The sequence below is a fragment of the Rhopalosiphum maidis genome, chromosome 4, assembly GCF_003676215.2.
Source record: "Rhopalosiphum maidis isolate BTI-1 chromosome 4, ASM367621v3, whole genome shotgun sequence".
Classification (NCBI taxonomy): domain Eukaryota; kingdom Metazoa; phylum Arthropoda; class Insecta; order Hemiptera; family Aphididae; genus Rhopalosiphum; species Rhopalosiphum maidis.
In genome coordinates, this window is record NC_040880.1 from 16,722,678 (window position 1) to 16,794,766 (window position 72,089).

Here is a 72,089-nt window from a genome sequence, read left to right on the forward strand (position 1 = left end):
GTGTGCGGTAACCGAATAACGCTGACGTGTCCTCTGCATGCATAATAAAAGTAAAACGATATAACACGTGCATGTCCGAATAGTATTATAATATAGTAGGTAACTATACATAATATCTGATATAGAACCACGTTTGCGAACCGGTGCCGTCATTTATTCTACGCGTAAGACCGCATCAACCATTAAGTTGTATTTCTTGTCAATTTTTGATATGCACATATTGCCTTTTGGTTGGTCCACGTGAAATTCTCATTGAAACTACGTTGTATTTGTTGTCATAATACTCGATGATGTTAAGTGGCTATCTGAAGTTACTGGTAAAGTGACATCATTCGTATTATGATTTTAATTTGCACCCACCGGCGTAACACTTTATAGTCCATTTTTATAATCACAATCATCATAAACTCATAACGATCTCAGCTAGGCAACGAGGTCGTTACAAATGTTACAACGATAATGTTAAATATACCGCTGTGAAACTAATAAACTATAATATAATAAAAAATGACATGATGTTCTCTATACAAAAACATGCATATTGTCAAATAAATATTTATATTTGGATTGGTTATTAATCGATTATAAAAAAATATAGAATGCAGAATTTTGTAGTGGTATGTTTTCTCAACTTTTGAATAAATCCTACTTCTACAATGTAACAAATAAAATAAAAAACATCTAAAATCATTAAATGCAAAGGCTATCGCGCTGAAAGCAATTCAATTTTTAAATTATTCTAGTTTCGTAAACATTTAAGTATACAATACAAACATTTCCTTTATTCAGCGGTTGATTTGAAATCTCGATTAGTCAGGTATTTTTTAATAACTTGACTGTGCGTTACTGTAAAATTACTCAATTTTAAATGTACGGTGCATTTGAACAATAATACACAGCTGCTGCAGCAGCGCAACGTCAACGTAACTCTATACGGGTAAGACAATTATTATTATTATTACTAAAATGATACCGTCGCATGATATAATGTGCCATATTTTTATTAGTGGTAGAAAGAAAAATATCATAGGGTCATTTTTTAATTGTCCTCTGTAGTTTATTAAACAGACAGATAACTTAGTAATAATAATGATAGTAAAAATGTATTCCAATTATATAAATCGTCGACATCAGAAAACTAGAAAGTCGATGTTTCCCTTACAGTTATCGGTGCGGTCGACTGGATAAGTAGTGCGATGATTATATATATTTTTATACGCGGGTATGCGTTCACCCACGTACATAATATATATATTATATATAGATAAAGTACCTCAGTATATACCTATCTATTCAATAGTTTTTGTATAAACTCGACATCGTTTTTTTACTCCCGAAACAGGATATAATTTGGTCGAGTGACCCTGCTATGATGACGGTTTCCTCGTTTTGTTGACAATTTCTGTTTTAATATTAAATCTCCCTCTCTACATATATATATATATATATATATATAATATGTACATTAATCATCCGGTCACAATATATAACAACGTTCTGTATCACTGCGCAACAAATATTTTTTTTCCAGCCACAGCCTTCAGGATACCACGACCGCACGTCCAAACTCGGGGCCAAGTCTTCAATCGCATTATACCTACACACTATATGATATATTTAGTATTAGTGTTATTATTCTGTTATGATATACATGACCGTAGATCCCCGTTGTAGATCTTCCCCGTCCACCAACGAAACTCCCAGGCTGATGTTTTCTTGCACGATTTTCGTGTTATATCTTAGTACGCGAACCGTACAACAGCGGGTGTAATATCCATTTTGTGCTTATATTTATAATATACTACGGGGTATAACGACGCGTGTGTGATCGTCGTATTGAACAATTATGCCGAAAAAGACATATTTTAACGACTCGCGAATTACAGTCATTTCTCATTTAACGCTGGCCGTCATTGTTAGTGTTTATTCGATCGGCGTAGTCGATGGCTGATTATACTTTAGAAAAGTCGTACACACGCGTTGCGGTTCGCGGTACCTATTTATATTATAATAATATTTCTTATAGTCGATGACGCACGTTTCACGTTACAGTGAACAATGAAATCAAAACCTGAGGCGGTTTGGTTATTTATTTTCGTAAGTTTATTCACACGGTGCATAGGAACGCCTTGTCGTCTCTGCAGCTAACACAGCTGCTGCTGCAGTTTCTATATATTGTTATGGTGATGTAGATACACATCATGCTATGGCCGACGAAATCCACCAAGGAGGTTGAGGCGGATGACGTGTCTTGTATACATATTATTTATTCCTGTAATAATTCGGTGATAACGACTCTCACTCAAAACTGTGTATAATGTGTTATAACTACCGATGCGAGACTTCAGTGCCAAATAATAGAATTTGGTCCCTAATTTATTTTTCTCCATTAGCACTAGAAGAAGAATGGATCACAAAAATTTATTTTTTACGCCTGATTTACTCACTAAAAGTGTCAAGAAGTACCTATAAACTCACATACGATGACTATGATAACCGCGATGGATAGTGCTTTGTAAAAAAATAACAATAATTTCCCTAATCTCAAAATCCTATTCCATCATCCAAGTCGTCTAGCCCTACGTACAGACACTTGCCTACTTTGCGTGTTTCACCTTTCCGGTCCGAAAAACACTGCGATAATCATTAGACACGTATAGCAATTTGTATGTCAGTAATGGAGAAAATGAAGTATTTTAGTTTGACCTTTGTGTCGGTGGATTATCGTATTGTACTATTCACTTTTCTGATAATATGTAATTACATGTGTTATCACAAATAAAAAAAATAAACTTTATCAGTCGACATCGTTTGAAAACGTCTAAAGTACCTATATGCATTTAATATATAATAATATGTATATTATGGCATTAATTGCATAGCCTTAAATCGCTACTGCAGTATGCATGTGTGTACTTTCCTATGCAAATCAAGCGGATGAGAAGTCACGTGCACCACCACTGTAGTAGACATATAATATGTATATACGATGGTGGGTGAGGAGGGATGGGTTCGCCTTATATATTATTTTTGACGAGCAATTTCTATTATCATTATTATTATATGTACTAATGTACTATGTATAATATGTATACATTGTAAATACAAAAAAAAATATATAGTGTTACCACGGAGTATGGGCCGCGCGCGCACTCGGTGGTAGGGGAAACCGTCTAAGCGCCCGGTCGACGAAGTAGTGTGTTGCGGTCTGAGGGCTCCATTCTTCGGTGCACTCCTCGTCTCGTCGGAAGTCCAAAGGAAGTTAACAGTAGCAGCCAGCAGCGAACACACACGCAGTCTTTACTCTTTGCTAATAACTTTGTAAACTTGAACAGATAATTTGATCAACATGAGGGAAATCGTGCACTTGCAAGCCGGACAATGCGGAAACCAGATTGGCGCCAAAGTAAGTCTTAAACGTGTATTACTATCGTCATCGTCCTTGTACACAGGTATAATATACAATAATACGCATACACTTAAGTATCTATGCTCATTATTTTAAAAAGTATTATTTTTATTGAAAATATTTTTCTTGTCTATTTATAATTTAATGCCATTGTAAAAATAAGACACAATTTTCAATAACTTTGCTTATTTAAATATTAAATACTTTCAATTAATTAATTATTCGTTCAAAATTCTCTAAAAATATTCTACTCCGGACATAAAACTAAAAATGTATGTTGTCATTCAATTAAATAATAAATTTAAATATTTTTTTTTCTGTATTGATATCAAATTATGTAAAAATAATATTTTCAAACTCTTCGAAATAATGAATGTCAATACTTAAATGGATACATATACTGTTCAAAATTATCATCTTGTCGTAATAGGGTTGTTGAAATTTAATTATAAGCTAATCGAAATAGCCGTTTATTCCTATGTTGATGTTATGTATTAATTATTTACCTTTTTAATTAAACATAATATAAGAAAAATTGTATAGGATTTAAATGGTGTACCTTTTTGAGTTTTTTGTGTAATATTAGTTTTTGATTTTGAAAAACTGAAATTTAAAACATTGGCGTTTCATTTTAGTAAATAAATAAATGTATATTTAAATTTGACAGTTCAACGACTCTTTAGAAGAAGTTATTACCTATATAAAAGTTGCTTCTATATATACATATATATTGTATTGTATGCAATACATTTTTTTTTACGTTCAAGTAAACTTTTTTTTTCAATGACTAAGTATGTTTTTAGTCGATACATTTTCAAATAGACAGTTTGTCAAATAAATATTCTTCCTAATATCCACAATGTTTCTTCGCAATAAAATCCGGTTTCAACGATGATTTACCGGTTTAGCGTGTCGTCGTGTCGAAATCATCAAAAGAAACGGCTCCTATGAAATGTTGGACAAATGTTGTTAATCTCACAATAATAATCATTAAGATACCTATAGGCTATAATTAAGACTGCATTTAATGCACTATATATAACTTTAAAAATCCAGCATAAAATGCAATACAAAAAGGAACAATAATGACATGTAAAAAATGTAAAATAAATTTCAAAACAATTAAATTCAAACTTTTTTTTAAAAAAAACTTCGTTACACAATAAGAAAATTAAATGCATTATTATGCTATAATTCACAGCTTATTTAAATATTATATGAACATTTGTCGCCCGAGTCGATTTGCTTCAACATTTTCGAGATTTGAATGGTAAAATATTTTTGATATATTTAAAATTTTATGTATTTGTAAAACGTTTTTATAATTGCTAAGGAATTTTCAGCTCTACTTTTTGTGCATACGATTTTATTCAAACATAATCTTTATTTAGTATATAATGCAGTATACAAATAATGGTCATACATTTAATGACTCTCAAATCGCCTAGCTACTCGTAGATAAAATAATATTTTAATAAATTAATAATCACCTCATTGATAAGACTAAATAAGCGGCGACGGCGACTTAATTCGTTTTTAAACGATGTTATAAGCTCATTTTTATTATAATTTTATACGTATACTATTGCGGTTTTAGGTATTTCGATTAATTAAACACGGTCTGTCGGAATCTATTGCCATTGGTCACTATATACATATTGAACGCGATAAGACGACATTCCTGCTGCAGTACATATTTATATTTGATCATATATATTTCCACTCCTTGTGTTTGATATACAAATGCACAATAAATTATGATCGCCTATCCCATGACCGTTCAAAACGGTCAGTGTACACAAAACCACGACCTTTGTCTGCCTTGTCTGTATAACAAACGAAACATTGTCTCGTTACACTGTGTACATGGGTAGTCCATATAATATATATATATATATGCACTTTGTAAACAATATAAATAAATGTAAGACAGATAACGACGGCGCCACGACGGTTCGTCAGCTAATATTTATATTATAGTGTCCGCACACGCATCGTTGTAATATTCTGATATTCACATAAATTATTATCATTTACAATTATAGCTCGCGAATTTTTATAAGTACCTACAACAAACTATCACCGAAGAGTAGGAAATACACGTGCAACTATAATATGTGATAAGTAATATGCAAAATATGCACTTAAAGCCATTTGATATTTCATCCGATAAGTCGTGAATGAATTTATAGCTTACCTAGCAAAAGGTATATCCAATAACCAAAACAATGGAACAAAGTTCGAGCCCTACCGATCATAATAATTTATAACACAATCTATGTAGGCGCAACAAACGATATCGTAGTCGTGATCCGACGCGGTTAGGTTTTGTGTGAAAATTTGATCGAAATTGTACCTGAAGTGTAATAGGTATATTATAATATGTTGTGCACGGCAGTTTGCATCAGCGTCGTCGTGTTCGAGGAGAGCCGAATTTTTTGATTTTATTCTCTCTGCAATTATTATTACACATACATATTATTATTTTATTATTGTAATATATTTCCGACAGATCGTCGTGATGTGGCGCACGCGTATACAAACGTAATTTTTTATCGACGACCGCAGCAGAAATCTGTACATACATACAGTTTGATAGGTATATACATAATATACCTATCACACGCGCTTGAATATTATTTATACATTTTATTCTTAAATATATAATATATACGTTGTAAAATAACGACATGAAGACGCGGCAGCATATACATACATACATATTATTATATTATAATTTATAATATTATATAGGGCGACGGGAAAAGTAACACAAGTTCACTAGGGATAATTGTACCTTTTCGGACACGCGCGATCTGGATTTCCGGAATTCGAACGAAAACCGGTCCCCGGCATCGTCTCTAATATATTATATCGTTATTATTACATGGGTAACATTACAATCGCGTTTCGCGGTGCAGCATCAGCGTCATAGCGGTCGTCTTTGCGGGTGCAGCGGGCGTCCGCCCATTGTGTTTGCAGCGAGTGCATATAATATTTGTTATTCTTCCCCGACTTGCCGGACTATACCAATAAATAAATATCATATATTATACATTATTCAACCAATCCCGTTTTCGGAATGGTTTAAAATAATTTATATTTTAATATATTCTTTGGTGACGACAAAACTAAAAAAAAAATAATAATAAAAAATTGCATTTTTGCGTTTGTACCGTTATGTGAAGCACACAATATACGAGAGTATATATAATATACGATATTATATATATATTATCATTATTATTATTATTATTATTTTGTCTACGGCTGCAGCGGAGATTCACACACGCACACTGTATATATAATATCGTCATTGTATGCACGATGGTGCTGTTGAAGAAGCTACAGCAGCAGCAGCAGTGCAGGACGAAAAGACCCTGACAAATCGGTAAAATATTATTTTAACAATGCCACGCTCCCATATAATATATTATATCGAGCACAATAGTCTCCGATCGGAGCAAACTCAGTACACGCATTATAATACTACACGTAAATATATGGTGTATATATATGTATATATATAAGTACCCACATAAAATCTACAGGTATAAGGTACCTATACTCCGTGAACGCATCGCCGGCGAGAAGATAAGTTCAACGTTCTGCGCACGTATTTCACGATGATATTAATATTATGACGTACGTTGTTGTCGCCGTCTTCGTTATTATATAGCACTCACACATACCTACATATTTATATATATATATATATAAATACATATACATATAGTATAAGTATGACGGTGAATGTGCGCGTGTAGGTATATGCCTAGAATTTTATTATTGTTACATACGTCGTATCGCCCCGGCGTGGTCCAAAACTCGTTAAAAGCAAAAAAAACAAAATTCATTTTTTTTTTTAATTTAAAAAAAACCCATACACATGCCTATACAATTGATGCTGTTTATAGTGTTGCACGACGTCCGCGGTTTTATTATAAAACGTATACTATGTACGCTGCACCACGTGCATGTGTATTATAGCTGTATAGCTAGTATCTATACACCATGTACATAATAATATTATAAACTATTGGGCTGTAGTGTGTTCCTAGCATTCTTCTATTTCTTCTTCTTTTTCTATATAATACTTAAATATAGTTATTATAATATCAGGTAATCCACTAAACATGTTCACCCCCGTTCGGCTAATTTTTTTTAATGATGCATTTATTTACATTTTCTATGTATATTTAAGAACGATATGGATACACATTTTTTTCTTTTAATATGGGTCAACTTTTTTTAGTGTTTATTGGGTTATAACCAAATGATTTTTGGCCTTTCGAATAGTTATGTCTATAAATTTAGATTTGATCGAGTCGTTATTGAGTTATTTAATTTTATGTAACTAGATATTAATGATAATAGGTTCATGCGATAATAAAAATTATAAATGGAAAGACATGGGCTATTATGATAGTTTATTAAAATTTTTTTAGTATAACCATAAATGAGTAACAGAAACTTTTCATTTGAATTTTTATTTAAATACATCAACTTTTTCACAAAAATAATTTGCATTAAAATATGTATTCTTGTTTGAAAAAAAAATTGTTAGTTTGTATCGCCACAGGACACATATGATGATCATCGCGTGCAGCAAACACTCATCTTTGTCACGGTGTACAATAATCGATTGCAATCTTTTATTACCTATGTAATTATTTCCCTATAAAACATTATATTGTCATCATATTATGATAACTCTCTTATATAATATATAAGTAACATCATACACTTCATATATTATTCACATTGTCACATATTATGCGCTCGAAAACGAGACGCGCACGATAGGTATTAGGTACGTATATAATTTTTTCACGTTTGGATTCGAATATTCTGATTGTGTATAGATACTACGACGCGCCAACGCGGCATTATATTAATGCATAACTAAATAATATTATAATATACCTAGCCACGATTACGCCGTAATTTGCTGTAAATTGTAATATTCGTATTGTACAATGTACATCATGTCGTGTCATTATTCATTTCAGTGTACATTATTATTTTTTCATCATCATTATATCCTAATTTTATTGTGATTAAAACGCGAGCATATACAACTTTAATTCCATTGTGATGGCGACAACGACTTTTGCGTAGATACAAAATATGACGATGCACACAAACAACAACAATTTGAATTTAAAATAATACATCGAAATTTAAAAATGGTATTTATCACATTTGAAATGTTAACGATTTTTTACGTCAAATATAGACTAAAATACTAATTGCAAGTTCAAAATAATTAAAAATTGACATTTTAAGAAATTTTAAAACGAATTTCCATAAAAAATTAATTATAAAAAAAAAAATTTAATTAAAATTCGTGTTTTTATTTATCATGTGTTCGTGCGAAGAAAACTCAATTTACAAATTATAATTAACAGTGGAAAATTAGTAGATATTTTACGCATAATGATATACAAAAAAATAACTCGCCTATAATAATAATTATGTACGAAAATAATTAAATAAATCCTAATTAGGTATCTTACCTAATCTATGATCGTAACACATATTTATATACACTACAATGTTTTAGAATTATGGAAATATACTAAATTTGCCATTAAGTCGAACATAAAAGTTTAAAAATGTAAAGAAAATACATAATGAAAGTTTAAAAACGTTATGTTATATTATATCTTGTATGGTTAAAACTTTTTGCTAAAAAAGTTTTTAAACGTCTCAAGCTCAAAACTTATTTGATACAGATTCGTAGATTTATTATAAACGTAAAAAGTGCATGTACTATAAATAGTAAATGCACGTCTATACAGTATACACTTGAAGACTCGGACGAGTACAACAACCGTAATTATCGTATATTATATATCTACTTTCACGGCATTCACAGCCGAGTGTATATATTATTATTATAATTTATATTATAATCACATGTACCGCACGCAGTGTACACTGTACTCAGATTGGAAAGATCTAATCTAAAAATCAGATCAGAAATCGTTCCGGACCGAAAAGCGAAGAGTCGTTAAACACGCTGCAGTTTTGTATTATTAACATTTCGCGCGGTATATCGCAGTAAATCAACTAAATCTACGTGCTGCACATAGATCTTTAGCGTTTTTTAATTCAACTCCGACTATAAAGGCTATAGTTACGTAGTATTTACTTTAAAATCGTTTACAATTTTGTATAAGTACCTCTATTTTTATATTTTTTAATTTGTTTTTTTTTCGGATTCGTTTGTTTGTTTTAAAAATTAAATTTAATCTACATTTTCTGACGATCAGGTCCGCGGAGTTCGGATTCCCGGGTCTTGAGAAATGTTACGTCAATCCGGTGTGTGAGTTATTTCTGGAATTCTATCGTATACGTTTTAATAGGTATATACTATGAAGATTAAAGATATCTTCACTCTTCGTATGGTATACGCTATATGTCTATATACTATATACAACAGCAAAAAATGTATCTATCACGAGGACTTAGAACATAGTTTATTTCAACCAATGGCAGATTTTTACCGTAGCTCGTGCAACATTATTGTATAAATAACACCTCGTCGTGCTGGACGGTAACTGCGTGTTGGCGAATGACTATTATTGAGACTTAAGTAGAATTTAGAAAAAAACACCGACCGTATGCGTCGAAAAGATAAATCGACCGACAGTTTTCGAGTGCGACGACATATAAGTGTACTTTTTAATAACATTATACACACACAAATCCGTCGTCAGACCTTCAGGTCGGTCTGGAGTGCGTCAAAAGGACCGAAATAAACATTGCGTGCACACAAACACACACACGAAAAGTCTTTCCTGACAGCGTTCCAGACGAGTCCCCTGGAATGTTTATTTTTGGTCTTTCCTCTGGAACGTGAGCGCGTATAGAACCTTTACGGAATAGATATAATTATGTGACTCGTCGTCGCTGCTGCCAATTATTTTATTTTTACATCTTAAAAAGGACCAAGAGACACTTCCGCCGCCACATGCAGCACGCACGTATACCTTCTCCTAATAATAATTGTTACACTGCACATGTTTGAACGCGTAATATTATTATAAAGATATTAGATATAATAGTGTATGTTATCGTACGCTTTAAACGCTGCCGAGACATCGGGGGCTGTTTCTTTGACGCCAGATACAACGTTTAAGTATAATGTATTATTATACCTAATACAATTTCAAGTTTAATCGATCCGATGTAGAGATTGGTTTTAGATGGATTGTAAATAATGCGTCGCTCAAATAGTTAAATTATTATATTTTAGAGGCCCAGTAATATACCACGAGTATGAAATGGTCGAGTACATATTAAATTAGAAATAGTAATCAGCATTCTGCAATATACATAAAATTATAGCATAATAAATACAAATTATTAGTTATCATTTTTAATTAATTACAAATTACATTAACGATTATGTTTAAATATTTGATAAACTTCGGTCTGTCCTACATCAGTCATTATATACCTATTAATAATTCATTAAGTTGTAAATTATAATAAAATTAACATATCATTTTAAAATCATTTAGTTCGAACTACTATTATTTTTTTAATCGTAATCTTCTAACCTTAGAAAATTATCTATATATTATACTTAAAATTATTTGTTTTATATGTTTTATTTTTCCTTATTTTTACACTTGCAGACTTCAACGCTAGATCATATATTATACAAAAACTATCGTTATGGCCAATGTTGAACTTCTAACTTTACTTGAAATGCTAAAATCTATCCTATAGCGAGTATTTTCATTATTTGGGTTTACAAGTGTGTGGTAATTAATATGAACTAAAGTGTCCGAGAATAATTAATTATTATCCAATATTATATAAATATAAGTCATCGTGATTGAAATGATTTAAAAAAAATATATATTAATTTATCTATACATAAAATAATATTTTTTTTATGGGACGATATTATATTACATAGATTTCAAATGCTTATTAAAATATCGGTAATTGTATGGTACTTCATATGATGATAAAAACTTGTTTCAATTTTTTATTGATCGAGTTTAAGAAATTAATATGGTTTATAAAATATAGGTACTATAAATACTATTTAGACTTTATCCCTGCAGTATCAGACTATAATATAATATTATGTACACTCTCTGTGACTTTGCAGCTGATTAATGATTATTATACAGTCGCCACTGATTATTATACTGTACATTATTATATGTTACGTATTGGTACGGTCATTCTTTATAGCCTCCCACGCGCACGTTCGGTGCTACATCGTTTACCGCAGTACAGCATTTAGAAGGAAAACAATTTAAACCGTACGATTTACAGTAACCAGGCGCTTATTATACACGTACGTTTTCCATCTCGTCGCGTCCAAAACCCGATCTTATCCTCGGATGTAGGTAATAATATAATATATGTACACGTATAGCGAATATACTGCTGTCGAGTGTATACGTAATACCTGGTAAATTATGGAGTCGTGTACAACGAACGCGCTGTTTACCTAAACGCGTTAAGATTTTTTTTTTTTTAGTTTTTTTTATTACCTTTTCTGCTGCGGTTTTTGCAGTTTGAATTTTTAATTTTTCGCGCGTCACCGATGTTGCGTCGACGGTCCGGTTACTTTAATATATATATATAATATTACATTCGCTGTTATTAAAAAAATAATAAGTCGACGAGCGTTTTTTTAAAAAACAATTTTATAATTGTACACGCTTCGGTTCTAATCCGTTACACTGATGTGGTGCAGACCGACAAACCGTATCATATTTATATATTATATACTTTACACAAACGATAATGCATATGCATTTCTAGCTCTCGTTTATATCTACGCGCATCAGATAATATTATCAAAACTTATACAGGATATGCACACCTACACGTACGTGAAGGATATAATTAAATTCCTGCACGGGACTATTGCATTTTATCAATAGTCAATACTTTACACTATACACTATACAGTATATATAAATTATATTATATTATATTGTGCGTGTGTTTTATTGAATTATTGATTTGTCATTCCCTTGGTGAGATTATGATATTGCAACAGTTGAGTGATTGGCGCGTGTTATCATCACTGTTCAAGTATACGCAAAATTTCGATTTCCCGTGGTCAAACTCGTAAAATAATAATAATAAAAAAACAGGTATTGTCGTAAATATTTTAAATTCTCACAGGAGTGGAAATAAATTTTTTTAAAATTTATTTGCATTCTGTGGCCGATGGAAAACAATTAGGAGGTAGATATATACAATACCTATGTGTATTACGTATTATGATGTATTAAATAGAAACGGTGATGGAAGAATGTCTGTATATTCGCGCGAATGGCATAGTGAAAAATGGACGTAGAAATAAATATTATACACTCTTATCGTGTCACGATGTTTACTCCGTATACCCGTACATAATATTCACTGTAAAAATATACTTATATTTTTTTATATACCTATAAGTATAATATACGTCGTTTTGAACTTGTAGTAATCGTAGATTTTTTAAAAAATCACTCACCGAGTGCGCATTTATGTATCAACGTACTGTTGTAACTGTGTAAATATTATCAGATTTTATTTTTTTACAGACCTATTCTGTGTCGCCACATGTATTATTAATGCGAAAAACTAATTCGAATGTATATATACGCTATATACAAAAAATGTATACCTTTTAAGTATGTTTATGTATGTAGCCGATGACTAACGTGATAATTTAACAGTTCGTATACTTTATATATAGGTATTAGTGGTACTACACTTGCCACTTATACACGGTCTATACGGCCAATCCCTTAAAATTATATGATTTTCAATTTCCTGCAGGTTTCAGTGGTCTCTATTATATATTATATAGCCATATTAAAGGCGAAGCGTGTAATATATATGTAAACATGTAAATATATCATGGGTTTTTAGGTTTTTATGCGTTCCACAAAATGTAACACCCACCAATATTAAAGTAGGTATTACAATTTACAATCTACAACAGATTGTCAAAATCAAATAAATTCAAACGATGGTCTTTAGACGAAACTTAGGCGCCTCGTCAGTTCCGTATACAACTACTTAATAGGTTTGTATATTATATATGTATAAAATATTGCTCTTAAGTCTAAAATAATAATAATAATGATAAAAAACACAAATATAATAAATAATTATAAATGCTTTTCTTTAAGTGATCGTAAATAATAAATACCTATAGTTTGTGCCTTTAGTATGTATAAAATGTATATAAACAAAAATATTGGTCGGGTTAAATGAGTTATTATTGTTTTGAGTTTACAAAATAGTTTATTATATAGATACTGTATATAGTGTGTTATTCACATTCGAGGTTGGTTTCAAATAGTAACTCATAAATTGATAAATTAATATGACTACTAGACCTTAAAATTGAAATACAAATAAAGTGTGAAAATGTGTCATACCTATAGTTAAATAGTTTAGTATTGTTTCGAAACAATAGAATATTAATATTGATATGTCCTAAGCTTATATTATTTGACTATATAGGTGTATTATATATTATATGTATATTGTAATATTATAGTTATAAGATCGCGCGAGTATAAAATCAATGTAAAAATGTATATTAATTATTATCTAAATTTGTCATACCTTCAGCTGTTTAAATTATGCACAACTATATACTTTTTAATGATTTTCTCTGATGTATGTATAGTTATTAGTTACTACAGACAAAGTCAAAAATATTGTTGTGAAAATATATGTAATTGATTTCAATCGTAAATAATTTAAACCGGCTTCTAATATCCGCAAAACGGTTGTGAGAAAAAAAAATATCATTTTAAAAATACATAAAAAAAAAAATTAAATTAATATAGCCGTTATAACCGTTCGTTTACCAGCGCATATATTAGAATCTATATATAGCTAGGTGTCTCCGCGTGTACCACCTTTATACACATTTATATATTTAATGTTAATGTCAGACTCGTTTAGCGCACGCAGGTCATCATCGTGTGTATGTAAACGAATAAATGCAGTTCTGTCAAACCGACGGTGGCGGCAGTCGGGTTTGGGAAGATCGTTAAAAAAAAATCATATCACTACAAGCCGCCGAAACGTTTACGTTTTTTTTCCCCGCAAATAATAATACTCATACTATACGCGTGCCTTGTACGTCGCACACAATCACCCTAGCCCGCATAATAGTGTATTTGCATGTGAAGTCGAATTTCCACACGACGCACAAATTGAATAACAACTATAAAAATGTGCGCACAAATTATACCACGAAACTGCACGCGTCAAAAACACTGCACGAAACACCTCTGCTATATTGTATAGTGGCCTGTGTGTCGGATAGGTATTACATTAATATGCACACAATGATCTATTAAATTGGCTACAGTAATTTCCATGTTTAAAAATGAAGGTTTATCAATAAATATTTAAATATATTGCGTGCTTATATAGTAGCACACATTGACACACTGCTGCAAGTTATAAAAAAATCCAATTCTACCTTTTTAGTTTTTATTTATATTCATCATTCATCGTATTACATGATTTCTATATTTTGATAATCTATATTCTATAGACCTTCCGTCACAATCAGAAACAAAATTTGAAGGTAATAAGAATACAGGATACACCTAGATCACGGCCACCATCAGGAATAGCAGCTACCACCCATTTTCGGTCAAATTTTGCATTTTTAAAAATATAATTTTTTTTTATATTACCTATATTATATTTTAAAGATAATTATGATACAAATAATTTATTAGGTATTACTTTTTATCATTTTAGTTTTTAAGTTTTCTATGGTATATTGTTAACTTAATTTTTTGCAAGTATTATTTTCGTATAGTATTGAAATAAGCCTCAATCCCATGGTAATAGGTTAAATTCACGCGTGAAAATTATAAATAAATAAATATACTCATTTGACGATTTACGCGCGTGTTTTATTTATTAATTTATTTATTATACGCCATCGGAATAATAATAATAATAATTATAGTGTAAACTCACGCAGTCAACGCTGCGTATCCCGAAGACACCATCGTACGTTATTATATTATCATGGTCTGATGTTTATGACCACGGCCGTGTTAAAATTTAGTGATTTTCGTTCAAGATTGTTGATATATATATATATATATATGCGAAAATAAAAGCGATTGTAAACCCACTACCGGTACGATTTTTTCATGTGTAAAACAAAAACATAAGTTCCACTGAATATATACTGATACTCACTATTCTGACCTATAAACATAAACGTAAACGCCTCCAATATTATTTTTTTTGACCAATTTTATTTTATTATTATAAATTTTAAGTTGAGACTAAATTTTATTAAACATATTTTCTTTCATACAAAATTAATTACACAACGTCTATGTGATATACAACCATTTTTATTACATCGATATTTGATTTTTTGTTATTTTTATGATATTTTCTACGAATACATTTGTAAAGTTAGTAAGGAACTAAAAGAATTGATCTTATATAGTTAGTAATTTTAGTTTAATTATTTTCATTATAATACTATCGTATGATATTGATTGTACTATATAATTACGCATAAACATTTTACAAATGTATGGGATTTTTTAAATCAGTTTGAACTAAATATATTATGTACTAATGTGGACAAAAATATAATATCTATTTTGCATTTTATGTATAACTATAGAAACGGCTTGTTAGAACTTTGCATATAGGTACATTACCATTTTCAGATATACCTATAATATCTTCTGTTAACAATTAACAATAACAAAAATTGTCATTTGAAAATAGGAAGTTATTATAGTTCCACAGGACACGCCTTATTCCTTAATGTATAAAAATAAAATATTTTGAAAATGTATGACATTAACGAATGCTTAAGAATTTTTAAAATTAAAGTTTGAATAAAATATAAATGCATTATTATAATTTACGAAATTAATAATATACGATAATGGAGGTGAACATTCTATAGGTAGTGAATTACTCTATGTTTGCGCATATCTATGTATAGGTACTTGAAACGATTTTCGACGGAAATACGCACTCATCACTTGCGTGGCATATTATTATACCTAATGATTTCTCGACTGTTATTTGCAAACAAAATATATAAATATATATACATATATATTAGCAACAACAACAATAATAAAATACGGTGTAAGTACCTACGAATTTTACGCGTTTCTCGCATTAGTCGTTACTGCTCCGGCGGCGAATCCATTCCGTCGAAATCACACGAAATTACTTCGTGCTACGACGGTTCGTATAATATATTTGTAGCTGGTATACGCATCCGGAAACGGGAGTTATTAAAAAGTCGTTTAACGGGTGCTTAAAGTCATCTCCGAAGGGGATGGACGTCGTCCGTGGGAATCGCAACCGGTTCCCGCGGTCGTCGGTAAACGGTATACCTAACTACAAACTTTTCTCCATAACAATATATTGTATAATAATATATAATATACGGTAAGAGCGATTTTTAGCCCTCAAAATGTTGCCATTTTAACATTTAATTATAGCTGTGTTAGCTACGAGCCGTTAAAAAATCCTATAATTAGGATTTTTAAATATTTCACGTGTGAATTGTTTTTCACCACGAATTGTCCTACCTCCGCCGCCTATATTTATTGTCAGACTTCACAAATTTCGCATTGCCAAAACGATTATTGTCGTTTCTATAACATAATCGACGTGACGCACGCGTTAAACGTGTGTTTCTGGTCTTATACACAAAAGACATTACAATGTGCAGGTGTGCATTGGTGCGTATAATATAGTATAACCATAGCGCGAATATTAAATAACGATTTATGTAGAATTGTAAAATAGTAGCCTTCTCATATTATAGTGTGTTGTAAACGAATGTGCTTTTTTATTTTACCGAGGGTAGGTACTAGGTATTGTAAAAATATAATTTTACAAGTCATTAAAACAAAATTACACTTTTAGCGCACTAATTCAATTTTGTGCCTATACACAATATTAAATTATATTGGGTATTTGGACATTTGGTATGTACCACAAACCACAAAAATAGATTTTGTGTTTAAAGAAAACATTATGGAAAAATATAACATATTTTTAAAATCGAATTGGCCCGACCTATAATAGTCACAAATGATTTCTCCTAAAATAATTGGTTTGCTGGTTAATTTGTTCTGGATCTATAATCTATATATATATATATATATGAACTACGGAGGGAACGAACATTTTATGCATCAAGCGCGATATTATTATTGGAATGGAATACAACCCTGGTAAGCCGCTAAAGAAAGATGCGGTACATTTTCTGCTGCACGCGCTATTTTGAGAAAAATGCCTTTTACCTTTAATTTGTTTTTTGATTGTACCTATATCTTACAACTGTCGTAAATATAATATAATAATTATTAATGTGAATACGCGACTTCTAATTTATTTTATTTTTTTACCACATTGTATTACAACATTAAATTTGCAGGATTTGATAAGTTTATCGTCAAGACGTATATTTACCTAAATATAATATACACCGACAAGTGTCAAAATGTAATACTAATGGTCGTATGGTTTTTTTCTTACAGTTCTGGCAAGTCATATCCGAAGAGCACGGAATCGACTACACGGGATTCTACAAGGGCACGTCCGAACTACAGCTGGAACGCATTAACGTTTATTACAATGAAGGGTCTGGTAAGGCGCTCTTCGACATTATATTTTAACGCTCATAGACGTATAAAGACTATAAAGATATCACAAGATATATGTATAATGTATATATATATATATATATATATATTGCATTTGTGTGTAGCCTCTTGTGTGCAATATCATAATATAATATACGAGTATAGGACGTACGTATTTATTATTATCTACCGGTCGTCGGGGTTATTCAACGATGAGGTCAATCCACGATAATAATTGTACATTTGTACGACGGCTACAGACATTAATGTGTGTTACAGTGTATTAAACGTGCATCAAAATTATTAATATAATATTGTATATTTACGAGACGACGGTCAATGATTATTACTACCGCATTTTTAAGCGGAGAACGATGCGGGAGGTTCGTGACATCGTGCATTCGTGCACCGAGTACACCGTGTATGTATGTGTTGACTACAGCGCGGGTGTATCATACTATAATAGTCATTACGGTTTGAAACGAATGGTTAAGACTTCTTTGATGTCTCTATTAAACGCTCTGTATATCCTTCAGTATGCTGTATCGTCCGTGTTTTGGCGACCGCCCATGATACTCTGGCGAACATATACCTTGTAATAATGTTAATATGTAGATACCTACCTGTAAATTATAATATAACAAACTCAATAATCGATTAAAATTATCGATCGACCCGTCAACGACCGCGCATCTCTACTCACCGGAAAAACAAAAGGCACGAATTTTTTCGTTTTTATATTATACGTTTTATACCGGACGCCGAGTAGATGTGAATTTGCAGGCCCATCAATAATAGATACGCGTGTAAAGAGATTTGTGTGAACGGTAAATTCAATATACAATCACGAAATATTGTAAGCTAGGATCTGATTTGTCAGGTATTTAGAAAAAAATAAATTGTAATGTAAGCCGCAAACAAATAACTAATCTGAACCAGGCATTTTAAACTACACATATATATGACAAAAATTGGTGAATGACTTCATTCCCTGGTCATTTATGTACCAGAATGATTCAATTATGTAGGTTAATGTTGTAAGAAAACAAGTTTTAAGCTCAAATATACATCTTTTTCCGGTTATTGACATAATTTATTAAGATTAGTAGTTAATGGTAATAAACTTCAAGTAAAACACTATAATTATTGTTTTATTTCGTAATTGATTGTCTTAATACTTAATTTAATGAAAAGTTAGGTCAATTGAAATTAATAAAATAGGTGAACAATATAAATTATTTATTGGTGTAGCTATAATTACTATGACATTATTTTGAACTGCACAATGTTTTTGCTGAATTGCAAGCACATTTATTAGTGACACATTCTATTTTTCAGTTGTATCGATTAAAATCTTGATGACCAGCTATTCTTTATTCAGTGGCTTCACGTAGAGTTATTTTCCTATTTTTATTTTTTTTTTCATGGCTTCATTAAGATCAATACATTTTTTGTTACATGGAAAAATGTGTGCTCTTGTTTATTTGTGTTTCAACATGCTATATTCTATACCCTATTCAAAGATTCAGGTACTTATTATTTAAAATTAAATAAATAATATCAAATTAAAATTGGCTTACATAATTTATGCATGTCATTTTCACACAAAATAATAACTGAAGTAAATTACGTGCAGAACCCCTATAAACATCTGGTATTGGGACACGGACAGTTACGGAAGTACCGACTTCAAACTTTGCGAAATTTTCGTCATACTTTTTATTGTTTATAATGTTTTTGATATATACTTCCATGTTCCATATATATATATATAATATTATATTAACAAAGACGAAAATGTACCAAATATATATTTTTTAGTTATAATAGGTTTTATTTACACTTACTACAGATAAACCAATACTATTATACTATATACGTGTAATGACAAAGAGAACAAAATAAATATGAGACAGTTTGTGTGCAGTTTGGCTATATAGTACTGCTATAGTTTCGTGTTTTTTTTTCAATTTATAATTTAAAATGTTTACGGGAGTAGAACAATAGAGTTAAGTGTACACTCTATTATTATATTACTATAGTATATTATATGGATACACGTACCTCAAATTTATGTATATACAGAATAATTCACCATAAGCAAGCCCACTTTTTTTCTGCAATATTGCGGTTATTCAAAATCTGATTTTTAGAACCTTCATTTATACCATGTCAATACCTACATTTTAAGATCATAATTTTAAATTATCAAAATTTTTTGTACTACGTAAGGAATGTTTTTTGAATATACAAATATCTGATTTTGAAATGAGAAAATTTCTTTTGTAAATTATAACGCATGGATCATTTTTTTAAAAATGTTTTGGATATCAAATTTTAAACGGGTAGTTTTTGAGTTAATTAATTTTGTGTATTGAGAATTATAGGTCCATGATAATAATGGAAATATTAATCTATCAACATTTATAATTTTTAAAAATAGTTCAAGTATAATAAAATACTAGATCCAATATTACGTTAATTTTATATTTGTATAAAACCACACAAAAAAAAAAAAAAATAATTGTTAAAAGTGGTTTACATATGAAAAACAGAAGTTTGCATCGCCATAAATATCGCTTTTAGTACTACAAGAAATCCCAAAACTTTTAAAATATCGTTATGTATAATATTTAAAAATTCCATTAATCGGAATTCAAATAAATTAATTATTAAATGAAAAACAAGGGTAAGCATGTTTAGTGAATCACTCTGTATGCGTGAAGCGGAAACAATTCTTAAAAAAAATATTTAGCATATGCGGTTAGTAAAATTTTTCACTGCAATTCGTCTTTCATATTTATATTTCCACCAACCGTCGTATAAACACGTTTGCGAAATATACCACGTATTTTTATGCACTTCTGTTGTATCAACTATAATAATAATAATATTTAAATATAATTATTCTGCTATGTATAAACAAAGTCATATTAATTACATTAAAAATAATTTAAACGTAACAATTTATTTAACTCTTCATTTTTATATAATACCGAAATAAAAACAGCAAACTTCAGAATCGAGTTAAATATCTATACAGTGATTCATTTTATTTATCGAAGAATAATAATCATATTATTATACGATTAGCACTATTGAAGTGCATAATAATAACCTACAGCTTATTAACTATTTTTATCAAGTAATTTTAAGACGTATAAAACAATATAACACTTATAAATTATAATATTATATAATATATGAACATTGTGAATAGTCAATAGTGATTAATACCTATACAATTTACATACGTACTTACAACCTAATGGCTAATAACTAAATGCAACACTGTAACTGCAGAAGAAATTCTAATTATAAAAAATTTAAAAATGTTATGTTTGTTTCAACTACCTATATATATATAAATAATATCTAGGTATATGCGTGATACCAAATTAAGACTATGATCAGTTTGACGTAATAAACTAGTTTTGTCCCGTGTTAAATGACCATCTTCTTAACTTGGTCGCACTACATATTTAACTTGCAGCAAAAGATAGGTATACGTCAATCATAGAGATAAGAGAGTGTTAAATATCATATCACAACAAACTATATTGTAGTTCCCACGAGTACACACGAATATATTAGGTATACTAAAAAATAATTTGTTTTACAGTGTTTAGTATCATTTGGTATTTTGAGCAAAAAAAAAATTGTTGTAAACCACAACATAAACACAATTTGCGATGACATGCAATTTACGTTTTACTGATCTTTCTTTCTAGCGGCCAACCGTTCGGAAGGTGGAAAATATGTGCCGCGTGCGGTATTACTCGACCTGGAACCCGGTACCATGGAGTCTATCCGGTCCGGACCTTACGGCGCGCTCTTCCGGCCGGACAACTTCGTGTTCGGTCAGTCAGGCGCCGGAAACAACTGGGCCAAAGGCCATTACACGGAGGGCGCAGAACTCGTGGATGCCGTGTTGGACGTGGTGCGCAAAGAGAGCGAGAACTGCGACTGTCTGCAGGTATATAAAATTGTTAAAAGAAAAATATTTTAACTATATACAACCAATAAATATTGACGTGTCCGAAAACCCCCATAGAAGTAGATACCGTTGTACTTCTCGTATACAATCCGCGACGGCAAAAATAAACCGAATTTTTATTAACGGATTTATTATTTGCTCGATAATCACATATTTATGATAATATTATAACTTATAGCATAAATCGTAAATAATATGTACATGTAATTTATTTATATTGTATAAATAGGCAAATACTATACATCGGGACGGGTACCAAAGTTTGGAAATCATCCAAACATATATTATATATTATACATAATACATATTAATATATTATTTTGCTATATTTAACACGTTTTACCATGTGCGACGGCGGTCTCCTGCGTTTATATTATTTCTTTATGCATAGTTTTTACATACAAAGGTTTATTTGTTTTACATTTTTTATAAAGACGTTATATTGGCACAAACGAATTTGAAACTATTTGGGGAATATAAAATATATAACATAGTTTTGTATACCTATTTACGTTTTACACGTATTGCACGCATATATTTCAGTTGCGGTGGACGATTGTTTATCTACTGACAGCATGTAGTAGGTATGTACTTGTAAATTCCACTGGTGTATGCGGTTACCAATCGCATTTTTTTTGATAATTCTTATTAATTCTTATAGACATTATTATTATTTTGTTATATTTCAATAACATTCTTATTTATAAATATTATTGTCGTTTTATTACTTACGTAGGTATTGATGTATTATGTATAATGAAACCATAAAAATTCCGATACTTGATTACTTGATACTTGATCGTAACATTTACATGCGTTTCCAAAAATGTTTTTATTCGTTTTCAAGCAGCTTAAAAATGTCAATACGATTTATTCATATTTATACTATTATTCAATACTTATAACCTATAAATACACGAATATGAGCTTTAATAAAGGGTCTGAGGTCACGCCTATATCATATTAATATTATTTGCCTCAGTGGCGTCATTTGAGTCAATCTCTTTATGGGTATACATATATTAATAAACTATATAACATTTTAAACTTTGGCAGAGCAACCTTCGTACAATTTTTAATTCACATACGTGATATGTTATACACTAATATACACGATGGTTACGTCTTATTATTTAATACCATCACTGAAAACATTATTTTAAAGTTTTCGGAGAGGGTGTCGTCCTACGGTTACACTACTGATTCGCGTGAAATGTTGCGCGCAATGATATAATAATAATAATTAATCGACGGTCGCCGTTCGCTTCTGCAGGGATTCCAGTTGGCGCACTCTTTGGGCGGTGGCACCGGTTCCGGGCTTGGCACGCTGCTCATATCGAAGATCCGCGAGGAGTACCCCGACCGGATAATGAACACCTATTCGGTGATGCCGTCTCCGAAGGTGTCGGACACGGTCGTGGAGCCGTACAACGCGACGCTGTCCGTGCACCAGCTGGTGGAGAACACCGACGAGTCGTACCTGATCGACAACGAGGCGCTGTACGACATATGCTTCAGAACGCTGAAGCTGACCAACCCGACGTACGGCGACCTCAATCACCTGGTGTCGTTGACCATGTCCGGCGTGACCACGTGCCTCCGGTTCCCCGGTCAGCTGAACGCCGATCTTCGCAAGCTGGCCGTCAACATGGTCCCGTTCCCCAGACTCCACTTCTTCATGCCGGGATTCGCACCGCTCACGGCCCGCGGCAGCCAGTCGTACCGAGCCATGAGCGTGCCCGAGCTCACCCAGCAAATGTTCGATGCCAAGAACATGATGGTCGCCTGCGACCCCCGACACGGCCGTTACCTCACCGTCGCCGCCATATTCAGGTCAGTAACGCCGCGAGCGCGTGCAATATAGATACACGACTATAACATGCTGTCACGTATTATCGTACTGTAGGAGCAAATAGCGTAATTGATTTTTTCCGAGGGGGTGGGGCCTTAGTTTCCCATAATATCGATAAATCAATTGGGCGGGCCCTCTTTCACCGCCAAGAGCTGCAGAATAAGGACCAAGTACGCTCAAACCTTAGATCCTCGACCATTTCGGCCTCAAAATGTCTGTGTCTCTCATTACGTTTTGCTACGTTGTCGCATCAGTTGAGATTTTTTTCACGTCCTATTTTAGTAGTCATTTTTTTAATGTCAAGGATAGGTTTTAGTTTTAATAACAAAGTACTAGGTATACTCTTAACTTCCTGTACGCACAAATGCTTAATATAGATGACTGGATTAGTAAGCCGATATTGTTGCAAAATGCATATTACTATAATCTTTTCACGAGTTAATATTTTATGCATTCAACTTGCAGGGGCCGCATGTCCATGAAGGAAGTAGGACGAACAGATGTTGAACGTGCAAAACAAGAATTCGAGCTACTTTGTCGATTGGATCCCAAACAACGTGAAAACGGCCGTTTGCGACATCCCGCCATGTGGTCTCAAGATGAGCTCCACTTTCATTGGAAACACCACTGCCATACAAGAGCTGTTCAAGCGCATATCCGAACAGTTTTCGGCCATGTTCAGAAGGAAGGCGTTTTTGCACTGGTACACAGGAGAAGGTATGGACGAAATGGAATTCACCGAAGCAGAATCTAACATGAACGATTTAATATCCGAATACCAACAGTATCAGGTACAGTTCGGTTTATTATTATTTTTTAGACAAGATATTTGATCACGTGAGATTGCAAACTAATTTTATCACTATATCTATTTTATAATATTCCTAATGTCATCTTACATTACAGGAGGCGTCGGTGGACGAGGAGTATATCGAAGAAGAAGAAACCGAAGAGACAGACATGTGCGATTAAGCTTATTAGTTATTATACTGTAAGTTTCATTGTTATAATGTAATCTTAATTTATGTATTTTTTTTTATATAGAAACATATTATGTATAATTTCTCTCAATTAAATTATTAAACATTTTGTACTTGATTTTAATTAAGTTTTGTATTTTAATAGTTTATGATTTATATTATATATATTTATATATTATACATTTTAATCAATAAACCATAATCTGCGTTTAAGATGCAAGTTATAAATTAAATATAATAATAATAATAAAACATCATACAAAACAATATTTACAAAATATTTCATGTATTTTAATATACCTGATAAAAAAAAAAAAAAAAACTATTAATTTCACTTAATTTTTAATCAACAAGGCTTATAGTTTGGTTTCGTGTCGAGTGGTGAGAGCATTACGATCAGGTAGTCGTAAGGGCCGTGGTGATAAATTCGGCTGCGAGGTGTCTGACTCATCATCACCAGAGTCCACATCTCCATCACTTGAATTTGTGGATGCAACAAAGTGATCGGAACGTATAGTTTTTCTGGGCCTTACTTTTCTATAGAATTTAAATTCTCTAGGCAGTGTGTATGAACGTGGCAGTGATATTTGAGAGTCTAAATCTGATGGCGATTTGTAAGATTTGTACATCAATGTGAACACTTGGTCGTTTGGTTGAGCATTGTTATCTTGAGCGCTGAAAAACATGACACGCTAGTTAATGTTTAACAGTTTACCAAACACTTACACGCAAATTATAGAAGATAAAACTTACCTGTAAGGTGGAGCGATCCAATTTTGTTGTTGCAGATATCCCTGAGGAGACAAAAGTACTTCTCCATTTTCTGTCGGTTCCTTTAACTTGCCTTGCCTAATCTCCTCTTCAATAGCTCGTAGTTCAGCTAGCTGGTTTTGTCTCTTTTCTTGTAATTTCTGTCGGATATCCACATGAGAGCTGGCACTCTCGTTTTCACTGGAACCCTGTTGGCTATGGTTAGATGGCGGCGGTTTGCACCAAAATGCAACACTATCTCGGCCATTTGTGCCAGATGGTGGGGGTACAAACGTAGTTGGCTTCTTTTTCTTGCGCTTTTGCATAGCCGCCACATATGGGTTGGTGAAACGACAGTTGAAAACGCCTGGAATACCATTATGTACACTTGCTGGTAATGCGCTGTAATACCTCTGATTTCTTTGTAAGGTCAGAGGTGGTTCACTAGCAATAGCTTGATTGTGGTAGCCGCCTGGGGGTATGTTCTCATAAACACTACTGAAACTGTGCCTTCTTATAAGATCAGTCTGTTGAATTAAAACAAAAAATAATATTATTAATAGAGATATGCATAGAGTATTGGTGAAATGTAGACAATTAACAATACTTTTGAATATTAGTAAATTGGTAATTAAGTCAATTAATCTTAATAATAGTAAAAATAGTGAATTACTAATTTATTATTGTGTTCAATAAGAATATTATTTCAATATTTATAGTGTGATAGCAAACCAATCACAAATAAATCTATTTAAAAATTTTCTGAGACATTCTGTTTTATTTGTCTTCAATTTTATAATTTCAGTTTATAGTTATTAAATCTAGCCTTAGCCAGTTAATTTTTTCTTTTAATGAACATGAAAATGTAATTCTGTACTTGGAATTTATTATTATAAACAGAATAATATTATTAAGTTAATTGTATATATATATTTATATGTAAAAAAATTGGTAAAAATAATTTTTTTAGCAGTATAGCATAGCATACCTTACTACAGGTAGGTGGTTTAATGAACTATCAATAATAGTATAAAACTAGTAAAAATCAATACACTTTTCTCTAGTCATAATATAAATGATGTAATTAATTAATGTCTCACCTTGCCATTAGGCACATTTAACTGATCTTTATACTTGGCTTCTAATGCTAATTTAGCTGTTGAGTTGTTACTATTTGTAGCATTGCTCAGTCTGCCTCCAGATTCATATTTCAGTCTTCTTACATGGAAAAACTGATAATAAATTGCCATGAACACAAGACCACTAAGGAACAGCCCAAGAACAATAAATGGTTTGACTGCATCACCACTGCCAATGCTCCACACAAACATGAGAAGAGCGTTTTCTAACGCCATCACCACATAAAACATCAGCTACAAAAATATTTGTTTAAGTTAATAAGCAATTTTGATAACCATTTTTGTACAGTTAATAACATAATATTTCAAGGAATTTAGACACAGAAATAAAACAATTTTATTTTTTTTCTTAAATGCAAAATTAAGATTCTTTTGAAATCGAGTAATAGTAATCATATACTTTATCACGGTAGATTGGTACTTATTAATAATTTAGTTTAAAATTAATTTATAATACCTGATAAAGCATAAAATAATATTAAATATTTGTAAGTAAAATTATAGACAAAATTTTATTTAAAATATAGATAAAAGAAAATAATTTCTGGCAAACGTCGCAAAAATATAAATGAACATAAGAATTAGGTTAATGTGTCTAATTTTTAAACAAAATAACCATACATTTTTGCACAGATATACAATAATCAACAAACTTGATAATAATAACCATACTAGTTAATATACCTAAAAAGTTTATTGTGTATAAGATATTTCAAAATATTATGGATTTCAATAGATTTTCAACTGCATGTTCAGTACTCACCATTTTTTCTCTATGATTGTTCTCCAGTAGGTTAACATATTCAAATGTGAACACAAAAGCTAAGAGTGCGAACAAAAAAGCTTTACGCTTAGGAGACATGCGTTCACCGTGAAACACGTTCTTGGGCGAATGTAACCACAACAGCATAGACAACCAATGCAGACCAAGTACCAACAACACCCAATATTTGTACATAGCGGCGTAGGCGGTCAACGAAATGACTCTGGCCCCAACGGTGCCCAAACGCCACAGGAACTGTACAGTAACACAACAGTGATCGTTGAAAAGTATGTAAACACGTGCGGTTAGTTCGACATATGGCGAGAAGTAAGTACCTGAAATATGACTCCGAGCCATGTGAGGACTAGCCTGTGGACGTTCTGCATGCGAACATTCTTGCCGAATGACGCCAGGGCCCAGCACACGCTGACGGTGGACAGCGCGACGGCCACCTTGTTGAGGTCGCGCAGATGTTTGCGGTCGCCGCCGCCGTCCGTCCACAGCAGGTAGGACTGCAACAGCAGCAGCGGCATCGACTCGCAGAACGCGTGCAACAGGCGCAGCATGCACAGGTCGCGCACCTCGAACTTGACGTACCGCAGGTCGACGGGCAGGAACAGCTTGAAGTACCTGAAACACGGGAGGACACGGTCAACGACGTCGTCAAGTGAACCTCGTCCGGGCGGTGGACGGGTACAAGAAAAAAACGGAAAACGACGGGTGCGCACCTCCACAGGACGCCCAGCTGGACGAAGTGCAACGCCTGCACGGCCGACCGTTTCAGCCGGTCGGCCAGCGTGGACTTGTCGCTGACGGCTCGCACGGCCAGGTACCAGCGCAGCGACATGGTCTGCTCGACGGTGGCCGACGCCCCGACGAACAACATGGTCAGGACGAACGGCACGTAGCGGCCGTGCGAGTAGAGCGCGTAGCCCATGACCACGTCGAACACGATGTCACAGAAGTACGCGGCCAGCGAGATGATGTTGAACAGGACGTCGCACAGCGGCAGGAACTCATACTGGGCCATGTGACGACGGTCGCGCGATCATGTTTCGGTCCGTCGTCGTCGCGGTCGTGAAGACGACCGGAGACTTTAACGGACGTCGCGCGTGTCTAAGTCATGACACCCCGAGTCGGGCGGATGTACCGTCGCGAGAAACGACACACTGACGAGACCGGGCGGAAGTTTCTGCGCCGATTCGACGCGACGTCAAAACGTGTAGATACTGTTCGTTATCGTCGCGGGGACGACGACGGCGGACGTGATGGTCGACGTCCGGCTGCGCCACTTACGTGTTGTACCCGCGAAAACACAGATGGCAAAAACAAAGACCGCGATGATAATAATATTATACCGTTGAAAGATATTAACACTGCACCAGTTCGCCACCGACACTGTTGTCTTACCGTCGTACGTTTTTACTTTTTATCAACCGAACGGCTCGGAGAATATAACAAATTATTGTACGCGATCGGCCCGTTGTCCGACGTTATCCGTTTCGATTGTCCGCGGCAGTGTGCGAGAGCGATGCTGCGGAGATGTGACGGCGAACACACGCACACGCACAAGCGCATGCACCCGCGAGCGCCGTACTCGCGTCTCGCACGGTCACACGCGCATTCTCGACGGGACGCGCATATTTGCCAACAGGTGGCGGGCCGGGTGATTTGAGAACCCCTACGACATGGGTCGGAAACTCGAAACGAGCCACTATAACGGGTATTGGAACATTCGGAACTCCGAGACCCGAGTGTAGTGGACAGTGGTGCTACTGGTGCAGTCGCAGTTGTCCGATGACTGGCGAACTGTGCGCTTCTTCGGTTATCAGCGTTGTACTGTTCATAACCTGAGATTGTAGATAAAAGATACTACGCAATTGAATTCGGTTGTACCGCTGGTGCAAACGGTACATTGCCTATGGCCTATCCCCAAAAAGTCCAAACTTGAATAAAAATACATTTAGGGGCTCTAAAAACAATTTTTATCTTTATTTTATACTGTTTCGTTCCTAAATTAATTATGACCTACCTTGAATAACCCCATATTTTCCTTGAAAACATTAATGACGTAGGTCTATAAATAAATGGCTCATAAAGTAATCGAAAAGACCCGCGAACTATTTTGAATTCACACATTTGCTTGTAGGTATTTTAGATTGTGCGCGAATCAATGAATATTTTGGTTTTACAGTTAAACGTTTTTTATTATTAATTTTTTTGGAAGAGTGGGTCATAAGTTTCTGATTCTTAATAGTTATTTTCTGGGAAAACTGAAATCATCGAATTCAAAAAATCTATTGTTATTTTGTTGTAACCAAAACCATAGAAATTTGACATTTTCTGATTTTCACCAAATGATTAGGTACCTTTATTAGGATTTTTGAAATATATTACAATTTTCAAAATATTTTGAATATTTTTGAGCTGTTTATAGAAATTATAATTTTTTTGAGATAATGTAGTTGTTGACATAAGTCAAGTTTTGGCAATTTTAACGGGAGAAAGTTATTTCATTCAGGGAGACAGAGAAATTTTACCATTTATCAACTTTAATTTAAATCTCTCTTAGATACTGTACCACTGTACACTGAATAAATTATTTAACGAGCGTTTATGGAAGTGTATAAAGAGCAAATAAAAGTTTGTAGAATTTTAGCCTTCATTTATAATTTGAAAAGCTTTAAATAGTTGTAACGGTTATTTATAGTGTTTATACAAATGGGGAGTACCCCTTAAAATTAAAAAAGAAAGATAAGATAAATAGGTTTCAAAATTAATAGGATATGAAAAATTGAAGTTAATATGATCACTATATTTTCCCCGAAGAAATAAATTCATATGCATAGAAATAATTAAATTAATATTAGCATTAATATTTTGATAAATATTTCTGTGCTATCTCCACCACATCATCAGTGAGAAAAATTTCAATGTTTTTTTCTGTACTTGATTTATTCCAGTACATTATGAATTTTTATCTCAATATTTGATATTTTTTAACCGAAATGTTGGTACAAATCAAAGAGTGACTAAACTTTTCAGTAAGAGACCATATTTTGCGTATTTCTACTTGACATGCTGTCATATAGACTGGTTTCAGTGATGTTGTGTGAAGACGCACAGAAGAACCAATTTTTGTTGGATAGAGTATTAGTACATTTCTTAATATCTAAAATATCATTTATCATTACAGCAAACATGATTATAACTTTAAATTCACCTTACATACAATTAATTATTTACATATTAAAAACCTGTGTATATAATTTTAAATGTACAATTTTTCTTCGGTTTAAGCTATTGATAACATGTTGCATAAAATAACAATAACATTATACTATGTATATTGTTAATAATTATTTTATAAAAGGGTACAAATATACTAGCTTAAGAAAATAACAAGAACATGATATAACAAATTTGTGTTCTGCAGAACCAATTTTTCATTGTTAGTGTTAATATTAGAGTGAATTGACTCATTTAAAAACTTAAATTTAAGAATATTATCTATGGGATGTTATATTAGGCTTTTATTGACATTTTAATATAAATGTGTTTTATCTATATAAAATATTACAATTTTAAAATTATCATAACTTGCTATTTTGGGACACAGAGAGAGCGAAAACAAGATGTGCTGACATATTCTTAAAGAATTAATACGAATCATAAACAATGTTACATCTTACATATTTTCATATATTTGGATTATTTAAATTGAAGCAAAGAACAAACATTAGCTTTGTACAAGTCATTTATCCAGTATACAAACAGCGTTATTAAACATTATCAATTTGTAATTGGTTGGTTTGGCAGGGTCCTTGTATGCTTAAAGTAGGTCCAGATGTTATTAAATCCATACTCTTCATCATAAAATTTGTGTTAAGAATTTTCCATGTGTTTTCTGCTTGAGGATCTTCTCTGAGTATGAATTGCTGTTCAAACATTCCAACCATTCTTCCAACACCTTGATGAAGTGTACCACCAATATGCACTTTAACTAAGCCGTGCGATTCTTTTTTCCATTTTACATCACTTAAATGTGGTGAAAAAAATAGTAGGTGTTCTTTCTTGACACCTAACAAACATTGCAATATAGATGTAGAATCTTCACAACTCTCACTGATTTCGTTGCTACCACCAAGAATTTTTAATGACATTGTACAATTATCATAAAAATGACGGGTGTCTAATTGATTTTTTCCTGGAACACCAAGATCATTTAACAAATCATAAAAATGTTTAGCAAACATTTCAATGAATTCTTCTAGTAACTCGTTATCACGTTCTTTTCGAGATTTTGTATTGGGTTCTAGTGCCATATTACTTGGTGTTGGCATTGACATAGGCATCTAAAAAAATATGTACATAAATATTATAATATTTTAAGATCAGCGTTTTAATCTATTGTAGGATATTTGAAATTGTAAAAAAATAACGTTCATTATCATAGTTAATATTGTAATCAATGTGTGGATTCTCTTAAACGCTTAAAATATTATTTTTGTATATATAATTTAGGTGCTCGATAATAATAATAATAATATTATAAGATTAGTGTTAATTATGTGAAATTGTTTTAAATTCAATTTAAGATTTTAAGATTCCATGATTTTCAGATTATAATAGATTATTTAGTAATTATGTGATTATAAACTCGAATTATACATAAAAAGAATATTAAAAAAATATATATAATTAATATAATTGACAACAATACATACCTGTTGAACAGCTGCTTGATATGGTTGAGTATGCATCATATTATTGTTCTGAGAGATTGCGAGCATATTATTAGGGGCAGACATTTGGATGGATTGTGCTGGCGGTCTGATATAATCTGGTTGATTTTCAAGTAATGACTTAAACGCCAAACATAAATCTGCTTTTGTCATATCAGTAGTAGGTATTAAACCTTTTGAAATTAAAAACTTCAACAACATAGTTATCTGTACTTTTTTACTGGACAATACTCGTACGTAAGGTTGAGACAATAGTAACAATTCAGCATCTAAAACACATTATAAAATATAATGATAAAGTTCATCACATGTGGGAAATAAATAGGTGTAGTGTAAATTTATAGATATCCACATTCAGGGCCGGCTTTAGATACAATTTTCATTGGTGCATAGGGCACCAAAATCAGAAGGGCAAGTGATAGGCGTCAAAATTAGAATTTGATTAGAGAGAGGGGCACCAACATAATTCTTGCAGAGCTGAAAGAGTTAAAGCCGGCCCTGTTCACATCCCAGCGACTATTAACACCAAACATCATTGATTTCAGTAGTAGATTTCTGTAATGTAGCACTGTATTTAGTGAACACCAAACATTAGTTTTACATATTTATAATAAAAATGTTATCATGGGTATTTAATGTTTTTACAATGGTCAATATTCTAATTACAACATAAAATATAATTTTAAATGGTATTGCCTTACCTTCTCGGGTATTTGTAGTAACTCCACCACCATGGTAGACAGATCGGACAATTTTGCATAATTCAGTTGTTTCAATTCCGTCCAGAAATTGTTTCAATAACCGTTTCTCACAATCAGCCATTGAAGTAACAAGTGCAAAATAGCAAATATGTGGTTATCACACGTCCGACGTGAAATTAATTAATAATCTACAGTATAAACTATTATTTTTCAATTATTAAATTAACCCGGACACGGCGGACACACCACACGGTCGAACGATATCAGCTCACATAGTAACATAATCATAATCAAGACAGGTGATATCTCAAACCGTTGTGATATCCCAGTTATCGCGGAGTGATAAGAATAAAAAACTTTTCAAAATTCAATACTGCCAACTTAGAAAAAGTAAAAATTCCACTAATTTTCCGCAACTGTGACGCCAACACAGAAACAAAAAATGTCCCGGAAATATTACATCCGAATAAAATTAAAATATTATTGACAATATGAAATAATTAAAAATAATTATTAATTAATATTAGTGAGTTAGGTATCTAGTCTGTAAGCCTTTAAATAATACGAATATTAAAATTTGTCAAGTATTGACGAACCACGAATTTTTAGACACCTAGTCCATTACAAAGCGGGTTTCCTCAAAACGGGAAATATTTAGGGCCAAACAGGTTACCCATATATGTATTGATATTATAAAGTTAATCTTCGTAACGACCTATTCTATAAATTAAACATTAAAAAAGTAAAAAATAGGTAACCGCTCTGGTGGTCCTGCTGTGCGGATGTTCTATTTTTCTGCCAAAATCGATTTTGCCATTTTGGTAATCCAGGGATTACTAGCCTATATCCCAAACTTTATTTAATGATTTGTTTGTATGACATACATACAGGGATATAGCTGTTAAGTCATTTATTTTACTATTATAATATTACAGGGACGGTAAGTTGGTATATTTTTTTTCGAAAATATGGGATTTATTATTATTATTATTATTATTTTTTATTAGTATTTAACTATTATTACAATAATATGTATTTTTACCATATCAAATAACTCAACACTTATTAAACATCTGTAAATATCTCAAGACATGCAGTAAAAACAGATTATAGTATAATAGATAATAGGTATCTAAAAAAAATCAAAAAATCAATTTTTAATAATAAAAAAGTTTGCAATTTTTATGTGATTTTAACGATTTCAACTTCAAATGCATATAAAATAAAAAATTGTGCCAATGTATATTTAATACATAATTTATACTGCAGATATATAAGAAAATCTTTTATGTAATTTAAAATTAATTAAAAATGTTGAAAATTGTATCGTATCATTATGTAATGAAAATGTCAAGTGCCTACTGTTATTTTTTTAAATACAACAAAATATCAAAAATTGTTTGAGAAGAAATAATTATTTTACGGGTGATTATCGAATGTCGTAAAAATTTGAATTTGAATTACTCATAAAAATGTATTTATATATAAATTACTGAATACTATAAAATAGCATTTAGTTTGATTAAATTATAAAAATTTTATTTGGGGAACATTTCTTTATAAACCACGTGGTAATTATTTTGCAGTTATTCTGTTATCAAGCCATTGAGCGTTTTTTTATGACGTGGACAACAATATCATTGTATCAACGATAATTTTTTGACTCGCAAGTTCATGACCGAATTACTGAAATCTCATTTCACGTCACGACTACGTATATGAGGCACTATAATTTTTTTCGTACCTACACAGGTTACACAATACAATTTAAATTATTCATAAAACACACTTACATCGTACACGAGATCAGGTTGACATGCATCTTATGGTCGTGTCTAATGTATAAAAACAATACGATCATAAATGGATTAAATCTCAGTACTGTGGTGATAATATATTTAATATTAATTACTTCCGTTGCGATAATGTAGTAACCGACGTCTAGACCGACGATAATGTGATGTTTCATACCGAGTTTATTAATTGACAAACATGCCGGAAAGACTAATATTGGAGTTATCACACTGTACCGTACTGTCAATAAGGAAACATATTATCTCCTTGTCAAATTAAGAAAAGCCAGCAATATCGGTTAGCGTATATATGGCGCTCCAGATAAACCGAGAAAATACCTGAAATAGAGGTAAATAAATCGTACTTTATGGTGTGCGGAGTATTTATTGTACTTGTTAGAATATATCTTGAACTTAGTGTGTGTGTGTTTTTTTTTCTTCTTATTCTCGCTAATCGAATGCTACGTACACGCGAGCGGTATACTCGCGATATAATAATAATGTAACACCGCGTTATTGTGTACTACGAATAAGTCATCGTGTCTATTGGTCTGTTCAAGACGTACTCACCGTATATATATATATATTTAATAATACTGTGTTATGTCGAATTCGGGGCGGCAGGTAGGACATAGAGTTTTGAAAATATATTTTACGCGCGCGCCGCTTTGAAACGCGTCTCGTACATTGTAATATAATTGGATCGTAAAATTTTATCGATATAGTACTCTCGAGTACAATAATACCTATATAGTCGGGCGTAAACGTTATTTTATAGTATTTGATATTTTATTTTTTTATTTTTGGTATCACTACGTGTTTCGGGTCCCACGCGATGCTTTTATACTCGAATTAAAATCGATGCGGACATCATGCCGCGATGACGAGAAATAATATCATCTTCGACATCGAATCATCCCACTTATTAATAGTGTAGTCCGACGGAATTGAAACTGTCACGTCGGAGCTGGATAAAATCAGTTCATTATTCTTGAAAAAAATTAAAACTACACACAATGCGGAAATAAATATTGATTAATATTATTCGTAAATTCTATAATATAATGGTGGTGGCTTAAAGGGGCGCGATTTCAATGAAAAAACTGGGGGTGCTGAATCTCTTCTATCTTTTTTTATAATGTTATCTTGAGGTTATGGATATCTATTACTAGTGTTACTATTAAAATCTAAATTAACACGAAACAATTTGCTGGTGCTAATTTCAAAATTAGGGGTGCTAAGCACACCCGAGCCCCCCTCCCAAATTGCGTCTATGGGTGGTTATATTTAGTTAAATATTTTAAAATGTTGCTGTGAGTTGGTCACAGAGTCAGTGGCGCAACTTGATAATAAGAGGCCTATGTGAAAATTTCCAGACCGGGCCCCTTACCTAATAATAAAAATTAAGAACAGTCATACCTTGTTATAACTTTAAAGAATATTGTTTTCTCACATGTCATAGTATTAATTAATTAATACAATTAATTTTAATTAGGTAAATTTTTTTTTTTTTATAAAATCAAACATAAAAATTAACTCTTCTTGTTTTTACGGCAGAGAAATCATTAATGATTTTGGTTGTATCCAATTCCTTATTATTAGATATTAATACAAAAATTCTATAGATAGATAGTTTTTTGTCTTATTATCGTCAGTCACATAGGTAATATTGTCACGAGTTATGGCTTACACAATTACACAGTACACACAATAACATAACTATTATGTATAATAATAAAAGAAGTTTCAAATTTTCAATAATTATAGTGTATACTGTAACTCTATACGCTATACCCGCATTTCGGACTTATACTGTATTACGATACACTTAATTGCTTTCTCACATAGGTATTTGTGATTTGAATTATTCTCTAATTCGAAAGAGTAAAGACATAATTATTTATTATATTAAAAAAAAATATTATAATATGTGTTTATATTATAGATTAATAGATTATAGTATAATAATGTCGCACATGAGTTTTTTTAATTTAGGGGCCCTCAAAACCGGAGGCCCTCGTGAATTGCTCACCCAACACTCCCGATAATTGCGCCACTGCACAGAGCTGAGAGTATTATAATTTATAATATTATGTAATCAGCTACGTGATGTAGAAGTTGAGTTTGATTTTCTTTTACTATACCTACTTATACAATATTTTGTGTAACTACTACTTACCTAACTATCTTTACTTTTAGGCTTTAGCTAACCTTATTATTTATCTTATGTTCGCCAACAATGTTTAGATACATCGTACTCAAATGATCTAGTGATTTGATGTGGTCAATTTCGTAAAAAATTTTTGTAGACAATCGTATTCAAATTTATAACCTGAGTAAATTATTAATAAATATCTATTAGGTATTTGCAATTAACAATTATTGCGGTTACATATAATTTGTATTTTTGTGTATGTCATAAACTCATAATCTTTTGAAGCAGCGCACTTGAAAATGTTTCGATTTTCAATTATATGAGGACGGTTTCTGCAGTTAAGAAAGTAAATGTAGTTGGCGCCTTGGGGGTCAAAGATATAAAATTTTCAGTACATTTCTAAATAATGGGAAAAATAAAAAAAATGTGTGAATCATGAGTACCTACGTGCGTGGGAAGTGAAACTTCTTTCGCAGTTTTTGGGTTCGTGGAATTTTATGTGCCATTATAAGATTGAAATTGAGATTGAAAACATTTATAAAATTAGCTCTTATAACCACTCTTTGACAATCGTTTTTTTGTTGTTATATTAGTAAATAAAACCACAGACTATTTTAGTAATACTAAACACACATTAACGATAATAACAATAACACATAATTTCTAATAAATAATTAAATACATTAATATTAGCACAATAATTTTTAATTTAAACAGCTGTATAGCATACATGCGAGGTTTTTCCATCGTTATTATCGTTACAGCGTTACGACCAAACGTTACAGTAACGTGATCAATTTTATTTTAAAGAAACTTGGAAGTTTACACTTTTTGATCTAACCAATTTTTGACAAAATCGGTTTTGTTTATTCAAAAATAAATAACTGTAGAGACTTGACTGAATATTCATTTTAGTATTTACTAGATACGGAGATATTATAGAAATCTATTAGTTGTTTTTATGCTATTTATTGGTAGGTATTTAGAATTTTCAACTTTTTTAGTTTTACTACGGTGAAATACGATACAATTTTTATTTTTGCATAAAAAAACTTAAAAATTTAATAAATATTTCTTATATAAGTGCGTATATAAAAGTTAAAAAAAAGTTTGCCATTACTCCACAAATATTTTTATGATCGTCTGAAATTAAATTTTGACGAAATTGGATGATAATTACTTATAAAATATTGATTTCTCGTCAAACCGTTTTAGATTTTTTGTTATTACTGAAAATATGTTAATCGTAGAAACTTGAAAGATTTCATAATTCCACTGTTACTTAAATTATTATTTTCGATGTACAATAAAAACATTTTAATTTTAGATTTTGAATGGAGAGATGAATGTAATGTTTTTACACGTAATGATATGTTTTTGGTGTCTGTTATCACCTTTTGGAGTAGTAAAAATGTTTCCATACTTTCAGGACTTTCAATTGTGGTTCTTATAACCTATTATAATACACTACACATTTACCAATATACCTATCTATTATAATATATCTACTCCTAATTATTTTGAACAGAGTGCTAATTATTTGTTAAATAATGTATTTTTCCTCTTGTAAGAATTTAAAATATTTACAACAGTAACGATATATACGTATAAAGATGTCCGTTTTATTATTATTATTATTTTACGAGTTTGACCGCGGGAATACGCAATTCTATTTATTCCGCAGCAGCGGCGATAATGCACTTGTCATTCGACTGCAGTCGTCGCATCATATAATTTCAGTAAAAAAACGACGAATCAATAATATCCAATAATTCGATAACTCTGTCAAACATATAATATTATTATATAGTATAGACTGCAGTACTGCGTAGGAATTTATCTGCATTTATGTATGTATTATTATATTACATCCTGCACATGTGCGTAGGTGTTTGCACTCTATGTAAGTTAAGATAATATTATCTGATGTGCGTAGCCGCGTATAAACGTGAATTTGAAATGTACACATTTCTGTATATTGCATATGTGCAGTATTGTTTGAATATAGTGTGTAGTATAGATGAGATACAGTTTTGCAGATCTGCATCGTTTTATTATAACGGATTAAAACCGAAGTTTGTACACTAATAATAATAATAAGTCCAAATTCGTCAAGATAAACAGCTGTGATCGCGTAGTTGGATACCACTCCATATAATTTTTCAGGTATTATATTGTGTTGTACGTCTTGATGGAAAACTATCCAGAGTAGAAAAGACAACGGTTTTAAAGACTTTAGGAGAGTTATAAAGAACTAAAATCGTTGTCTTCCGTAAACAAATTGTGACGTGTACAATTTCTTATGCAAGTCATTAGTTATCTACCAATATAATAAACTACCGAGGGTCGTCGTTCAAATTGTCTTTAATCACTTAAACCCGCAGGAATGAAATTAGTTATCTATATGATTATCATGATATTATATCGGGAAAATAATAATTTAGTATATGTATGATAAAAAAAAATGTACCGTTGGCCAACATACCAATAATGGACCATACGTAGATTATGGGTACATCGTTGCTTGGTACGTATATTGTCATTGCGGTTACGCATTCATAATTTGACAGCGGACGACCCCTACAAGGTACGTCATCGCACTAGTGTCAGGAACGTCCTGCGTGAGTAGGATATCATCTATGTTTGTATAGTAAAACTAAATACCTACTCCAAAGTCTTTCATACCCTCTGGCCTTTACCCTTTTTTGTTTATCAACGGTGTGTATAATGCATAATATATTACTATCACTGCAATATGTTATTTCGCACAAACAACTTTGAATAGGCGCACGATAGAAGTTTTTTAATTATTTTTTCTGTCGAGTGTGTGCAACATTCACGCTGTCACGCGAATCGAACAAATGACTGCCACTGAGTTTAACGAGAGATCTGTCTATCTCGATCAATCAGCTCGTCCTCATTGAAAAGAGATAGATAACCTGCGCCGTGAACTTTACTGTTATTGAACTTATACCTAATAACAACAATATTAAAATAAATAAGTTCCCCCTACTAATAATAATATACTAATTAAAAAAAATTAATAATATTCGTGCATTGGTATCGTTGTATCAACTACTATTTTTAACAGGCTCACATGTTTGAATTAAAAAAAAATTATTATTATCCTATTTATAATAAGTAATAACTAATAATATTATACGTTTTATATTGTTGCACATAAAAATCACGGATTTGATCATAAATAGATAAGATACACATTTAATATTACTGAATTTTAGTATAATAATTTTAATTTTTAACGTTTGTTCTCTAGTGTTTTTATCGATTTATCAATGAATGTTAAAAATTTCAATACATGATGGTGTACCAACATTTTATTTCTACATTGGGGTCTTAAACTATTAGCAAGTCATTGTAAAATGATACATTATCATTAAATATAAATATAGACATATAATATAGATGTGTATAGAGTTAGGACTTACAATAAATGGATATTCTTTTAGTAGAGATATATTTGTTCAAAGAAAACAATCTTTATAATATTTTAAAATTGCATGATAACACTTCGAGTAAAACTTTTCTCATAAGAAAAAATAATCAATTTTTATGGACAATTGGAGTTTGCAGTTTGTACCTATACCTATATTATATATTATACTCGTTTACTATACTTAAGTTATTGCCAAAAATAGAGTTTGTTGATTTAAAATCTAAGCCTCACAGTCTTCTTAAGAAAAAAAATCATCTTAAAATTACTCTACATACTGGATGACGAATGGAACAATTTATATTGTAAAATATGTGGAATACCCGATTGCTTATGTGTATTGTGTAATTATATGTTACACGCACACACACAAATCTATGGTTTTGGCGTGTATTGTGTAATAAGTCAGGAACAATTCATTCAAATTTTAATTTAGATAATTAAAAATGTTCAAAAAAGTTACCTGCTGTATTCAGCAAATTATTATTTAAAGTAGTAAAAGGAGGCTTTCATTTAGAAAGCAGACATTTGTATAGATAGAAGACACTCCTTGAATGGTACAAAAAAATCTCAAGTATTTGAAAATATGGTCTTCGTATATTTATTATTTAATAATTCAAAAAATCATTTTGGATTACTGTTTTATTAAGAAAAAAGAGGGTGAATATGCTTGGTGAATCACTCTGTGTAATTGGAATAACGAAGTGAACCGTCAACGTTCAGCAGTACGAAAATTAAGTTATTATTATAGATTAGCCACTATTTTAGTATTTAATATAGTACCTGCTAATATATTAAATCTATTTAGTGATTAGTGGACAATACCTAATACTTGGCATTTGGCAAACGGTAATATTTTATGCATTCAGAAAATAAGATAAGCAGTTGAGTAATATGCAAAATACCAAATGTAGTTTAATACCTATATATATATATATTATATATATTGAAACTTTCATTTTTTTTCAAAAATTTATTTTAAGTTTTAATTTGAATATATGTTAGCATTATCGCTCTTTTTTACATCGAAAGTTATACCAAAACAATTTAAAAATTATTGTTCTTAAAAAATATAAAAAAAGAGTTTAAAAAAATATGTTCTTTCTCTTTTAATTAGTATAAACACTATACATAATACTCGACCATCGATATCGACACGAATATAATGACCCGAAGAAATGAGTAACCCTACATAATTTATACGCGCTGTCTATCTATAAGACGTAAACGCTATTAAATAGTTACACTATGTGTATTATTAGTATATACATATATTTAGCTATGCATATTATTAGTGGTGAAATAAAGTTTCCCATTAACCGTTATAGGTAAATAACCACTTAGGTAGAGCATAGAACTTATCGTGTACCTATATATAGTATAATGTTTACATGTCATGCAAAGGATTCTTTTATAATATTATAAATATAAGAAGTAAAGTCATTTTTTTGTGATATTTAGGTATTCGTAGTATCAATGCTATTAATTTCTACTATAATTAACGTTTTTTATTTTTGTATCATCACTCTACGATCTACCTGGTAATAATACATATTAATACATTATGCTGTTTGTGTTGTAACTATTTCACGAGGTCAAATTAAAGCTCGAGTTAATTAATCAAAATTCTCGTTAATATTAATAATAGCATGTTAAAACTAAAACAAAGCCGCGTATACGGTGAATAGTGATGGTTCATTATTACTGTTGTTGACGGTTACATATAATAAAAAGATGTCGACTAAAGAGTTGATAGTTAGATTGTTTAATGTGTTATTGTTTGAGTAAAATTACAGTAGACAAATTTGGTGTTAAAGCTTAAACGTATACGTGAACGAATCAATTTAAATAATAGAACAAAAAATTGACTATTTTGTCGGAAGTGCCGACATGTCTTCGAATATTACGACAATACTGTTGTATATAGTTAAATATTTTGATTTGGGTATATTATACTCGTAATGCTAATTATATTGTTTAGGAGTATGGAAAATGATTCCACACGACTATAATATTAATGTATAATAGACAAATAGAATGAAACGGTAAACGCGGTGAAACAATAAAAATATAAAATTCATTCTTTACATTGAATTATTTACTTACAAGGGTATTTACCGAAAGAACGCGTTACATGTATAATATTCGATAACAACGAACGAAAAAAACTAAAGCGATAGGAAAAGAAAAAAAATGAAAAACATATAAAAGACGGTTGATTTTGTTATTTCAGTGCAGTTACGGACGATTTTAGTTTCCATCGACAGTTTCCGTCGTGGGAGGAGTTGGAGTCGACTTATTTCATGTTTGCGGATAAAAAAATACAAAAAAAAAAAAAACTTTAAAAGTCCAGTTAGATTGGTTCCGTCATTGTTTTATACCGATTGGGAAATAAAAAGTAAGCGTCGGTCGATTTTTAATGGTAACGCTAATAATTTTTTTGTGAATTGGAAAAATAGTTACCTAGTTATATATTTTTTTTTTTGGTGGGGGGGAGGGGAGGGGGAGTATTAAAAACTTTTTTAAAATTTTTGTTTACTTATTCGTCGTACAAACGTGTTCGATTGCAGTTATTAAATGAATGAAAAAACTCTTATAGTGCACCTAATATACCTTTATAATACCTAAATTGGCGAATCCGCGAAAAAAAATATCGTCAGACAGAAATTGGGTCATAAATATTACGATACAGAACCGATTATAGAAAACCGATTTGGAACAGATATCTGCTCGAAAACACTAAAAACAAACGGTATATCTGTTGACTGCAAATCGCAATGGTTTTTTTTCTTTTATGGATCCGACTAGCCGCGGAGGGCTAAATAATATGTGCGCATATTCTTGCGGAGCTTTTAGGTTAATTTGGCGGAAAATGGGATCGCCGAGGCCGTTAAAAGGTCACAGGGCGGTGAATTCCCGCGAGGGCGTGCGAGAGAATCGTTTTCCGGCAGCGGCCCGGCGGTGAGTCTCGCGCCCATACAATCTTATTACGTAACCTCAAAAATATAATGCGGATGTTAATTCGTTAATGTAATACACGGTATTAATATATAATATGTCGGAGTAGCATGTATCTATATACCTTATATTATAGCCAGTACCTATATAAATGCCGTGTCTGTCTACAGTTTAGAAACGGTTTACGGGAAACGCGATTACCTATTTTATTATACACGTACAGGTACATATTATACAGGAACAAACGCCGCGGATTATTTTACGCCCGCCACGTAAAACGAGGCGTTGAGGCGTGCACGTTTTCACTCAAACTGTTATCAAATAACGTGACGTGCTCCCGTGACGTCGTCCGCGCCCGACGCTTTTATTAATGGCCAATAGTTTTATAATTTATTTTCTTACGATTAGTTAGATACATGTATATTGTATAGCGACCCGGCCACCCGGATGTTATGGCCGAACGCTGGACACTAGCTTTGGATGGTCCGAGTTGTTGTCTGCCCATTAAAAAAAAAAAAAAATTTTAGGTGTGAGCCGAATCTGTCCAGTCCCCCTAGTTTGCACTAATGGGTACTTAAAATATTTAATTATTATAATATACAATTTAGAAAATAGAGGAAATATTTTTAGAGCTGTTACCAATTACAGTTTAGAATACGCGTCGAATAATACCGAATATTTATTATACATTTTGGTTATTTTATTGAAAATAAAAGGAGACACCTAAAATTTAATTAAGGTTACGCCGATCGCCGGGAAACTATAGTTTTAACGTGACGGTATTTTGGTATTTTCGACCAGATGGAACTAAAATAATTCACAACACAAAAAATACTACGGACTCCATTGATGTATTTTGCCGTTTCCAGGGGCGTACATAATTAATAAATATTTTTCGTTTTTTAAGCGCGGACTCGATATAAACAAAAAATATACTGAAATTTTTCGTTTATACCGGGACTCAATAATTAGTGTAGTACTTTTTCCTCGTTCAGGTATGCGACTCAATTAGTATGCATCGGTCTTAATTATTATCTAATCGCTTTTCGGTCTAGGTCGGGAAAAACGCGAAATGCGAAAAAAAAATTCCCTTCCGAGACCGTTTTTTATCCGCCCGGTAAATGTTATACATCGTGCGTCCTGTGTGGCTTAATGGTCACGTACCTATACGGCTTATACGTGTACCATGTACGCTATACTGAACAAGAGAAACAGTGTAAAATGACAAATGACATTTGAGCTTATCTTTAGGGGCCTCACCACGCGGGTGTCCGCACAAAAACGTGGGATGGTTGCACAGTCCTATACAATGTATATATATATATGTTATATAGTATACACCGTTGTTGCACAAAGGTTACCAGTGCCATGCCGTGCGACAAGACGTAGTTGATATGGTTATAATATATTACTGTATTATTTTATGTCGGTACACCGAGTGATTTTTTAATTGTAAATCCAATTAATATATTATAAAGATATAAGTATAATTGTTTTTGAAGTATTTTTTTTTCACTTGATTTAAAGTCATCATTGTGAAACATTTTGAAATTATTGAAAATTTTTCAAATTTGTTGTTTTATCAATGACGGTATACATTTTAAATTCTGAACTGAGCAATGAATGCATTGATTTTACAATAGTACGTGTTTTAATTAATTTTTGTGTCTATCATTACCTTTTGGGGTACTTACTAAATATGCTTTAATTCTCAACATTAAGAGTGATTTCTAATAACGAATCAGATATAGTTGGTATTTTGGGGGAGGAGGAGGGGGTCAAAAGTAAAAATCTCCAAAGCTTTTAAAAATAACATTTTAACTGTCATTTAATTAAAATTTAACACATATACGAGTATAAATAGTGATTTATTCTTCAATGACAAAGTATACTCGCGGACATCTATTTAATTTCATATTTTGTGTACTACCTATTTCGTTTAAAAATGTTTAAAAACTTTTAACTAATATAGTGAATAATATAATTTTTTTAATGACTTTTATCAGTGTCATTATCAATGGTTTCTACTGCACCTACCTAATATGTAAAATAATATTTTCAAAAACTAATATATTTTTCTCGAGGCAGCGAGTGTTGAGCTTTAAGTGATAAATTAATCACCCTTTATATATATATAACATATAATATAATATAATATTACGTATATTATAAACAGATAAACATAATAGTTGGTAACTGCTTGGAGGTATTATATATCTTCTCTCTATATTGGTTTAACGTGCTACAGTATTGTGTATAGTAATGATCATACCCCACGACATGGAGTTGTCGTTGAAACTTACGTATATCGCTTTCATGTTACGATTTCATCATGTTTATAATATTTTAATTGGGTTAGACAATAGGTATATATATATATATATTCATATGATAGTAAAAATTAATTGACACACAATATCCTTAGTTCAAGTTTTCTTAATAATATTATACCAATTAATTTGTAAGATTTATACAGTCGCACATAAGTAGTTTGTAAGTTCAGCCGTTTTTAGTTATACACAAAAGTTTATATCACGGATAAATTGTAGTTATTAAAATTATTACTTAGGTAATAATAATAAAAAAAAGTACGAATTATATTACATTTTCAACTCAAGAACATGAATATTATACTAGTATACCTATATCACTGTTTTTAGTTGGCATCTAGAAAGAATTAATAATAGTCTATTAAAAACTGTTTGAATAAAAGAAAAAATATAGCGGATCGTTTTTTATAAAAGGTAGAAAACCGTCGGATTGTAGATGATAATTATATAATATTGATATGACGTATTAAAGTGCTGATGATAATTTCGTATTATATTAAATTTGGTTTTTACAGAAACCGAAATTGAGTCAAACTAGCTGTATATATATTTTATCCCTCTCGGGGATAGTACGTGTGTATGTATATATATATAAAGTTATAGTCTCAAACCGCAATACGACCCTCGTAGGCTGACGGACGTATAGTCAACTGACCGTTTTCTCTTCAATTAAGAGTTCTGTACAACCGTCTCTGTGCCAATTATTGCGAGCGTGGGTTGACGACATTTTCACACGATTCACAGCGACAGCTCACGTAATATATGTGACCGATGTAAATGTGTCGCTTGAATTTTCCCGAGTAGATATAAATTCAACATGGGGATATTTAATAATGTACAGTCGACGAAAACTCAGTGATTTAAAAAACTCTACAAACAATGACAGTTTTAAAATCGTCATTAAAAAAAAAAAAAATTAAAATTCCATTGCCACAGGAAAGCTATTTCAATGGTATAAAAAAATCTACGTATTAAAAAATATTGATTTTAAGTACCTATATTTAAAAATGCCTATAACCAGAAGTTGAATAAATGCGTTATTTAAGGAAGATGTATTGATACGTTCCTACGCACCATTATCACCAGAAGGATTGATTGTGTTCGGTGAAATACTCTATAGTTGTTCGGGACGCTGTTAATTTCGACAAAGAATTAGTTATTATTTAATCTAATTTTTATTATTGAATGCCAAACAAATGTTTAATTCACAAAATAATCAAATTGGAGAGATAAATTAATGGTATATATACAGCTTTTACACAAAATTTTCTGAGGCTGTAGTCTAATATTCCACTAATTTAAAACTTAACAAGGACATTTATTTTTAGTGTCATGTTTTTAATTATCTAATTATAAAATACTATTTGATTCTAAATTATTATTTATGGCTGCCTCCCTACTACCAAAAACATCAAGTCGGTCGGCTCTCGATTATCTCTTAATTATCTCTTCGCTTATATCACCCGCGGACACTTAATGGCTTAGGAAGATCTACCTCAGATTACAGTACCCTCTTCTTGGTCAAGCATACTTCTCGAATGCCGACAAAATGACGAATTTATACACAAACATAAACTTCTAGAAACGCTTAAATAATCTGTAAAAGCCTAGGGATAATTTTATATCAATACTTTTATTATATTATTTTTTTTTACTAGTGATAATGATATCCAATTAGAATTAAAATTAAAATAATTCGAACATTAAAATAATAATTGTATTTTAATTGGAGTGTTGTCTGCCAGCAAAGAAATAATGATAATAATTACGAAAAACACATTCCCTATATTATCTTTATTAATATCATCTTTTCTTAAAAAACTGTGAAAAATATGACGTAATATAAATAGTTGCTTTGTAAATAATGATTTTACGCATCCACAATGCAAGTTCGCGACCAATTGATATATATATATATATATATATATATATATATATATATATAATATAGCGATCTTATTTCGGCAACAGAAATAAATATATCGAGTACGACGATGTCTCGCACGGTTAATTTTTTTTATATAATATCGGTTATAGATTAATCGAAACGACAACGAGACAAATACGTCAGCGACGGGCCCATTCATTATTAATTATTATTACGTTTTTATTTTGTTCCTGGCCAATCGGACGTGAGTTGCGATTTATGTGATTTTAACGCTCGTTTAACTTTTGGTCCAAACATGCGCGCACACGCACGTCATATATCAATATCACTACCAACATCGTACCAATATTATACGCGTCAAATGATCCAAAAACATCGCTGTGCAAACTGATTGAACGCGCGCACATTACCGAGCTGGTTATAGTGTGCCATTTTTGAAATCGTGTCCCGTGACAACCGATTTGTCAAATATTCGAGTACCGTCCGCATATGTGTGTATGGATTGTGCGTGTATGTGTGTATGTGCTTTAAAAACTATTTAATAGTCCGAATAAAACCGTTTTATGTAATACATAGGTAATCAAGTTTGAGTTTACCGACAATTTAAATTATACGTAAAAATCGTATGATAATGTTATATAATAGAGCGATTATTATGTTGCACGACATTCGGCGGACATTCTACTGTGCGCATTTTCCGAAATTTAAAAAAAGACCAATGTTTCATTTTCACGTATCAAATAAATATTTTACTGTCAGATTTTTTAGATTGCATGACATTTGTGGTTAAATTATTTATTATAATGATCGGAGTACGGATTATTATGCTCCAAAAGTATTCTAATAATACGTTTCGCAAATAACGTAAAAATAATTTAAAAAATGTGTAACTGCAACTTAATTAGGTAAATAATGTAAAATAATTCTTTTTAGGCTTTTCTTCTTTTGCTTGAGAATATTAAGAACAAGAAAATTCACTTTACGTTAGAAACAATACGATTTATATAAGTTAACCGAAAAGATAGTTTCGTAGTAAAAAAATGTATTATTAAAATTTTCTAAATGATTAAACATTATTTACATCATCGTTAGGTTTTGAAAATTTGAAAACAGTACATAATTAAATTTCACTTCAATATACCATAAATATTAAATTTAAAAAAATGAAAAAAAAATTGGTTATTATCTTGTAATTATTATGATTCATAAAAATTTTCGACGTAATTCAAAAAATAAAATTGTACTCTACTTAGGGTAACTTCAAGTCATATAGTTGTTGTTTATTGCATATTTATTGCAAAATTATCAATATACGACATTAAAATTTTTAAAATGTATTACTAACCTTTTTTTTTACCAAGGGGCATAAAAAAATATTCTTTGCGGCTAAGTTATCGTTTTTTCATTAATTTTGAAAAACACGCTCGGAGTCGATTTTCCGTTTTTTTTTTAACATTATGAACTGCAACGTCTGCAACCATACAACACTGCAATAACAATGAATTGATATTTGTGAAATAGTGATGGATATAATGACAAAGTGTTTATGCAAATGATTAATACGATTTTATTTATATTTAGACAACGTACAGCGATAAGGCTGCGACATAAGGTCATATCTGATTAAAAAAGTAATTAACGATAAGAAATGGGAAATATTTATTAATAATAAATTTTGCCTACACACGTTCCGTTTTTAGTAAATCTGATTAATTTTTTTTTAAAATTTTGATTGAATTTAATACTGTCAGGCTGGCTAATAAATGATCGCAGGCCGTAGTTAGTTAGCACTGCTATGGAATATAATATAGAGCATACGTGTGTTAAAATGTAAACGCTTTTTAAATGTTGATTGTTGAGTTCGTCTTTTTAAATACTTAATGTTTTATAAAAATCAGTATAGTAATATTGTGATTGCAATTAAGTCTGGGAAAATATTATATAGTGTTGAATAGGTTAAATAATTTAAATTCACGTATTAACAATTATTTGCCACAATGTCGTCGGCTCAGTGAACTATGTTTTTGTTCATATTTATAACGAAAACGTCTATATAGTCATAAAAATATCCAAATATCTATATGTTACACTAGAGTTAATTGATCTGTTATAAATTTAAAAAAAAAAGAATTAAAATCAAGTGAATCGTATAAGTTTTTTTTAAATTTAATATGTTAATTTTAAATCATAATTTGAAAGCGATTAATGATCGTTTAAAATTTTAAATTATTTCCAAATCATAATCATTATTAAATCAACGAGAAATCAATTTATAATAACATCGAACGAAGTGCGTATGCAAGTCATAAAATACTGGTGAGTTATTGTTTTCGTCAGACACGAATAAGAACCTTGACCCGCACTTAAACCGCAATACTACCTATAGAATAACATAATAATTTAAAAAGCTAGTACGAAATAAAAGAACAGCTCTGTATATACATATTTGTAATATTATCACGTAAACGTATCACTAACGCATTACATACATAGTATTATGTAACACGACAAAACGGGCGGTGTACCTATTTTGTGTGCAGTGTTTAGTTAAAAATAATATAACTCGCAGTTCCGTGACGTTACCGTTTTCGTTTTGAAATTTTCGTTTGTGTTCCGGTTCGAAACTTGTGTATTACCGTACTCGTGTGATAACAATAATATTAAGCCTAAAATAGGATTTTATGGACAGTATACATTAAAATATATGTATAACCCGCGTAATAAAACGGGTTAGAAGTTGTTTTTTTTTTTAGAAAAAGTAACTATATGTATGTAAATTAACTTTAAGTTTTTAACTCGTTAATTTCCAATATGCCAATATACATACACATAAACAATATGTATATTTATATTATGTTTCTACTTATATCTATCGAGAAAAGTTGTACCTAATGCCATTAAATTATTCCCGACGAAACGAGAAACGGTCAATATAGTCTTATAAAAACAATCGAAAAATATAATATTACAATACACCACGTTACGGCGTGTAATATTATTATGGCGCGTTTGTTTGAATTTTGTAATTTGTAGTTTGTGTTTCACTGAGGCCTTTAGATTTTATTCGGCACAACTCGGAAGGGAACGGCGTGTAAATTTCGGTCCCAATCGCCTTACACAAACCGATTAGATTAGAACCGACTGCAGAAGTCTATACAATACATATTTGATGTTAAACTATATTACCGTGGCAGCGGCGGCGGTCGGTCCGTAGTACTGTATACACGAATTATGTATAAGCGCTGCACATATTTTAAGTGCCTGACTCTGAAGTTTATTTGACAAGAGTAAATAACAGTGTCGGTATTTACCGTGTTTTATGAAATGTCGTCATGTCGATTATTATAACTTTCAGTGTAAATTTCAAAACTTTCCGCAATTAAATCAACCAAAACCGCCGCGGAAGACCTGATTAATATATTAGCCAAAAATTCTCCCTCAGACGGTTTCTCGTATTTTCGATCTAGATTAATAAGTTATTATTCAAGAGTATAGGTAGGAGGTATAACCTAACCAGTCCATACCTAGCCATAAATTAAGTGTAATTACGGTGAAACGTTTCGTATATACCTACATAAACCATTGCAAATAAAACATAATGTAAACATTATACCGTTAATAATAATAATAACTGAATACTGCAGCAGTGGCTATACGCGGTGCAAAACAACAGTTTGGGGGCACAGATCAATATGCTCTTATATTATATGATTGGCGCCTTATTGTGATAATGAACTTAGATTTTTATTATTTTTTTTATTCGACGATCCGTACAAAGGCGTTAAATCAGTTGAAAATACGTCATTTTATAATTTTTTTTTTTTTTTTTTTATTCATCAAGCGGAATTCAGCTTTCGCGAGTTGAGCGACGACGGGTGTTGGTTATCGGGGATACTGTATACAGATAAATAAATACATATTTTAGATCATAAAATAAAATGTTTGCACTTTATAATAACAATATTCGTCCATTGTTCGTAAGAAAATATGATAGTTTGTCTTGTGCTGTACAGATAAATAAAGATAAAACGAGAGTCGCGAAAGTCCGCCGGTAGCGCTGTATACTTGTAACAATTTATTGTATTTATTATGACTACTATTGTTTCGTTTAAGCGAATTAACGATTTTCTTTTGTAAAAAAAAAAAACATCCAAGGTTTACAGCCATCAGACATAATAATATAATATTATGGCCGTCATACGGGTATTTCCCTGGTAGTTTTAGAACGTATAATCGTTTATAACGCCTGTTGTACAGTAACAGCCGATAAATTTGTTTTGTGTGTAGTAGGCAGCGTTGGTAGGTACAGGAAAAATTGCAGACAGCCGCAAGCAGTGGTGTAGTGGTTTTGCCTATCTATATCGCCGCGTGTACAAAAAATTACCGTCGAAACGCCAAATATAATAATAATTGTTGATCTTTTCAAGCACTAACTAAATAAATATAACCGAAGAATTTAATTTTTCGTTACCTTTTATAAATGATTGAAATTCATTACCGCTATCATAAGCTAAACAATTTTGTCTTCGTTTGTACATCAAACGGCGTGAATACCTGATAAATATAGAAAGTGTATGGTTATTTTGAATTTACATTATATTTCTTAAGTAAAAATAACAATATAATTTATTCAAGACATTTATGGGTATACAAATATTATTGATGGAAATATTTTAAATTAAATCTAACTAGTGGGTAGAAATTCAAACATATACACCATTGACTTTTGGTTTAGTAATTTTATTATTACTATTAAGGTATTTATATTGAATATAATATTTGTAATGATTTGTTTCTTTTCTTTTTGTATTTGTTATTATTTATTTATCATAAATACATGGAATATTACGAGCAAAATTATACTGTATGACTTTTGGTTTAAGTAGGAAACTAGCACTAGTTTAAAAAATCAAACAGAATTTAACATTTTTTATTTTCAATTCTGATTTTAGATGAAATACATAAATTACAATCTACTCATTTTAATGATTTAATGAAAAACTAGACACTCGAAAAGGAACTTGTGGTTTTTTTTTACTTACATTTATTTCAATATAATGTATATACGCCCGCGTATTGCTTATTTCCAGTGAATATTATGACATTTAATTTTTAGTTTTTAAATTACTAATAATTATTTCTGGATTACATTGCAGATATATTTCAACGAATTCACCGAGGCTGTCGATAGTTTTAATAATATTGGAAATATACATTAAACTGTATTTTATTAACAAATAAATTCTCCCTAATTCAACCGCTATCTGAAACATTTGAAATAAATGTGTATATTGATTACAAAATAAATTGCATGTGAATTGGCATTCGCCGTTCGATTTATTCGATTATAACCTTATAATACAGAATAATAAATTGTAAACATAGGAACACATCGTATACAATATAATTTATATATACTGACGAGTTTATATAAGGTTATTTACCAAGAATGCTCACTCTTATGTTTTCCTTTAATAATAATAAATGTATTCAAATTCAGATTTTTGGAACATCTATAATATTTATTCAAGAATCGTATTTTATTTTTTTAGTTTTTGTATACCATTGAAACACCCAAGAGGTGTCCTTTGAATATTAAAACTTATTGTTTTCAAATAAGATCAAACATTTTTTACTATAAATTTCAAGAAGATGATTTTTTTGTTAACATTTTTGATGTATCTAAGTCAAAATTCGAACGTGTAACTAAAATGTAAACAATAAAAACCACTTATATTTATTGTTCTTAAAAATAGTCTTACATATGTATAAAATAGATGTAATATTTACTCTAGTACTTATTATACTCAAATAAATTGTACATGTATGATAAAATATTGAAGGATTAATAATATTGATTACTATAGTGTTAAAATAAACATAGACCCCATATCTTTTGGATCCATTATCAAAGACTTATATTATCCTAAGTATACATAATAAAATGGCTGAAAAGCTACTTCTTCTAATTTTTATTTTTATATTATATTTTCATAAGCTTTTTGATTAATAATTTATAAAAAAAGAACGATTCTAATTTAAAAAGAGAAAGTTGTTACCGCAACAGAACACTTTTAAATGGTATAAAAATCTATAAAAATTAAAAAATGATTCTTATACTTAAAAATTTAAAAAATTAGAATTTTAATATGTTCATTGTTTATTATTTAAGGAAAAAATAAGGGTGAGTCTTAAGCATGCTTGGTTTAATAAAATGAAAATTAAATTTAAAAAAAATCAAATATAAATAATGTATTTTTAACGGTAAAATTACTAAATATTTCATGTGGTTTCCAAACATTTGGAAGAATCATAAACCAATATTATCGTTTAATGTGTATTTTGTAGATTGATATCGAAATATAGAGTTGAAATATTATGTCGACAGCTCTAAAAAAGTATAGATATTGCTATGTGCGGATCCTCTGGCTGAACAAAGAGGAAGCCGTTTTCGTTTTCACGGTATACGCTCCATAAGTCATCACGATACGGACCCTGTATATTCATTATATTTCTCTACTGCTCGGGATAGGAACTTGGGTCAAAAGATGAAATCACAGGGTCATATTAAGGTGAAGCAGGGTATCGGAATTCTGTAAAGCTCACTTAATCCCTGACAATGCCGGCCAAAAAGGATTACTACTAAAACGCTCGCGTGCTTTCTATTCTCTTGTTTCTCCCTCTCACTCTCACTCACTCACTCTCTCTCTCTCTCTCTCTCTCACACTTATTCTTTTTTTCGCCGTTCGTATGTTATTTTCCTATTTCCTGAGAAATGTTTTTTTTACGTAATACATCACTATACACTATAGAACCACAAAACGCTACGTGGTTTTTCTACCGGTTTTAGTTGGCTGAATTGCAAAAAAAAAAAAAAATAAATATATAAAATAAAGTAATAATAAGATCATTATTCTTTCAACTCTGTTGTTCTAAAAAGCATTGTTTTTATAAGATGTGCGATTTTATGTATGCGAATTAACTTTAATATTATATTATACCTTTGTTTAAAACATTTTTGATAATAAAATATTATAATAATTGCATGAATTGCAATTTTTTCAAGTAGGTACGCATTTAAGTATAAGTTATACGCTTTGGTGGTTATCCAGAATAATAAATGCAGGGTCCAAGCTGTCACGAAAAAAGTTTCACTCTGTTTTTCACCGTTCAATGAGTTATAAATTTATTATAAAATAAACCGATTAATACATTTATTAACAGAGTACAGAAATAATACATAATAAATCGTTCAAAAGTAACGTTTTGTTAAAATATTATGATTTTGGAGTGTACAGTTTTCAACTGTATAGTATAAACTATACATTTTCGTCTCGAATTTTTGAAAGTTACGCCGTTCCAGTCTTTTGTTTATAAACTATTCTAGTCCACGCTGGGTTTTTTTATACACTGCACTTAAAAAATGTCTTCTTTTCAGTTTTATTTTATCTCTGTTTTTGCTGCAAGTCACCGTTTCTTGTACTCGGAACCAATATAACTCGCTATACGATTGTAGCTCAGGTTTCTCAGCTTCATTTCTCCTCATGACAAATGCAATTATTTTGGAAGTTTTCATACAAAGAATGTTTACAGACAGACCATCATTCTTAAGCTCCCACATGCTGCGCGCGTTTATTTTAGACATAAATATTGTTGTGAAATATATAATCTAAAAACAATGCTACAATCAGAAGCAAAAAAGTACGGTTAATTTTTTCTAAGAAATATAATTATATTTATGGAAATAAACTGGTGGGAAATTTATGGTTGAATCTTGTCAGTTGTCGTTGTGGTGAAAATAAAATTTACTTATTACATACATAATTAATATTAACTAGATATTAAATAAACATGGTCGTAATTTGTGATCGATTATTTTAATAACGATTTTATAGTTATTTCTAGTAAAATAGTTAATTTATAGTGCTCAATACTATATATATTGTTATATACAATAATGTACGTTAAACAAAAGCGATTAAAACAAAAAACAATTTTAAACATATTTCAATGAATATTAATTATAATATAAACCTGTACATTTTTCACATGATATTTATGAAAACCATTCGTCTAAAAAATAAATTTGTAACAATAAACAGCTTTAATGCTTAATGGTCTATTAAATGCTAACAAAGTATGTAGTTTACAATGATTAAAAATAACGAATGTAAATGTTTTTCTTGTAGTATGATATTAGATACTCGTTGGTATTAATTGACTGTATTGGAAGAATTATAATTATAAAATGATTTAATTTTACAAAACTTATAGACAGGTACACTGAATTGTTTTTTTGACGGGCTATTTGCGATGTACGCTATACGGACAAATTAAAGTAAAAAGTTTTCGGGAAATTGAATACAATTTAGACGTTTACTAGGTGTTTATAAACTCGTATGTCTTAGAAACTATCTTTGATACATTTTTAATACCTGCGAATTTCTCAAAACGTAATATTCAAAACACGTACAATAAGTACAATATTATACATACTACATAGTACTTAAATTTGTTATTCTTACGAATTATAGTTTAAGTTCTAAAAACTTATTCTCGGTGCACTTGATCCTTTTGCTAAACTTTTATTTCGAAGAAGTTACTTATATTCCGTTATATTATATTGAAACGATAATTTAAAATTTTGTTTAAGGTAGAATTATACTATAATGTAATAGAAATTATTCTGAAACAATCGATTAAACATATAAAACAGTTTTGTATTGAAATATAATGTTAAAACGCAAAAACTATTTTTTGAATATAATACTATGTATAGTACGGTATGCAAAAATACTGTCTAATATTGTAAAAATCTGATGTTAGCTTATTTACCCATAGCCCATAACGATGTTTCCACAACATTAAATATAGACAAATATACTATAAAATAAAATGTATTTAATTTAATTTGCTTTTATACTCGTATTATGTAATTATTAAAGTTAAAATGGTCCTAACTACTAGAAAACTACTTTATTATAAATGTTAAGTAGAAAAATAACTACATCATACTGGTTATGATGAAGATCTAGAGTTTTTTGATATGATTTCCTTAAATATATGTTTAAAATATTTAGTAATGAAATAGTTTGTTATTCTTTATTAGATAAACTTAATTTTAAAATCTATCAAAACTATCCTATAGATAATTACTTATTTTTCTCACAAAACATACGTTCTAATTGAATTAACTCACCAGCAAATATTGAAATATGTAAATGCGTTTGGGTAACTCAGATAATTTAGACATATTTTATTGTAGTAGTAATCATATTAAAAACAAATATTTGGTTTAATCTAATTTTATAATTTTACTACATCATGTATTATGTATAAATATTTATTATCATTATTCATTCTAATTTATTGTATTATATATACATTTATTTTATATTCACATACTATATACAAATTTATTCATATGCTTTTATTAATTTGTATTGTATCTACGATTGTTATATTTATACAAAATTTTTGTAAATTAAATATAATTATGTTTCTGTAAAAAAATAAACAGTATAGGAATCCCCGGGCATATATTTATTTTTTTCAATAATTTTTGTTAAAGTTATATGGTTTTTGGAAAAAGTAATTTTTCAGAATATGTACTAATAAAAATAATTATTTAATGCTATTGTTGATCGAAATAATTAAGATTTTAAAAGAAAAAATTTATGCACATTCAAATATTTTTATTTCGTATTGAAATGTAACATACCAATATCATAATATTATATACTTTGAAAAACTAATATATTTAAGCTATAAGTAAAATTGCTTTGCGTCATTCACTCATGTGTGAATAAGATAAATACCAATTACAAATTATGGTTAGGTTTTAAGCACGACTCTAAGACAACTGCAGCATGATGAACTTATCATAAGTCATGATTCAAAGTTCTAAAACGAAATTATATACATATGATTAAATTGTAGTTGATTCAACCAAGTTGACTGCAGTTAACTACTACAAACTTTTCATTTTCTGAGTATTTACTGTCTTTTCTCTGGTGCATTATGCGACACTATAGTTCTGCTGATAAATGTAGATAACTCTTAGGTTACCTTTTAAAATATTATTCAATTTATATGATATTTATAATACGGTTTAACTTAACAATATTATAGTATAATTTACATTTATTTTTAAACTGTTACTTAACTTGCGAGTAATATAAAATAAATTACTATTTACTGAATAACTGGCTATTTTTTTCTAATTCCTAAATGTTCCCAAAGGACAAATATCAAAACATTCGTTTACCTTTAGCACTATCCAATCCTTTCTCCGACTGTCTAATACTTCATCTATAGGTATACGCTGCGCGGGGGAGTATTTGCTTTCTCGTTATTTCATATTGTGAGAAGATATATTGTTTCCCCAACAATTTAATCACTAATTCATTTGTTGAAGAATATAATACATTTTTTTATGCGTTATACTTTAGCTTGAATGTTATTTTTCATATTTTATTTTTTTTTATACAAAAATGTTTGTATTTTTATATAATTACTTATTTAGCATTATATATTATAACTTATTTATTAGCTAATATTTGTCAATGGTTTGAGGTTTAATTAGTTTTTTAATATCATAATATTTACAGTGTAGGTACTACCTACTGATTTCCAAATGACAATACAAAAATATGTATTTATTATGTTTTTATTTAATTTTTGAATCAGTTACATGATAAAATATGGTGTAATAACGTTCTTAAATTGATTTATTTTAGTTATTAAGTTAAATTCTTAAATTGTAAACAATGACTGTAACAAACTAAACGGTTTTGCCCGTTTATAATAATGAATAAATTAAACAGATCAATGGAAATTTCAACACGTTGGTTTAGGTACGGAATTTACTGTACGGCGACAGTTCTCTCTAACAAACCGTTACGGCACTACGATTTTGGTAAAAAAAAAAAAAAAAACTGAAAATAACTATCGGTACTTCCGATAAGACAACCGTGATTCTCATTTATCATGTCGTCAAACGGGACAGGCGATTTCCACGCAGTCGTCATGGCCTATAACCTAACCGGGGTTTATTTGCCGTGCAATATTATTCAGCGCTCTGTATTGTCACGGTATATAATATACGATTTTCACCCTATTTGACATTGTGTGCGGTTTATCGACGCAGATAACCGCACGCGGACGGAACGTATGGAAATAAAATAGATAATTAAATAAGGGCCAAATCCTATCCGTATCCGCAGGACGTTTCGCCGATCCCGTCCGATTGTCGACCGATGCAGGTTGTGTATATATGATATATACGTATACGTATAACGATATACTGTATTGTACGTATATCGGTATTGACCTCGACGTTTGCTCACAAATGAAACGTCCGTTTGTCGAATTCTTGTCGCAATATATATCCGATCGTGGCGGTCGGCGGCGGCAGGGGGGAGGTCGGCTGGCGTTTAATCATCGGTTTATACTGTCAATCGGACAAATCTAATCAACGCCCGTTTTACCGACGACTGCTCTGACGACGACGACGGCGACGAGGAAAAACGCTCAAAACCACCGGACAAAACTGCGCAGCGTGCGTTTGACGCGGACAATCGATCGTTTCGGACAAAGTTTCCATATTATTACTGTTGTTGTAGTTGTTGTTGTTGTTATTACGACTGCCGATTTCCGCGTATTCGCTAATCAAGGGTAAGTGGCCGGAAAACTTTTGCCGGCCCGTCCGATCCGATCGTGGAAACGGAACGTATCTAGTGCAAAAAACGACTCGCCCGGGCACGAAATTAGCGTTTCGGCGAGCCCGCGCACCTGTCTGTTGCAGCAGCGCGAATTCGCGGGTATCTATATTTTATTTTGATGTGTATATGCGTACCGCACCCGCACACCGCGTTCACGGCACGCGCTTTGTTTACAAACCGTTATTTCGATGGAAATGTTTGACGAGAAACTTTTCAAAACGGTAAATCAGCTGGTTATCTCCAGCGCGGCGTGTTTATCGTGACGATTTATAGACGTAAAGGTTTCCGAGGTCGTAGTAAGAACCGACTAACGATATAGTGTGCAATACTATACCTACCCACATTTGGCCGTACTGTGGATTATACATATATATATATATATATTATATTGTACGTGTGGTGTGCGTTGATACACCGCGGCGGAGGGTCGATTTAAATTGCGTTGCTATAATTGTATATTTTGGTTTTTTTTTAAACATGTATTCGTATATATATATATGTAGTCAGTATTCATAGTTTAAATACGTATGCTTAATACAATCGTCAATAATGAATTATCTATGGCATATTATATACACCAACCAAAATGAGAATAGACAACTTACTGTACAAATTAGTTAATAAATATTTTTTCCTTGTAGGTTCTAAATTTGAATAATTAATAACAGAAAAAAAATACATTAAAAATTTAATATTATAATAGACCAACAATTTCGAAAAAGTATTTTGCTTCTAATTGTAAAATAAAAAACATAAGAAAACTTTAAAAATTAAAATATCCTTATGATAAAATATGGTTACGATAAGTAATATTTAAAATTGTGCGAAATCGTGGAAACATAAAAATTGACTTAAAAAATTAGTTTAAGCCAGTGTATACGCTGTGGAACACAATATCGAAATCGTTATTTTACAAGTACAGAGTACATGAGTATATCGCATTGTTGTGTTTTATATACTTCAAAATGGGTTTCATACTTAAGCACAGTTGTATATAGCGCATACGCGTGTATATTGTCATCATTTATTAGGTTTATACATAATATCGTATAATATAAGTATTATAGCTATACGTCTAATTTGAATGATATTTACCGGTTCATTTAATTAGATAATAAAGTTTTATAGAAAACAATATGTACATTACACATTTATTGTATCAGAAAATGTGCATAGTTTTTTCTTTCTTTAGAAGAGCCAAATCACGTTTTAGTACATTTATCTTGCATTTAAATTAGATTTGTCTTGTCATTGAATTTTAAACAACCATTTCTGCCAAGTATATTACGTAAGTATTACGTTTTCCATTTGCTGGACCCTAATACGGTTTTATTTAAGCACGGCGGAGGGCGATGCGCAAAAGTGGTCAGTTTATACTGTGGTATTTAATAGAGCAGAAACAGTCCACGTTGTTATATTCTCTTTCATCAGCCCCGCAAAACGATGTATTTTATTGTATTCTATAAATTAACTTCCTTTGGACTGTTGACGTTTTGAAATAATGCGATTTGCATTCGATTCGGAACAACAACGGACGGACCTTTGTGTTCGGTACATGCCATACGGGTATACAATTAGCATGAAAAGGCACAGACAACTGCTGTGGTTTTGTTCCGATGAGAAATATTTTACACCGAAAAACCGCCGCTTTATGATAAACCCGGCGAGTTTTAACAAAGCTCATTACACATATATAGTTCATCTTCCTTATCATTATGATAACATAATCACATGGTCATTGAGACGACATGAAAATAGATGGTATAGTAGTAAAGAAGAGGCGGGAAATAGAGCCCTATGGAGTCATTGGAGTCGCGTAGGAATAGGATGGCCTGATCCCGTATAGCTGGGAGTGAAAGTTAAGTAGAAAACTAATATTAATAAGAAGAGGTTGATTGCTATCTAATTAAACATCACTTTTTTTAAATTTTGCGCTATAGACAATATACCTTGATACAAACCAGTTATCACAGTATTAGAAAAAAAGTTCTACGACGATGTTACTCGTGATAGAACAACACTTTATTCTTATCTTCACTTCTGATGTCTGATTATTCATTTTGTTCTTCAAGTTTTGTTGAATACTTACCTAATTTTATTCTTGCTTTCTATGGTTATTATTATTTTTATTGAAATTATACCTGGAATCTAAATCATGATGTTTACTAAATATTAGAATGTCTATACATTTTTTTATTTAACTCGCGTTATTATTTCTACTCGTTCATAAATAAAACGGCGACCACAAAAATATGCAGTTAAATTGTGTACCTTTGTATTTCAATACAACCATAACGATTATATCTGTGTATGTTTTTTACACGTACGTTTTTAGATATGATTGGCGGAGTGAGTGGTCAAGCCTGCAATCATTATAACAATGATGTCATGCTCCTGTCACGCGTTTACTACGATCCTTGTCATCGCCGATTCCTGAATCTCGAACTGTTCGGATTACCAGTTTTGTAACTACTTTATTATGTCATATTTTGCCCGCTCATATTTCGGATCGTAATTATATTATGAACGGCGTAATGCAATAAACGTTTGCACGCAGACAATACATTACGTTGTAATACGCGCATACGATTATTTGTTACAGACTGTTTGACCGGCTCAAACAATTGTCAACGGCAAATATTGTACTCGATCACGCGTGATCACGTGAACCGTTTATTGATATTGAGAAATTTCAATTAATAATTCAATTACTAATCGATAATAAACAAAGGTTATAATATGTGTAGTGTGTACAGTGATACGCGTTTTGTATGGCATCAATCAACAAAATACTGTCGTCTTAAATATAGACATGATGATACGTCATAAATTCATTAGGGACAAATGCATATTGAATATAGTATGTATAGTCTATATAAAAGCTAAAACTGTATACACGAACAAATAATATGAATTGCGTATTTAGGTACATATCATACTCGTGGTCGGGAAGAAATCTGTTTAATGTATTCAATTTATGTATCTATTAATAGTTATACGTTTAAATAGGCAATAATAATTTTGTGCAATATAAATTTATTGCATTTGAACAGTATCATCTAATCGAATCTAGGAAAAAAAGCCCCGTACCAACTTAATACATTATTTGTTATTTTATTATGATTTACATAATTAAATATAATCATTATATTTTATCTAAGTAACACTTTTTTAAAATATTTATAAGTATAGCTGGAAATCCGAATTTAACATTGTCAATAATTGTCATTTGTCATTTATACTTACATTATAAAAATAATAAATATTATCAATTATTATTATTATATTATATTATTTTCATTATTTCTACTCCAAAACGTGATGACACACACACACAAAAGCATACATCATTATAAATAAAATCAATATATTCCTCACTTCGTTCAGAATCTAAAATGTAATTTAATATAATAATGACAATTATTCTAGTTATATAAAGTTCGACTTTGCCACGGAAAAAGTTTTACAATTTTTTGTATTAAATTTAAATTTTATTTTCCCCGGCAGAAGGCGCCACTGATATATTCCTGTTTTATCGTTCAATATTTAGTGGACGAGAATTGGGTTCATAAAATTATGTTTATAACTTGTTCCGTAGTGTGCTCTTTCGTTAAAAAAAATCCGCAAGACAATCGGATAAGTGGTTTCCGAGATTATTCACATCGAAAATTCACACATGTGTTATTTTCACATTTATATATTATTACATATATATTCTACATGTATAATGGGAAAATATTTACCCCCCTCAAAATCTTCATCCTACAGATTCTCTTGTCTTACCATTTGAAATAGAAGTGTATTATTTAATTTAACATTTAGGCGCTGAAGGGGAGGGGTAACCATTGTTTGATTGTAATCGCCCACATGAAGATAATACCACCAATCATGACGTACTTATCTATGGTGTTGAATAGTCGGAAATTAAATACTACTACACTAATCGCGTGCAGCAGTCATCACACGGTATCTAGCGCGTCATACGGATTATCACAGTGGTGTATGTAAAAAATATCTATTCAGCATATAAAATATCTATTTTCATAATATCTAGGTTGAGCTCAGAATAGAATGAGTAATAAAATATTGAATGCAAAACTATACCTATAGTATATTAAAAACGGACGTACGTAGATGCACATGTATTACCTATATTAATATTATATCGAATAAAGGTGCAAAAGAAAAAAAAATCAACCCAAAAACGACTAACATTAAAAATCGATGTCTCAATATAAATATGACGTGCTTTTTTTTTACAGACCGCCGTCTATCTATAATACTGTCACCACTAATTGAATAATTTTTTTTGGTAGTTGGTAACAGGTAAGGTACCTACAGTACATAATAATATAGAGGACGACGAATTGAAAGATAAGCCGGCGTGAATGTTTTCTCGTATGATGGTATATAATATATTATATTATACTATATACTAATATACTATATTATTATGTACCTGTATAGGTATATTTTTAGAAATATGCTTTCATTATCCGTGTTACATAGTTGCCAGAATTAATTTAAATGTAGTATTATCTACGTCGGACACAACGCAACGCATAAAGGTAAAAAATAAAACAACGCACGATGAGCTTATATACTTAGGTGTATTATGAGTGTTGTATGTATAATATGATTATAATGAATAAAAGTATAGAATGGATATTATGTTTTTATAGTTTTATACTATGTAAATTGCACAGTGCGAGTACATACTATTATAAATGCTTGAGCCTTAAATTGTCGTTTTATTCTCAGTCCTATATATGTCTGTTGAGATTAAATTAACAAAATACGATGCCTATAAATTTAAATAACTGGGAAAGTATGTAACCGTTCTACTGCTCAGCGGGAGTCGAATGCACCTCGTCATCAAGTATAGGTACTACTGTTATAATGGATGACGTGCTAAATTTGAATTCAATGATAAATTATTGTATACGACGAAAACCGTTTCTGAACAATGGTGGTTACCAAACAGTTATTTTAATAAATTATCGTATTTTTTTTTTAGTTTTTTCAATTATTTTAAATTTCGTCTTTCTAAAACTATCAACTAGATCCAATTTTCTACAAGAAACTTCCATAAAAGTTTATGACAAAAGCACTTTTTCTATTATAAAAAATGTCTATGGACACACATAATTGTAAAATCAATACGTTCATATACGCTCAAAATCTAATACAATCTTTTGAAAATATACCTTCTAATTACAATTCCAATTTATTTATTTTAAATATTTTCTTATTACGTTTTGTGTCGATAACACATAAATGTACCTCATACAATTATATATAGATAAATAATTATTGCCAATATCGATAAGTGGCGAATTGTCGTGAGACCAAATACCGCGACGAAATGACGGTATAGCGGGTACAACTATATTATTATATAATATTGTCTTGTAATAATTAAAATGCATTCATCATTGAAAGTGTAAATTTAAGAATTAGTGTATTTAAGTACCATGAGCATAATGTATGACCGATCAACGGTCCTTTTATAAGTGTCAGGAACCTTACTAAATAGAAAAAATTATATTTTTATCTTTTTAAATTTGATTCAATGACCAAACCAAAGTTGAAAATATCCACTAGGTACCTCGATTATTATGATTGAACGAGAACAATAATTATATAGTTTCTGTGATAAAGAAACCGTCGTCACCACCTGGCACCTATCTAAATGGTTATATACGTGAAAAAGCCGTTGATAGTATTTACTATACCTACAGAATATTTATTTACGGATATTTTTAGCAATATTTCGCTGACTGCACTCTGTCTTTAGGATAGTTTGATAATGCATTAATTTATATTGGATTGTATTTGGTGAAATTTTTCTTGTAATATATAAAAATAAAATATTATGAATTTTATACTTGTAATGAAATTTTTACTCGAAGTCTCACACACAGAAATAAGCAGTTTTTGATTTGGTCAGTTAGTCCGTGAGTCAAATAATATCGAGATAACCTGCAGCGATCGACATTCCCGAATTGCCAACCACCCTCCATTTAGATACTCCATCGGAAGTCGTATAAAATTTTACCGAAACTAAAAACGGTATGTCGTTATGACATTTTTTGGTAATGTAAAAAACCAAAAACTGTTATTGTGCCGAAATTATATCGTTTAGTTTGCCACTTATACGAATCGGTTTTCAGAAAACTGCAAGACGTGATGCACGCCGTGGTAATTTTAAGCTGAATTACGAGTTTACTAATTTTGAGAAAAGTGACATGGTCAAACACTCGACAATCCGTATGTTGAGTGCGCGTAAACGAATTTATCGTTAATTTAATACACAATAATCGTGATGATAATAATAATTATCATAATAATGGCGGTAATACGAGATTTAATCTCCGCGTAGTTAAGTCTCGTAATAAGAGTTGATTATGTTATGTTAATAACGATGTCATGCTCGAGTCCCGCTCGTATATGCAATTGTTCTTGGCTTATTTCGACTTATAAAATATAATACAAACATCGCAGAAACCAAATTTTAAGCGGTGATGGTGTATACGCGCACACGCTCAAAGCGCTCGCGTTGTTGTTATGACGGTGCTGGAGAGTTTCCAAGAAAATTATATTATCATACGACGGTCGACGATGACGCGTGTTATGTAAGCGGTACGGTTATCGCAGCGCACGGGCAAAATAAATTCAATGTGATTCCGTCTATTTTTAAACGCCATTTATAATTCATTTATAATAATATTATAGAATTGTTTGAATTATAATAATATTCAAAGACCTGCAGCATTTTTCGTGGATTTTATTACGTTTTTTTTTTTTATATGTAGGTATGTCGATCGCAACTTGCATATTATTATTTTTTATTTCGGCCGTGTTTCTCTCTGTCGTTGCATACCGAACGAACGTTATTAATATGCTCTTATACACTTACTTGTACTGTGTACATAATATTGTTATGGTTTTTTAAAATCAGATTTTCTCCCGTCGACTTTTCCGTTGTTTTTTTTTTTTTTTTTAAAGTCGAGTTAACTGAAAAACGTATTCACGAGCTGGTTAAAGAATATTGTTCAGTCGTTTTTGGCGAAATACTATGTGGACAACAGCTTACGGGAAAATGGCACTTTTTTTTTCCTAATGCTTTTAACGGCTTTACCGGAAGGTTTACGAGAAGCCCAGACGAGGTGTGTAAGAGAAGCGGGGGAGATGAAAAACGTATGCAACATAAATTATAACTGACGGACAGACGAAGATTATGGGTGTGAAAAAACAAAAAATGCGAACCCATCTAATTGAGGTTGGTTCGCCCGAATGGCTTTTACCTCAACCTCCTTCTTACGTTTTTCATCACTAGACATACCACATATGCACACACACACACATATATATATATATGTATGAATAGTACTGTTGAATCGTTCGTTTTCTTCTGTGCGTGTATGGATATTGAAAAATATAATAGTCCATATTGGTATTGTGTGTGTTTATCAAAATTCGCATATAGTTTCTAAATATTAAAAAAAATAAAAATAATTATGATATTTTACTTACGACTAACGGTGCATTTTTGTTTTGATTTCATAATACCATGTGACATACTTTATTTTGCTACGTATAACATTTTAATCGTATAATATTACTGTAAATTCATTATTAAATGTATATAATCGGTTTCACTAACTCTGTGGCTTAATACAGTCATGCAATAGAAAAATATTAAACTTGCGGATATCTTTCATTATTATAACGTTGGCTATCGGACGACGTAAAAGTGATTTTTTTTTATACGACAATTATTTTAAATTTACATATCAAGTCGTTAAGTTATGTGAAAACACTCGAGTTGGATCTGTATTGCCAAAATATAGTAATAATAATAATAATAATACACTTCTATTAAATTAGAATTGTGTGGGTTGTGACAAGTTTGAAACTTAAATATAGTAATTTATTTTATTAGTATGTAAGTACTATCATTTTATTCACCATTACACACCATTATACATGTATACACGTTTATGTTAAGCGTTTGACAAGTTTAAAAGTCTCAAAACATAGTATTAATTATTATAATGAAACAGTTTTAGTCAAGGGTTGGTGTATAAATTTGAAAATAGTATCTAACATTGCTTCGAGGGTTGAGTTATTCAATAGTTTCCTAAATATTTAAGCGAGTTGTTCCGTCCCTGAAATGTATACAAAATATGCAAAATTAAAAATTCGTTTATACTAGAAATAGAGTACTATTAAATTTATTTTATCTTAACGTTGAAAATGTAATATAAATAGGTGAGTCTGTAGTGAATATCAAATTTAACTGGTATCCGAATACTATGGAAAATGTTTACTACAGAAATTTACATTAAAATTGATTATTAAATGAAATTGAATAAATATATATGTATTTAAATTAATGTTCAAGTTTATCTGTTAATGGAATCACTGTGTACTACTGGAATCATATTGCACTGGCTGCTGAAATAATGCACAGAGAATTAATACATTAAAATAAGGTTTATATATTATAATCTTAAAAAATAAATTATCACTAATATAATTTTATTGCATGACACAAAATTCAATAATCACAGAAAAAATAATAAATGCACTCGGGTATAGTTTTAATAAGGTTATAATATAAGATGATGTCTTATAGTTATATTTCATAAAATTAAAAAAAATTAAAACTTATTGTTATTTAGTGGTTATTGTATTTTAATATTTATTAATCTATATGGATTTGAAGGCCTAATTTTCAAAGTTCAAATTAGAACGATTTCATAAAACTTTTTATTATTATCGAAATTAATTAATGGGCAAATAAGAATAAAACTTCAAAACCTGTTCATAAACCATATTTTATTGAAACTAAGATCAAAGTTTAGGATTTTCTTTATTAATCTTTTTAAAACCAAAAATGTTATTTAGCTATAGATTATATTTTATAATCGTATATAAGTACGTATTGATGTGAGACATAAATAAATTCTTAGGTTATGTGAATAATAAATCTTAATTGTACATTGAATACTTTACAAGTTCATTTTTAATGATTAAAACGGTAAAATGTTAATGGAGTTATTAAATAAATACCTTTTTTTTTTTATTAATATTATTGATTAAAATAAAAATAAAAAATATTAATTGAGGTTCATTTAAAATTGTTTTGTTTTTCGTTAAGTACTGAAAGTTTTGTTTGGAGAAAATAATATTCGTTCAATTTGAAATTTACTTCATAATAATATTATATAGCATTTGATTTATATTATTCACTACAATTTACATTTTATTAAATAAACATTTATATAGCATCAAACAGGCATGACTGAATTACTCAATTTGATAATTAGTATTTAATAATAATAATAATAATAATAATAATAATAAAATAATGAATTTTTTTTATAAATATTTAAAAATAACTGTATTTATATAAATCCTCTTTTGTGTGTTTACAAAATGTTCTAAAACATATTTAATTAACTATTATGATAAATTGAATATCAAAGTTAAAAATTTAATGTCATCAAAAGTCCAATAATAACTCTTCTCAAGGATCATATTACAGTAAATCTCATATTTAACCTTTGCAAAATATTGTCTGTTGTACTGTCTGTACTAAATATGCATATAATACACACATTCGTAATATATTTAATGTACGTATCGGGTTCTAAAATTAAAAATTTTTAATTACGTTGCATATTCACAATTATGGTTTCTGTATCTGATATATTTCGACCACATATTATTATAGTAGGAACAGTATTATTACTTTGAAGATATAATATGTTAATATGTACATATTTATGAACATCGCTTTATCCTATAATCTATTATCATAATATAAAGGGAATGATAGGTGATGCCATTTTATAAATGACATTATATTCGCATACAGATATAAGAGTCATAACTATTAATGATGAAATGAATGATTGATTGAATATGTATATTGTATATGCTATTAACATTATTACCCCAGACTACGATCGATACGATAAATGTATTGTGTATCGCCGTTATTATGTTGGTTCAGTACGATTTCATTACACGTTTTAGCGAAAACGAACGCCAAAAGTTTCGAGTATAATAGTTGGTTGTAAGTTGTAATTTTTAAAGATAGAGGCCAAATAAGTTTTCATGGACGATGTTACACAATTAAACGTGGCTTAGAGATTTGACTTAAGAGTTAGATGACTATAATACATATATTTAAGGAAATCGGTGAGAGGTGCAAAATAAAATATATTGACTGTATGTCTGTATATTACGTTGATCGCGGGACAAAAAAATAATAATAATATAACGAATTCTCTTATTTTGAGTACCGACGTAAAAAAAAAAATATAAATAAACAATATTATATGTTTTGTTCACTTAGTTTATTTATAATAACATGTAGGTTAAATATTTGAAAAAAAAATCAAACTGCATCATAGTTTATGACTAAAGATTAGTGTTGAATGATGATCATCAACAATATTTCAATATAATAAATAGGTCATGTTTTTCCCATACGACCCTAACCACAATCACTTTAAGTCTTGCGATAGAGCACATCACGCGAGAATGTCACTAAAACGTAAAACTTTCAATACGTTCGTGTGTAAAGATAATTTAAAATCATTACATAACGTTCGTGAATCTACTCAAAATTCTTCTTTTTTATTATGTTTCCATCTCAACTGCAGCCGTCTATGAATAGATGGATTTAAAATATAAGATACCACATTACTTTTACTGAAAGCTTTCAAAAACATTTCAATAACGGTAGTTTAGTTACCGGCGTCTAAATTGACAATATTTCGTAAATTATTCAACGTACGATTTGCCACACCAAGGAACATACAAAACGTACAATTTTTGATTTTTATCAATATTCCTAATGCAAATTACCTTTAACACACTGTAACAAAGTATGTTTTAATAAAAATCATATTTTCATAAATTTAGTAATAGGCTATTTTATTTTGCTTTTTTATTTTTAACAATTAGTTAATATTTTAGACCAATTTATTTTATAATATTTTTTGCCGTGAAAGACTATATTATATTGATATAAATGCGTAAATTAACATCAGTAAAAATAAAAATAATTTATAATTCATAATATAACCACTTGTTAAAAATACATAATGTCATGTATATTTTAATTAGTTAGAAATATGAAACTATAATATATGTTTTATTTTCAGAACTATCTTAGAAACTTATTATTCAAACGTCACTAAATTATTTATTTTACTTTTTCTATAAATAAAACGATTAGAAAGTGCTATCCATTAATTTATTTAACATTAATTATAACATAAATGATAATTTATTATAGTAATAGACAATAGTGAACACTTACTCTATTTCTTTTCAATATAATGTTGAAGATTTTTTTCAAATCACGTTTAACTGCTTAATATTGCGATATACAATAAAGTCTTATTTACATTATTTTAAAAGATTTTTTTGCAAAATATAAAACGAGAGAACTGCGTAGTTTTCGATGTTTAATAATTACTTAGACGAAATTCTGCCTTACGATGCAGTACCACAGAAATGTCAAGTGGACCTTAGGGATATATATTTTGAGTACACAGATTTGGCTTGATATAAAAAATGTAAATATTCTCTCGCTTGCTCATCGTGAAAGCTAAGTCTAACTTATTTATCATCTTTTTCTTGTTCACTTTCTTAAGTCGTTTAACGCGCGTAAAGCACTAAAGCACTTAATATTGTATGATTTTTGTTTATCTGAACAAATTTGTAGCATTTAAACCCATAAGTAGTACTTGTATAAAAATTCAATTTTCCGTTTAAAAACTCTTTGTAATATTATTTTTGGTGTTTATCTTAAACCAAGTTTTTCTATACCTTTTGAAGACGTTGAATTGTGTGTAGGATTGAAAGTCGTTTCAAGTGCGATAGAGATTTATAGACCAAAACTATATAAAAACGTAATATCCTAATGTTTCTGACAACTTCGGGAAGAGCTTTGAATAAATTAGAAAAAAATATACTACACTAATCAAATTGTGTATAGAGACAGCTATAAAATAAAATAACTAATATGATTTAAACCTAATTTAATTTGTTTTTATTACTTATCTATACATCAAAACACTTTCAGTCTTATAATTTTGCCCAATCTTCACAAAACTTCACACACATACACACGCGCGCGCCTGAAAAAAAAATCAGGAGTATTCAACTCAAATCAATATACAATTGATTTGCATACTATTTATGTCGTAAATCGTAATATTGTACTATCATTATGACTTCATGTAGAAATAAGATTTTAATGATTCATGCATTGTTTTGAAAGTATGAACTGTATAGTGCATAAGATATAAATTTGTTTCATTGTACAACAATTCAGAATATATAATTTTAATTTTGTATTTTATATGTTCATTACATTTTTAAAGTCAAAAAGCTTAAAATTGTAATGCAAGCTTCCCTATAAAGCCATAAATCATAAGTTATATAAGTTATTCTTACTGAAAATAAAAAAGGCACATTAATAGTTTTTTTACGAGTTTTAGAAGTTCAAATTTTGATAAAATTAATATAAAATAACGATTTTTCCTTAAACTATGTTTGTTATTTTTGTCGTTATTAAAAAAATATTGATTGTAGTAATACTAGGAATAAGAAACATAATCTACTGTTACTAAAATAATTATAATTTTGTATACACAATGATATAACATTTCACTAATTTTATTTTAGACTATTTTATGTGTACTTTTGATATTATTTACATGTAATTAGCTGTATTACTTGGATACAAGGATAACTTTATTTCTAAAT

At 30.5% G+C, this 72,089-nt stretch overlaps 2 protein-coding genes and 1 pseudogene across 2 annotated transcripts; 1 reads left to right on the top strand and 2 right to left on the bottom strand.

The window, feature by feature from the left end:
- The first annotated feature begins 3,206 nt into the window (after window positions 1-3,206).
- Window positions 3,207-25,164, top strand: LOC113550168 (annotated as a pseudogene).
- LOC113550167 lies at window positions 25,165-29,351 on the bottom strand. Its single transcript, XM_026951860.1, has 6 exons — window positions 28,276-29,351; window positions 27,883-28,177; window positions 27,548-27,802; window positions 26,746-27,018; window positions 25,649-26,172; window positions 25,165-25,570 (listed from the first exon to the last, which is right to left on the bottom strand). Exons 1-6 carry the CDS (start codon window positions 28,575-28,577, stop codon window positions 25,252-25,254), a joined length of 1,968 nt encoding a protein of 655 aa, XP_026807661.1. The 5' UTR covers window positions 28,578-29,351; the 3' UTR covers window positions 25,165-25,251.
- A 1,707-nt stretch (window positions 29,352-31,058) lies between these two features.
- On the bottom strand, window positions 31,059-33,274 carry LOC113560943 (uncharacterized protein C3orf38 homolog). The gene is made up of 3 exons (XM_026967078.1): window positions 32,994-33,274; window positions 32,275-32,561; window positions 31,059-31,902 (listed from the first exon to the last, which is right to left on the bottom strand). Exons 1-3 carry the CDS (start codon window positions 33,112-33,114, stop codon window positions 31,330-31,332), a joined length of 981 nt encoding a protein of 326 aa, XP_026822879.1. The 5' UTR covers window positions 33,115-33,274; the 3' UTR covers window positions 31,059-31,329.
- Between the last annotated feature and the right edge of the window lie 38,815 nt (window positions 33,275-72,089).

Excerpts from the sequence above, each read along its gene's own strand:
- LOC113550167 (XM_026951860.1), bottom strand. The coding sequence starts at position 28,577 with ATGGCCCAGTATGAGTTCCTGCCGCTGTGCGACGTCCTGTTCAACATC. Across the intron at positions 27,019-27,547 it reads ACAATCATAGAGAAAAAATG|CTGATGTTTTATGTGGTGAT; the intron begins GTGAGTACTGAA and ends ATATTTTTGTAG. Across the intron at positions 25,571-25,648 it reads TGGATCGCTCCACCTTACAG|CGCTCAAGATAACAATGCTC; the intron begins GTAAGTTTTATC and ends CATGTTTTTCAG.
- LOC113560943 (XM_026967078.1), bottom strand. The coding sequence starts at position 33,114 with ATGGCTGATTGTGAGAAACGGTTATTGAAACAATTTCTGGACGGAATT. Across the intron at positions 32,562-32,993 it reads TACTACAAATACCCGAGAAG|ATGCTGAATTGTTACTATTG; the intron begins GTAAGGCAATAC and ends AATGTGTTTTAG. Across the intron at positions 31,903-32,274 it reads ATCAAGCAGCTGTTCAACAG|ATGCCTATGTCAATGCCAAC; the intron begins GTATGTATTGTT and ends ATATTTTTTTAG.